General features: G+C 44.8%; 1 protein-coding gene across 1 annotated transcript; it reads right to left on the bottom strand.

The window, feature by feature from the left end:
• Window positions 1-10532: 10532 nt before the first annotated feature.
• Tmem272 (transmembrane protein 272) lies at window positions 10533-46396 on the bottom strand. Its single transcript, XM_046454209.2, has 5 exons — window positions 46160-46396; window positions 38606-38675; window positions 25087-25146; window positions 20226-20308; window positions 10533-14017 (listed from the first exon to the last, which is right to left on the bottom strand). The coding sequence occupies exons 2-5, from the start codon at window positions 38661-38663 to the stop codon at window positions 13655-13657; spliced, it is 564 nt and encodes a 187-aa protein (XP_046310165.1). The 5' UTR covers window positions 38664-38675; window positions 46160-46396; the 3' UTR covers window positions 10533-13654.
• Window positions 46397-60948: the final 14552 nt, after the last annotated feature.

Below are 60948 nucleotides of genomic sequence, written 5' to 3'. Positions count from 1 at the left end.
CGACTGGTTAGCTGAATCCATTCTAAGATAACTTCCATTCCTCCTCCACCGAAATGTCACCCCTTAAAATCACAAGGAGGTGGAGAGCCGCCTAGGGCACATCGAGCGTGAGCACAGGCTGGAGCAACCATTAGCTCCACCGACCAAGCGCACACAGTGGGTGCAGAGCCGACACCAGCCCTAACACCCACGCCCGAGCGAGCGGTCGCAGTCCACCCGCCGCAGCTTCTTAGCCGGAAAAACACGCAGGAAAGTACTAAGACCGAGTCTCGGCCAGCGATCTGGAACTAGCCGCGCGTGACACCACGAGGAGCCCCAAGAACGCAGCGCAGCCAGCGCATCCCGCGGAGGTCATGCTGAGCAGGTACCGAGGCGCCAGGGCTGCCCTTGCGTCAGTGGGCAGGGCCCTGCAGCGGCGGAGCCCCGCCTCCCAGCGCAAGCCCCGCCCCTCAGAAGTCGGCCCCCTTTCCTCCTCGGAAGCAGCTCCGCCTTAGACTCCAGCCTCGCTCCCTTGGAAGCCACCTAGCCCCGTCCCGCGGAGGACAGCCCGGTTTCCTCGGGTCCAGCTCCGCCCCCTGGATGACAAACCTGTTTCCTTGGAAGCATCCCACCGATTGGGCGACAGCCCCGCCCTTCGGACGTCAGCCCCGCCTTCTCAGGGGCCAGTCAGTCCAGCACTTCGGGCAGCCCCACCTGAGATCGTCCAGGGGCGGGACTCCGGTCACCGCCGCCACTCCCACCCTCTGGCTGCTAGTACGCGGGCGCCACTGTAGCTCAAGACTTCGGTTGGTCCACTCAGCTAAGTGGAGGAGATGCGGGCGCGTCCCCAGCAAGCCCGCGCGACCGCGCTGGACCACGTAACCGACCCTGCCCCGCCCACGGCCCTACGCGCTGTGCGTGGGCCTCCCGTCGCCTTGTCTGATGCGCGCCTCGGCGATCCACACCGCGCGGTGGCGGGGTGCATGCTGCACGCGGTCGCGCTCGCGGTGCCCCCTCCCCAGCTTGAGAGCAACCCGCGGTTACGTCATCCGGCTTATGTAAGAGCCGCAGCTTCCGGGGCTTTTCCCTAACGGGAGGGGGAGCAGGGTCTAGGAGCAGAAGGGTCTGCCCCCCACCAGCCTCTCAGGGAAGCCTGGTGGGGTACCCGAGGTCCACAGAGGCACGTTCGGGTTGAGATTCCAGGCCCGTCGCATTTGCTAGAAATTGATAACCTAGAAAATCATGTGCAATAGAGATGAGGCTTATGATATTAAAACGATTTCTTCATCCAATGGTTTTTTTTATCATAATTAGCATTTCTACGCATATTAGTTCACTCAGTGTCCCAAGTACATCTCCCCTCTTTAGCGACTGTCGGGCAGAATTAGATTGGCAACAGTTGTGTGCACACAGTAACACAACTGCCCAGATGCTGGACGGGGTCTCCCACTTGAGGTAATTCTGTCTCCAAAGTCCAGGCTTTTGCCACTAGTTCTGCAACTTCGTGCAGTGCCACGGAGGTTCCCTTGATTTCCCCAAATCTTCATCAGCTTCCCTCCATCAATGCCCAAATAAACATACAGGACAGGTTAAAAAAAAAAATTATGGTTCCCGCCTGAACCCAGATCCCAGACAACTCATCCAGCTCTATTCCCAGCCCTGTGATGTAGAACTCATCCTTGCCCATATCTGACTTCCATCCCTAATGACACAGAAGGGTTGCTGCTGCCCTACCTCCCTGTCACTCGGTTTAATTCTGCCTTGCTTTACTTCACTCACCCAGAGATTAAGCACTCTTACATAAGATGTGCAGAGGCCAGCTGCTTTAATGGCCTCATTACCTCAGACATAAGATCACTGCCTGCCCCCACCCGACAACACCGACCCCCGCCCCCTTGCGCATATTTTTACTTTAGAATAACTTCTGAAATAAATATCTGCTAACATTCTTGCTCCTTCAACAGGACTCTGAAGCTCCCCTGCATTGCACTTATTTCTGTCAGTGTGATGAAAGGAAGCTTAAACAAATGGCAGTTTGCAAAACCACCCAGCCGGGTGTTAGCTTTCAATGTCTGGCTTGGCTGGGAGGAGAATATTTTAGATTCCCTAGGTTACACACTGTGCTTTGTACACTCTGCTTTGTGTCAGCAATGGAAAAAGGTGTCAGTCTTCTCTGACTCTCTCGCACCAACTCAGGGAATAATGCTTTTGGCTCACAAAGAGGGAACAAGAAATTGTTATGAACTACAAAGTCCCTGAAGTAAAGGGTTGGATGGAAACTTAGCTCTTTCTTTTTTAAATATTTTTTTTTTAGTTGTAGATGGACACAATACCTTTATATATTTGTTTATTTTTATGTGGTGCTGGGGATGGTACCCAGTACCTCGTGCATGCTAGGTAAGTGCTCTACCACTGAGCCACAACCTCAGCCCAGAAACCTAGCTCTTTCAATTATCCATGTGAACCTGGGTATGCTGCATAAACACTCAGTCATGGAGGTTTCTTTATTGGTAAAATGGGAATTAACATGTCCACTTTGTGGGGTTGCTGGATGACCAAAAGCATTATAAAGAGCTTAGTTTTATATGAGATGATCAGAAATGTTTGTTGTCCTCAAGTTTTCTCATTCCTATCTCCTCCCACACTCAGAACCAGTTGTGTACATTCAATAGATGTTCTGTGCATGCTTGAAGTGTTAAATGTTTAGCCTCACATTAACAAGCATCCACAAGTTATTTAGGGTATGTATTAGACACACTTCCATAGGAGGTTTTAAGAAAAGCAACCCCTGTCACAAAAGGGAGTTTCCACTTTCCCTTGGATGACAACACACAAAAATAAACAAAAGGCAGCTCTTGCTATTACCCCTGTTTTACAGATCAGCAAATTGAGACTTAGAGGGGTTTAATAACTTGGCTGAAGTCAGGGAAATTGTGTGGTGGAGCCAGGATTTGAGACTAGTTGGTATGACTCTAGAGCCCCAAGTTTTCCCACCATATAATACTATGTGGAGGCAAGTCAGCCTCTTTGGTCCTCTATTCTGTCATAACAAAAAGGAGGGCAGACTAGGTGACATCTGGGCCCCTTCCAGCTCCAACTTTCTACAGTCTAACAAGAGTTATATAAAGATGTTACCATGGTTTGGGTGTGTTTAAGTGCATTGCCCCAAAGTTCTGTGTTAGAGGCTTGGTCTTCAGTGTGTCAGTGTTGAGGTGTTAGACCTTTAAGGGTTCCTTGGGTTGTGAGGAAGAGCCCTGGAAGGGATTGGGTATTTCTGGTGGGGCACTAGTTAGTTCTCCCTAGAGCCTGGTTATAAAAGCTGGAAGCCAGCCCCTCCCATTCTCACTGGCTTCCTATTTGGAGATCAGATTTCTTCCTCCCACACTGGCTCCCTTCTCCTCCACCAGGTGATTTCAGTGGGGGAGGGGAGCACCCACCAGAGCCTGCACCAGACTATGTGTACCTTCAGCCTCCAAGTTGTGAGCTAAATCAACCTCTATAAAATTAGTCTGCTTCAATCAGTATGGAGGTTCCTTCCTCGAAGGACTAAGCATGGAACCAACATGTGACGCAGCTATACCACTCCTGGTATCAATCCTGAGAAATTGAAAGTCATCATGCTGCAGTGATACATGCTTACCCGTGTTTATAGCGACACAACGGACAGTAGCCAAACTACGGAAGCAGCCTGGGTGTCCACCAACAGATGAATGGGTCGAGAAAATGTGTTATACATACACAATGGAGTTTTACCCAGCTTTAAAGAAAGATGAAATTCCGTCATTTACAGGAAAATGGATGGAACTAGAGACCATATGTAAAGTGAAATAAGTCAAACTCAGAAGGTTAAGGTCTGTATGTTTTCTCAGATGTGAAAGTTAGAGAGGAAAAAGGAAAAGAAAGATAGTGAGAGCAGGGATCTCATGAAAATCAAAGGGAGATCAGTGGAGGAAAAGGACCAGGGGTAGGAAGAGGGGAGGGAGGGGAAAGTCCCCGGGAGTGATATTATATAAAATTATAATTATATTGTTATATTGTGTGCCCTGTGCAGATATGTAACAACAAATCCCATCATTATGTACAACTGTGAGGCACCAATTTAAAAAAAAAATTGGAAAGAGAAAAAAAAAAGTCTGCCTCAAGTATCTCTTTTTTTTCCTTTTCTTTTCTTCCTTCTCTCCCTCTCTTCCTTCCTTCTGTTCTTACTGGGAATTGAACCCAGGAATACTTTCCCACTGAGCTATCCCTCCAGCCCTTTTTTTGTATTTTATATTTTGCTACAGGGTCTCTCTAAGTGGTTCAGGACCTTGCTAAATTGCTAAAGCTGGCCTTGAATTTGCAATCCACCTGCCTTGCCTCCTGAGTGAGATTATAGACTTGCACCACGGCACCCTGCTCAAGTATTTCTTTATAGTAATGAAAAACAGATTGATACAGATGTTAAATACATGTTTTTTGGGCCCAAGATGCTCTTAAGAGTAAAGTCAATGGATGTGGTTGTTCATTTCACCTAGTTAGAAAGCCTCTAAAATATTTCTTATATGTTGCTGGTTCCAATTTGCCATTCTAAAGGCCAAAGAGTTTGTCCCTCAAAGCTTTTTTTCCAGGTGATTTCGATCCTGCACAAAAGATACATGATGAGAAGTCTGCGACCTTTTACATACATGCAGGCTAGCATGCGCACGCACTCGTGCGCACACACACACACCAATGTTCATATTGCCTTCCACTAATGCTCAGTACCAGTTTCTCTAGCCAAGTTGTCATGGCAACACCAGCTGCCAATGAGATCATAGAAGACAAGGTTGTAATGGCAATGGTGCCTTAATATTTTACCTGGCAAAGCCACTTAGTTAATAAGATGAATAACCATAAATCATAAGTCCCTAGGAAGCAGCCAGGCACCATTCACTGTACATGTTTAGTGTGTTATTGGGGGTGGGGAATAGAAATGAAAGCAAAGGGAAAGGAAAAAAAGGAGGAGGATGCGGCAGGGGATGGAGAAGAAGGCCTCCGATGCTGTCCTTGTTTTTCTTAGTGTAGACCATGCACAGGTCCAGACCCTGCCTGGGCATAGACGAAGGAACTGAGCTCTTCTCCACAACAAGTAGCAGGTGAGGGATCCCAGGCTCGCAGCCTCCATCATAAAAGTCTTATAAGAAACCCAAGACTATTTTCTGGAATTCACACCGGTGGAGGACAGAAGCAGCCCAAGGAAGATGCACATGGAAGACACCAGCCACCCTCCTGCTCTCAGTAGCTCAGTCACCATTTAAAACACTTTTCTCGTTGCCTCCCTAAGTCCCTTGATGCTTCTTAGCTTTTACAGACTCATTCAGTCCAGGGCTGTCTGTTGTCTATCTAAAGCAAATTCACAAAGGACAAATCAGTTTGATTTAAGGGTTTTCTTTCTTTCACAAAAAGTTAATCACAGTGCAGGCCTCTGGCAAGAACTTTGGCAGTGGGGAGCCAAGGTGGGAGAGAGGCTCCACTTACAATGAGTACCTTTTTATCCTTTTGAATTTTGTACCTTGTGCAGGAACCACATATTCAGGTAGAATCTATGCAAAAGCTCCCCCTTCTTTCTCCAGCTTGACCACCCTGCAGGGATCAGACACGTGGGCGGTGACATGGGCCAGACGTCAAGAACTGGGATCCAGAGTCAGGAGACTTGAATTCAGCTCTGACACCTCTTCAAAAGAGGTTCTTAATCTCTCTGAGCCTCAATTTCCCTTCTAAATAGGAGTAAGACTGGAAATTAGATGGTATAGCAGTGAGGATAAAATAAGGGAACATTTATTTAATAAATGCTACACTCCACGTACTATGACCCAAGACTTGTTCTAAGCTCTTTAAACAAGGCATGGAGAACTGGAGGGGTGTGTCTGAGATGGCAGGCATCTAGAAAGGAGCAGAGTCAGGATTCCGGCGACAGTCTGTGTGTCCAGAAGCCACATGCTTAACCCCTTTTTCGTTAAGGACAGGAGACTTGTCCCTTGGTGGCTTCTCCTTAGACTCTGCTTTTAGTAACTTCGATGGGGCTAGAAACTTCCCCTTCCCTTTACTGGTTAGTTGATTTGTTCCCGTGTGTGACGGGGTAATTTATAATCCCCCCTCTCAGTTCCCCCAACCCCTAAGCCAGAGTTGAGCAGTGCTTCGAGGTGGCACTCAGACCACCATCAGCTAAGCATGGGATTGGGTTTTGAGCCTGTGGTGTGTGTGTCCTTACATATGCACAGGATGACCCAAGGACCTTGCGTTTCTGGCAATTTAGTACTGTGTGATTTAGCCATTCTGTAACATAAAATTTGCCATTTTAATCATTGCTGAGTGTACAGTTCAGTAACATTATGTGCTTTCACGTTTCTTTGCAGCCACCACCACCATCCACCTCCAGAACTTTTTTATCTTCCCAAACAGAAACTCTGAATCCGTTAAATAGTACCCCCCCCCTTCTTCCTTTCCCCAGCCCCTTGGGAAAGTCACATGCCTTCACCCAAAAGGCTCTGACACAACCTTCATCAGGAGTTCTGGCTCGTCATAGGCTTGCTTCCACAGACACATGAAGGCGGAAATGACAAGTGAGCTCTCAGTTTTCATGAGGCAAAATAAAATTTTGCATTATAACTTTTCCCATTTTGACTCACAAAAATGATAGACCATGCCAGTTAAGGAGACTTAACTCCTTGGCCATGTTGGAAGCAGATCTCTTTGTACTTGGAAGAACCCATGGAAAGAAGTCCTTGATCCAGGAAATAGAAAAAGAGCAGAGGACAGGATGATATGAATACTTGGACATAATTTATGTAAAAGTTCCTATAGGTGCTTAAATATACATATTCAAGTATACATAAATATTATATTCTGGAAGAATACAAAAAGAATTAACACTGGGTGTCTTTGGGGGGACTGATATTTGGAGGCTGGGGAGGCTTGAAATATTTTGCACTTCCCCAGAGGACATGACCTTAGGGGAAAGCAGAATGACTGACGGTGAGGGAAGGAAGGCAGGAAAGGTGGCTCCCAATAAAATCATCCATCTTCCATCTGATCCTGGGGAAGATGTGGGGATCTGGAGCATGAGGCTGACCTGGCCTGAAACAGGGAGTTGGGCTTTCCTCCCTCTCCCTTCTCAGCTAAAGTGAAGGGCACCTGTTCATGAGAGTGAGGAGCAGAGCAGTGATCTCAGGCAGGGGGTGGCGAGCAGTCACTCCTGTCAACAGGCCAGGCCCCTGGGACAGGGTCGGGGAACTGGGTAGGTGTTAGCAGCAAGACCTGCTTGGAGGCCACTGGGCTGATAAAAGGAATCCTCAGGGAATCTGGGATGCAATCCCTTTCCCCAGTGACTTGGGAATTGAACCAAAACTAGCCATTTTGCAGTCGTGGGACAGTCATCATAAGGCTGGGGAGAGGCTGTGTGCAGCTCAGAGCTGCTCGGGATGGAGGAGTATTCCGGTGAAGGTCGAAGGGGAGGCTGTCTTTGTTTGTTTTCTAAACTTTATAGATAGTGTATATCTTATCACTGATCTCGTCTCCCTTTTTGCTTTTTCTGCTTTGGTTGTGGAGAAAATTCAAATCCAGGACTAACTAACCCATGAAATAAGGCCAAGGTAAGGCAGGAATTGACTTAGGAAGGTGCCTGGTAAGGCCTAAAGTTTCATGGGCCACCCTGGCATCTTTGAGTTTCACAAGGGCCCAAAGACCTAAGCATGAGCTCCCCAGCACTGTCCCTGACCCAGTGGGAAAGGGCTCCGCCTGACTGGTTTCACAGTCAGCTAGGCTGGCTGCCCTCATTCAGTCAACAGTCTAACAATGGGTTCCACCTGCCTGCCAGTTTGTAAAGTTATGTGAACGAGCCAATCACACACTCCCAAGGAGACGTCTTGTGGTTACTACAAAATGTGACCCTCCCTGGTGATTCACTGGGTTCCTGAGTGCGACCCCCAGGTGGCCCAACATAGTCTAGCTGTGTCCTTCTGCCCTGGGGCTGTGCGTCTATGTGAATAATAAGCTGCTATTGATATCTTCTCTCCAGGGTAAGGGATTGTGTGTTCTGCCATCTCATACCATTTAGGGCAGGGAACCCCCCCTCACTAATGGGTGATTAGGTGATCAGAAAAGGGATATTTGAATCACCAGGTTTTTTAGGAGTCCAATTAGAGCATGTTGTGTGTATAAGCCTTAATTCCAGCAGAGCCCATGCTGCTTTCGAAGCACAGCTTTATTTCTGAATAATGCAGTAAGTTTAATTTTTTAAAAGAATTATATATATATATATAATTCTTAAAAAATTAAAATTAAAATAAATGAATTATTTTATTTATTTATTTTATATGTGGTGCTGATACTCAAACCCAGTGCCTCACACATGCTAGTCAAGCGCTCTACCACTGAGCTAAAAACTCAGCCCAGTAAGTTTAAATTTTAAAACCTGAAGGATGTAACAAAGGAAGTATTCAGTCAAAAACAAACAAACAAAATGTACTTGAAAAAATGTCCCCCTCCTATTTTACTTCTGCTCACAATGACATAATATGGCCTCCCAAGATATCTCATACAACTTGCTGACCTGAAGAGTGAACTCTTAAAATTTGATCTCTATAAAATAGATTTATTTTGTTCTTAGTTCTATATTCATATAAAAAGAAAATACCACTAGAATCACTAGGCAGGATTTTCTGTTCATTCAATTTTCTAGAATCTCTACTGCAGATCACCCACCCACCCGAAGATGATGAGTTTGATGGAGAAAATTTGCCTCCACCAGGCTCTGATGGTTGCCAGTGTCTGTGTGCATCAGCTGTAGCCTCTGGAATCCCACTGGAAGCAAGAACAAGCAAAGCATCCCATAGACTGGAGGATTCTCTTCCCCAGGGATTATTCAAGGAAGGCGTGGGAACAGCGTGTACAAACTTGGTTTTATCAACCCTGAAGAATGGCCATGAGGAAATGCAGCACAAGATTCAGGCAGGCAAAAATGAATGCCATGGACCATTTTGCTTCTTCTTCTTGTATGAAAATAGAGGGAGACAGTGTGAAGTACTGGAATTAAGATCATATTATCCTCCTGGTTGGAACTGAGATGGCCTGGCCTGCGTCAGTTCACGCCTCATCTGAGGTCTGAGGGCATATGTGGTTCTCTGGCTGGCTGAATCGTAATCGGTGAGCCCCACATATCAGAATGCCAGGGGGCTCTGACTGTGCATTTGAAGCAAACTCTTGGGTAGTTTTGAGGGTTTGCTGAGGTTTGAGAACCACTGGTGTGGCTGCTTGTAGTGATATGGTCCCATTTTTACTGATTTCAACTATCATTTCTATCAAGCCAGGCAAAGAATATTGACTTCAATATACAGTTTATCTTTTGCTGAAAAGATACAGTTTATCTTTTCTCAGACAGGAACAACTGATTATCCCTCCCTTGAGTTTTCATAGCTTCCAAAAGTTTGGGTTCCTTTGTTCATTTTCCTGGAATATCTCTGCCTTACCATGTTCCCACTGAGGAGGGATGATGGCCGTCTCTTTGGGTCAGTCTTGGGTAGACACTTTATTCTGCAGGTACACACAGCCCACTCAACACGTACTTTGGGCCATACTAGCAATTACAACCATGAGCTTCTTGTGCTCATCTATCAAAATTTTCCCCCAGGCAAGGGAAATGATTCTACCAGGTAGCTCATCACTTTCTAGTAGTCCAAATGTCAGCTCTAGATTAATCCAGACCTTCCAAAAAAAAAAAAAAAAAACCAAAAAACACAATTATAGACCATTTTTTTTCCTGGGCCCTGGAAATTCTTTCTTGAACTCTGTCTCATTATACTATAACAGGCTGCAGATGTCACCCCCTGAGTTGATACATGTGAACATTCTCTCATACTTAGCCTGTATTTCTTTTCTTTTTCTTTTAATTTTTTTTTTTTTTTTTAGTACCTGGGATTAAATCCAGGGGCGCTTAGTCACAGAGCCACATCCGCAGCCCTTTTTAATATTTTATTTAGAGATAAGGTCTCGCTGAGTTGCTTAGGGCCTCACTGAGGTTGACTTGGAGCTTATGATCCTCCTGCCTCAGCCTCTCTAGCTGCTGGGATTACAGGAGTGAGCCACTGCGCCCAGTTTAGCCTGTATTTCTCCAGAGGTGGTGCTTTTTACTCCAGGAAAAAAGGTGCAATTTATAGGGAATCATCAAATCATCCTTCTGCTTTGGTTGCCAGGAAATTCAAAGCCAAAAATTTGGTCCAGGTTTTAATAATGATTTAGGATCTCTGATAGATGTTCTCCATAGCAAGGGAGGGAGTATACAATAGAATGAGCACACTTTTTCCTCTACTACTCCCTCTGGGGCAAGAGACAAGTGTGTGGGTGTGGAAAACAAAAAAAGATCGAGAACCTCTGCTTCCTAACCATCACAGAATTTCTTATAGTTCTGATTTTAACTATATGGTTTCCTTTTAATTTTTTATATCAAACGTAGTATTTAAAGACTTCAAGTTTGTTGTGAAAAATAAAAAGGTGTAGAAAAAGAAAAACTCTTTTACCAAGACACCAGTTTTCCACTTTTTTTAAACTTTATTTTATTTACTTATTCTTTTTTTTTAATGTGGTGCTGAGGATCGAACCTGGGGCTCTCACATGCTAGGCGAGCGCTTTACCGCTGAGCCACAATCCCAGCCCCCAGTTTTCCACTTTAACGGGTGTATTTGATAAAGCATTTATATCAATATAAAGACTCTGCAATACTCCAGGAGTATCCAGGTCTACCAGAAACTGGGAATGTCCAACATTTGAAACAGGGCACTACTCATGGAACCAAAACAGTAGCCCATATCTGCCATCTGCAAACAAATATTCATTCATTCATTCATTCATGGTCTTGTGGTGTTGCCCAGGTTGTCCTTGAACTTGTGATCCTCCTGCCTCAGCCTCCCAGGTGTCTCTCTCTGTGCCCAATCAACAGCCATTTTTATAGCTATGATTTTCCACAATCTCTTTGCATCTTTGTCAAACTCCAGTGGCAGCAGCCTCAGAAGCATTCACGAGGGAGTAGCTTGGGGCTCCAGAGGCTCAGGTCTTTGATGTTCATAGATTAGGGCGAGTCAGTGGTGGCCTCTCCTCTGGATGAAGGGGTCAACTGTGCATCCTGTCCTTCCATACCCTTCTTCTGGGCAGACTCCATGTGAGTCATGCACAAGGCCCAGCAGAATGTCTTAGCTTCACAGAAAGGCAAGGGCAGTGCTGGGATATGAGTGGGAGAAATTCTACTTGCTTGGCCCTCAGTATTCAGGAGACACCACCAGGATGGGTCAATCACAGTCCAGTCATTTCCTCCCTCTATCCGTGACCCAGAGGGGTGTGAATTCCACCTCAATACTCTCTTGAAACCTCAGAGTCATTTCCAACATAAGCAAACATAAGCAAGCTTCTAACTGAAGCAAACAGGAGAGAACAAAAAAAAAAAATGAGTACCAAATTGGCTTTTTTTAAAATTGTCTATGTGGCCTTGGCTTATTATTTTAAGATGGAACCTGAATATTCTTTAAAAGTTTCTGCACAGGAATTAGCATCAGGGACATGAAGGAAAGTACTGGTGGATGTGTGGCCTGGATTGAGCTTTGATATGGGTTCTGTTGGCTTTCAGCTTTGTTTGTGTCCAAACATTGGCTAAGTGACTGGGAGTGGCTGAGACCCCCTGGTAGTGGGGCATGGAACACCTACCTGCCCTGTGTCTGAGCCCAGAGTCTGTCTCAGCCCTCGACTTGAGACACAATAAGGACGGAATCAGGTCTGCATCTGTACAGATGATGCAGGATCTGCAAGCTGCACACCTTACTGTCCTCAGTAGCTCACGGGAAAACAGTAACTGCCCTGAGGGATGGGGCAGAATAAGGACTGTTCTCCTTTTTCCCAGCAGAGGGCGCACTATGCACCTTCTCGCCTGGGAGAAATGTGGATCAAAGGTGACTCCAGGGGACAGATCCTTGGAGAGTCCTTCCAAACTCAAATGGGAAGCTTCCTTGGCACTCACAGTCTCTTTTCTCTTAAAGCCATGGAGAAGAGTGTGCCTCTTGGTTTGAGCTCACACTTCTGAGACAGGCTGGTGCCTTACATTGATGGCTACTGGGGCTTGGTTTGATTATAAAGCAGCCCCCACCTGCCGTTCCCGACACACACAGACACACCAAAAAAGAAAGAAAAAAGAAAGCAGCTTGGCACCACAGAGAGATAAACTGAGATACAAGCACAGTTAAGCAGTTGCTGTGCTCTGTCTGGGTGCTTTCCCTAATAACACCCACGACAGTGTCTTCATTGAAAATTCTCAAGTAAGCCAAGTGCTGTGGTATATAGGCCTGCAGTCCCAAGGACTCAGGAGGTTGAGGCAGGAGGATCACAAGTCTGAGGTCAGCTCAGGTGACGGGTGACTTTGTAAGATCCTGTCTTGAAATAAAAAATGAAAAGCTCAATGGTAAAATAAAACACCCCCACGTTCATCCCTAGAACCCGAAAATAAATAAAGAAAAAAGAAAATTTGAAAGAGTGCCTTCCACAGGAGAAACTACCCACTTGCTAATCTGGTACCGAGGCTCCCAGGAACTTCATGTTACAAGGACAGCAGCAAGATGGGATGCTAGGGGTTGCTGTTTGGTATCATTCTAGACTTCCAGATGATTAAATTAGAAAAAGCTTCCCAAGCTGACTCTGTCATTAAACAGAAGAACGGCTGTGAAATAAACTCAGAAACCCAAAGCACCTGCACTAATGGCACCTTAATTCATGTAACCTGGCCAGATTTTGTGGGTTTTTTTTTTTTTTTGGTACCAGGGATTGAACTCAGGGGCACTCAGCCACTGAGCCCTTTTCATATTTTATTTAGAATCAGGGTCTCGCTGAATTGCTTAGGGCCTCCCTAAGTTGCTAAGGCTGCTTTGAACTTGCAATCCTCCTGCCTCAGCCTCCTGAACCACTGGGATTACAGGTGCACGCCACCATGCTCAGCTGCAAGACCAGTTTACGACATGGAACTGTCCACAAAGCACACAGATTACCAGGAATAGAAATGGACTCCATGCCGAGCACAGAACATACAGTAGCAGCATCCAGAAATGAAGATGAGAGGGACACTGCTCACTGCAAGGTCCCCTGGCAGACCAGCCAGAGCCCCTCTGTGGAATCTATTCCTTGAACTTGCAGATTGTATAACTGCCCTTAGGATGTCCTCAGTTATCAGATCAAACCTTTTGATCTGGGGTTGGGGATATCCTGACTTCTTAACTATCACAAAAGGCAGTTGGAGTTATTAATGGGCATCTTTCCTACCACTCTGCAGTGCTGGTGGCTGAATGAGCTCAGCAGTAGCAACAGTAACAACAGCAAACCTTGCCACAGGGCTTGGAATTGCCCTGTGATTGAAAAAGATCACCCTTCCTTAGCACTCCTCATCTCCTCCCCTCCAAAGAAACATCCTTTGAAAACTCATGAGTACAAATTCTCACCCAAAGAAGAGTCAAAATACTTTCCCCACATCCAGGCAGGCAAGATTCTCTTTAGTCTGGTAGACTCCTTCAGTGCATTTTTGTTAGTTTCTGAAATGCCCGTGTGGAAGGTTCTATTGACTCACTAGCATGCTTTTCTCCCCAAATTGTGCATGTGTGTCTATGTGTGCACACGCTGGGAGGAGTGGCTGTCAGTCTTCATCACCAGCAAATCTCCACCTGGAACACACATAGACACAACCGCTGCACAGGACCAGTAAGATCAGCACAGTGTGACTGAGCACCAGGACCCCTACTGCAAAGAGGTACAGGGTTTTGTCACAGTATGCCTGGGGCTGCTGGAAAGGGGGAATAAAGTCAGGCAGGTACACAGAGAAGACCCAGTAATTCCCCAGAATAAACCAGAGGAAGAGGAAGAGGCTGAGGATGAGATGGATGTAGTATTTGTGCGCGTTCTGTCTCCAGGGATACTCATCGTCATCGTCGTCATCAATCACCAGAGCCTTAGACAGAAGCCGCCTCATCCTGGTGGAGTCATACAGCAAGAGAGACACCTGGATGGCGGGAGGGGTGAGCGTCATAGGGGAGGGTGGAAAAGTTGTGGGGAACAGAGGGAGTAGAAGGGGGGAAGATGGGGAGAGAGACAGAGAGAGAGGTTATGAAAAGTACATATACTGGAGTTGGAAGATCTGCCAAAGAAGGACATTCCATTTGAAGAATTAGAATTAGAACTTGCATGAATGAAGACATCAATCCATAGTCAGCAAGCTTGCTGGCGTCTTCCTCCTGGATGCAGGAGCCGGTTTGGGTATGGGATTAGTTGGCATAAACTTACTCTATAGTGAGGCTTGGATGGACTGGCCTTTCTAGTTTTCTAGCGCATTTGCATGACACCTAACAGTACAGGAATGATACCTGTTGGATGCTAACGTACCTCCCAGCCAGGCCCTCTGTCTTAGGAGGAACTATTCCCCTGTCACTTGCAGGCCACATCACAGGCCTGGCGGCCCAAGCATCACTAGTCCCTTCCTGTCCTCCCCCTACCCACCCAAACTGCTTTTCTTTGGGCTGTTTCCACCCTTCTCTGTCCCCAGGATCTGCATCTTGAGTGGGGCCATGGAGTGAGAGCATTGTCCCGCTGTCCTCACATATCCCTCAAGTCAAGAGCACACACCTTCTCCTTTGAGCAATACTCTGGGGGGACAAAGACCATCTTTTCCCCCGGCAGATGGCCCCTGCCTGACTCCAGTCTGACACCCCTTAGAAAGTCAGTTTCCACTTGATTACACAAAGAATCCCCAACTTGCTACCAACCTGACTGGCCCCCCCATGTCTCAGTGTCCCCTTGGAAACACAGCCAGGGAAGAACATAGCCTTCTTTGCTGGGGAGACCTTTGGCCATTCCCCGGCTTCCCTGTGATTTCCTCTGAAAACTGAATCTGCTTATCTGTTGTATCCCAGCTCCCCACCTCCCCTATGGCCAACCTCAGTGCACCCCTAACCCAAGGACAGCAGGGCTGAGAGGGAATCCTCTGATGGCCAAGAGCATGCAGGTTGGTGAGGGGAGAAACTCAGAGCCCGAGTGAAATGGATGGGTAGGGACGAGTCAAGAAATGTCACCAATGGGATCCAAACTGGGGAAGTGATGGGGACAATGATATCAAGAGGGCTGGGGAGCAGAGGAGCCCGAGCTGTGCATTTGAGGAGTGTGACAACCTTGGGTTTGGACTTGCTCCATTTAAAATTCTGGATGGACGTGCAGGTGATGGTGGTCAGCAGGGGGTGGTCAGAGGCTGGTGGTGAACAGAGACAGTTGAGGGCTGTGACTGAGATATGGGAATTATCTTTGTGCTGGTGACAGTGACTCTGGAAATGGACATTGCACAAAAGGACACCCTGGTGCTGGGTGAGGTGCTTCGTGTACAGTACCTCATTTAATTCTCTCAGGGTCATAGGGGAGGGTGCCAAATAAATTTGTGCACAGAAGGACCAAAAGGCTACAGAGTCAACAGTGATGTTTGTTTGCTGTGTGGTGTAATTTACAGGTGATTTTGATGTTCTCCTTGGTACTTATCTGTATTCTGTTGTTTTTCGACAGTAGAGAGCTATTATTTATGAAAAAAATAGCAAAACTTAATTAGTTAGTCCAAAACTTGGCACTTATGACTGACTGCATTTAATACCTATACTAACCTATGAGCTATATATGACTAACTCTGCTTCCTGGTCGAGGACACTAAGGCTCAGAGAAGTTAAGTCACTCTACTCAGTCCACAGTGAGTGCAAGAATGAGATGGAGCCAGTCTGGTGGCACATGCCCGTAATCCCAGTGACTCCAGAGTTTGAGGCAAGAGGACTGCAAGTTCGAAGCCAGCCTCAGCAACTTGGCAAGACCCTCAGCAAACAATGAAATCCTGTTTCAAAAATAAAAAAGTAAGAGGACTGGGGATGTAGTTCTTTGGTAAGGAGCATCTGGGCTCAATACCCTGTACCAAAAAAAAAAAAAAAAAAAAGAGATGGCCATTAGCCCACACTTGCCGACCACTATATGTACCATACCACGTGGTACTGGAATCAGAGTGGTTCTCTCCTATGTCAGGAGAGGCCTCCCATTTGGTAGTCCTGTTCCAGCTCTCTAGGAACAAGACCTGCAGCTTGGCTGGGAGGCAAGATGTTTCTCTAAGAAGAGCAGTGGGACACTTCAAGGAGTCCGGCATGGAGCTGGCTCATCCAGGAGGGCTTCCTGGAAAAGGGGGCATACTCAGAAACCCTCAAGAGAGGAGAGGAGGGAGGACCTCCTGGGAGGGAGAGTGGCATGGCAAAGACAAAGGGAGATGAGAAAGCCCCTCGACTGGAGCAGAGGCCTCGGTGAACACCACCTTTCTTTTCCTCTGGACATTCTAGAACACTGCCCAGCAGACTGCCGTGAGCATCACCTCATTCTTTGGGCAAATCCCCTACCCATCCTAGGTCTAGAGAGGATAAATTGTGCTACCTGCCCTCCGGGAGGTCTGTTCCCTTGCTCTTGGCACACAGCGAGCCACAGGACACCCAAGGTCCTTGGTTCAGGCTGTCCTCTTCAAACTGGTTCTTGGGCCCAGTGACGCCATGAGAGGGGAACTAGGTGGGGCTCATGCATTCTGCCACTGACACCAGGAAGCTACAGTAAGGGGACCTGCCCCAGGCTTTCTGGCGCCAAACTTGTCCCTTGCTTCTCCACCAACATTTTGAGTTGTGAGTTCTTCCAATAAACTATCTCTTAAGTTAGAGTTGTTTTCTTTTTCTGTTATTGGTGTTCATTGTACTCAAAAGAATCCTTCCTGATGCCAGTTCCTGCCTCATGGGGGCGCTATGAGGACGGAATGAGTCCCAAATGGGGGCACAGATGTCAGCACAGCACCTGCAAAAGGCAACTTGCTCATCGTGGCACAAGGAAGAGGGACACTGGAGGTGAGGTGGAGTGTTGGGTAGATAATGGCCACCAGATCAACGTGGGTTTTTTTTTTTTTTTTTTTTTTTTTTAGTTGTAGTTGAACACAATACCCTTATTTTTTTTATTTATTTATTTTTTTAATGTGGTGCTGAGGATGGAACCCAGGGCCTCGCACATGCTAGCCGAGCGCTCTACCACTGAGCCACAACCCCAGCCCCGGATCACTGTTTTTGAAACTTTCTTTTAACATGATCCAAAGCAACAAATATATTTTACACCATGACCCAGAAATTGGGTAACTTGAAGTCCTTGGGAACCCAGAGAAGTCCTAGTCTGTGCTGTTATCCTGGCATGATGATTATTAGAGTCCCCTTGTCCTCTCAAAATTATTTCCGTTTGGATGACAAATGATATGGTCAATTCACCCAAACAGGCAGGTGTCCATATATAGTATCACACAATACTTATTAGGCACTCTCATATTTTCTGTTTTATTTTATTTTTAAATCAGACCACAACCTGCTAAATGCATTTTGTGACCTAGTAGGTCATGACCGTCAGCTCTTTTTGGTAACTCCGGGAAATGCCACCTCATTTCTCAGATTTCTCTTTGAATGTGATACCTTGATGCTATGTGGTGCATTTCACTAAAGATGCTGGGCTGGGCAAACTGTGTTGGGGGGCGGGTGTTAAATACAAAGCATTATCATCACAAGTAAACTTGGGCCTCTGGGGGCACCATAAACCTGTTTGCTGCTGCTCTATTGTTATGGACTCACTGTATATTACCTCACCATGTTGAGCACCAAAATTTAATTTGGCTTCAAGCAGTTTTAGATTGCCAGGAAAAAAAAATCGATGCTGTTTATTAGAGCCCTGGTATGTTCATTAAAATAAATTACCTTTGGGTTCTGAGCTGGCTTTTGTAAAGGAAAAGCTGGCTGTTATTAGGAGGCTGACTCTGTGGACAGTAGCAGCTCTACAGGAAAGTTCCAGGTAGCAACCTGGTGATGAGGCAGTCAGCTGGGGATGGATGACACTGGTAATTACTGCTGAAAACTTTGCTCTTGTTTTGAGCATCTCCTTAGTGCCCAAGGCATTGCCTAACACCTGGGGTCCACAGGGGATATGCAGCCTCACTGAGCTGACAGCCTCTGGGTTTCTTTGGAGCCAGACAGAGCCTCAGGAGAATTCCTGGGGAATGTTGTTATAGGGATGATAACGTGTATCTGTACATTCCAGAACATTGCCCACCAGAACATTGCTGTTGGGAAATGAAGCTCCAATGGTTTGTTCAAAATCAGACATTTCCCAAGATGTCATAGAGCTTATAGATATCCATTACATACGAGAACACATATTTTTAAAGACATTCTTTGATGTCTTAAATCAATAGCATGACCAGTGCCTCTGGCCAAGATCTTTTGAAGGATCCCAGCACCAGGAGGAAGTTGGCAAAGAAACCAGACAGTGACTCTGAATGAAATTTTATATATGGCACTCTTGATTCTGTTTTCTCTATTGTGTTGTTGCTTCATTTTTATGAGTCCTCTTTGGAAAAAATAGATACTATGTTTTCTAGTTTTGATAGGAAGCTGTGAGGTGGGCTTGGAGGTTAGGAAGAGTCACTGATAAGCACAGGTGGACCTGAGATACTTTTGGCAAGTGTAACATTTCTGTGACCAGGGATTTTGGAAACCTAAGTTTCAGGTCTGCATGCCACTTGATATTTCTTCTTTAGTCACTTTCCTGTTTGAACAGATGCCAATACGACCCATGAGCTAATCAGGTCTCTACTTGGGCTTGAGAGTCAGAGAGAAGTTCTCTTAGTACCAGACACCAGAGTTTAATGGTTGGTTGACGACTGAAGCCAGTTTAATTCCACGTGGTCAACTGACACATAGCAAAAACAGAAATACAAACCCCTAAACAACATACATTTCAGCTGAGTGTTGCGGTGCATGCCTACAATCCCAGCTACTCAGGAAGCTGAGGCAAGGGGATTGCAAATTCGAGGGCAGCCTCAGCAACTTAGTAAGATCTTATCTCCAAATAAAAAGGGCTGGGGGTGTAGTTCAATGGCAGAGTGCCCCTGGGTTCAATCCTCAGCACCACGCTCTCTCTCTCTCTCTCTCTCTCTCTTTCACACACACACACACACACACACACACACACACACAACCCACCTTTTCACCAAATGCAAACTCTTCTGCCCTAAACAGCATACTTTTTTAAAAAGAAGCACAAAAAAAGGTCGTGATGAATTCAATGGCCAAACTGGCTAGTCAGTTGGTCACTCCTCTGTTGGTTACTCCTCTTGTTAGATCCAAACTAAAACTTAGCACATTGAACTCAATAGCAGGAAGAAAGCTATTGCAAAGATATCCAACCCTTGGTGAAGGCCCCTCATCTGGAAAAATCTGTGATTCTGACGCCAACCCTGTCACTTCAATGCCTCACTTAGGGGGATATTGTCCTGGCACCTGTGAGTAGCTGAATATTAACAGGTATGTTCCACCCTGACAGTAAGTAAAACTTGAGCAAGAAGGACAAACCATAGTTTAAATACTGAGATTTCATCTCTAGTCAGAATGGAATTTTCAAGAATGCAAGTAACAATAGATATTGTCGAGGATATGGGGGGGCAGAGGGAGGCACACTGATACATAGCTGGTGGGACTGCAAATTGGTGCAACCACTATGAAAAGCAGTATGGAGATTCTTCAGAAAACTTGGAATGGAACCACCATTTGACCCAGCTATCCCACTCCTCAGTCTATACCCAAAGGACTTAAAATCAGCATACTACAGTGACACAGCCACATGGATGTTTATAGCAGCTCAATTCACAATAGCTAAACTATGGAACCAACCTAGGTGTCCTTCAATAGATGAATGGATAAAGAAAACGTGGTATGTATACACAATGGAATATTACTCATCCAAATAAGAGAAATGAAATTATGGAATTTGCTAGTAAATGGATGGAACAGGAGACTCTCACGCTAAGTGAAATAAGCCAATCCCAAGAAACCGAAGGCCAAATGTTTCCTCTGATATGCAGATGATAACACACAATAAGAGGCAGGGTTAGGGAAGAATAGAAGTTCATTGGATTGGACAAAGGGGGATTAAGGGGAGGAAGGGGAATGGAAATAGGAAAGATAGTAAAATGAATCAGACATAATTTTCCTATGTTCATATATGAATACATGACGAATGTAACTCCCACATCATGTACAATCACAAGAATGAGAAGTAATACTCTATATATGTATAATATGTCATATATAACTAAAAAGAACAAATTAAAAAAAAAACAACCTTACCTTTAAGGCACCGATGATCCCACCCACTAGCAAATATAAGGGAATGAGAGGCTGTATGGGGCAGTCCTCCAAAAACTTCATTCCTACCCAGGGAAAACAGAAAGGGATTGAGAGATGCATTCAAGAGCACCAATCCTGGTTATGAAGCTGAGCTTAACACCTACAAAGGCCAAAATGTTAGTTCCACAAAGCATAACTCCATTCCCTGCCCTGCTGGTGGGATCCTCTTGGCCTCATGGGCCACCCCATCTTCAGGATGCTCGGTGGGTTGACTCTGTAGATCCCACTCTCCTGGCAGAATGTATATCAGGAAGCAGAGAAGTTGCTCTTTTAAAAGCAGTGACGCTTCACTCAGGCCTGCAGATGCCCAATGGGTATCTAAAAGCAGGACGAAGATTGGCATCTCAGCCTTCATTCTGTATCTGTCTCCTTTATTATCTTCAACTTTGGGTCAGGGGTCTGCTCAGCTTGGCATGTAAGCCATATTAATCCCTTAAGGAGTGTTCATCTCATAACTAGTAATACAAGGTTTGTTAGCCCCAAATTTACCTAACTAATCTCATTTCCCTCTGAGACTGAGGCAGGATTTGCAGCACCCTGTTTCAGATCCATGGGGTGATGCCTACAAGGACTACCTTCCAGGAACAACTGGAGCAGGACATCAACCCATGATGAGACCCCTAAGCAGGAGCCATCATCTCATGGAAACTGAATTGCCTCCTTCCAGGATCCCAGGTCCTCTCGAGAGACAAGGACTTCTCCAGAGCCCCCTTGCAGAACAAGAACTGAGACAATGATCAATCAGACCACTGAATTACACACACCTCTTGCCCCTGCCCCAGTTCTTCCCCTATTTAAAGCTAAAGCTCCTGCCAGCACCCAGAAGGCAGGGCTGAGCGGCTGCGTGTCACTTTGCCTTCCCAGTGTGGCCCTATTGTTTGTAGTTCTTTTCCTGTTCTTCACCATCACCTTTTTTTGTTTGGTGTTTGGGGCAAGGAGGTGGATCAGGTTTGTTGGGATCCCTGGTGTCAGGCCTCTGGCCTACAATTCCAGGAACAAATGAATCATCAGACAAAGCAGGGACAGACGTCACTGCACCTTTTATCTGGGTACTAAGTGGTCATGAGTGTACCGTGCTTTTATGAAAAGCTGGTGTATGTATGACAGTTCATGCTTTCAAGGATTCTTTTCACAAAAGGACTTAAAGAATCCCTTTAAACACTCAGTTCCCTTGATATGCTTAAAATAAGATTCAATTTATGGGTCACATTCCCAAAATGCATCCACCGAGTAAAATGAGGCCTTTATTCTTCCACTGCTTCCAGGGGGTAGAGGAGCCAGCAGGAAGCCCCTCCACCTGTGCAAGGCTGTTGTCATGGTCATTTTGTCGTTACCACTGACCATTTTGCTCACTGGACCCCCAAGCTGGGAGACATGTGTTTCCTGAGGCATCTTTAGCAACTGGGTATGGAATACTGCTGACCCCCACAGCTCAGATCTCCACACTCTTCCTTCAGGATCATATTTCTTCCCAAAACAATGCTTTCTCTACTTTTCTTAGGTCTTTATCTTCTAAGCCTATTATTAAGCAATAATATGATGCATCTTTTTTAAATACAAGAAGGAAATGTCTTATTTCCCTCATTAACAAAACTAGTTCCAATGACCAGGCTGCAGAGGGGTTCAAGCACAAAACTCTTCTGTGTAGAGGCATGGATGGATATGTGCCTTCATATTGCCAAGGCCACTGTGGGCACACAGGGCTGTGTGACTAATTCTGACCAACTGGTTGTGGGACATTGGCATCATTTTAAAATTGATACATGATCCTTCTTTCGCCTCCTGCTTTAACCACCTGGAAAACAATGAGCTGAGAGGGCCTCTCTCTCAGGACTGAGGCAGTTGGTAAAGCTAGGGGTCATGTTTATTGCCTTGGGGAGTCTCCTGAGGCTCTGGGATGACCCCCTAATCCACAATGGAATTTTCACAGCAAGATATAAACCTTTACAGCTGGGCACAGTGGCACATGCCTCTAATCTCAGGAGCTCGGGAGGCTGAGGCAGGAGGACCGTGAGTTCAAAGCCAGCCTCAGCAAAATCTGGGCACTAAGCAACTCAGTAAGACCCTGTCTCTAAATAAAATACAAAATAGGGCTGGGGATGTGGCTCAGTGGTGGAGTGCCCCTGAGTTCAATCCCTGGTATCCACCCCTTCCTCCTCCAAAAAAAAAACCCAAGAAATAGACATTTACAGTGTTAAGCCACTGAGATTCAGGGTTAATTTGTTATCACAGCATAATTAAATTACTTGATTAATTTGTCAACAGAGTTCGAAGAAGGGAATTCTCATGTTGAACCGGTCTCCTGTTTAATACACATTTGATTTGACATTTTATTTCTCACAAATGCCTGGATATGGGAACTTAAGCAGAAGAAATTTTTTCTATGACTACATCATGTTTCATTGACATTATTGAAAATTTCTAAACGTACAGATATAAATATAAATTCAGGGCCCCAAACAGAGTAAAATCCTCCACACACATTGGTTGGATCATCAACCTATATGACGTGCCTTTCCAGTTTCTCTGATGTTTGTCTGAATCCATTATCAGATGGAAATGCTCTCCAAGTCTCAACACAACCTTTCCACACAAAGACATTCAAGTATCGGATGCCAAATTTGTTGGGTATGAACTGCCTTTACCATTCGGAAGCCAGCTGTGTAATGAACATTGAGTAATGACTTGTATATCTGCTCATTCCTAATGAATAAGAACAGCTGCTGCTCACAGGAGAGTCGATCCGTGCACAGATGGCTTGAAAAGATCCCAATCAAGTCAATCAACACAGTTTTCCTCTGTGTTCTTCACGTGTTGCTTAGGTTCTACCTGAACCCTAGATTTTCTTTCTGTCTGATCTGCAGTATCACAATGACACCTTTTGGCTTTTTCGAACTCTCCCCAAAGCAGTTCATACTATTGCTAGAGATAGCGATTCCCTACCCACACAACAATATTATGGTGTGTGTGTGTGTGTGTGTGTGTATATGAGTGTTGACAATTCTTATTGTGACATAATAGCCAAACAAAAAATTTTAACCACTTAAGCGTACAATTCAATGGCATTGATTTCAATCAGCATCTTGTGTGACCATGACCATCATCCATTTTCAAGAACTTTTCATCACTCCAAAGCAAGCTCTATAACTGCTACGCAGCAACTCCCCGAGACCTACTTTCTGCAACGGATGTAGTCGTTTTAACATAGTGACCATGTCAATGAACTCATGGAAGCTTGTCTCATCGTGCAGCTTGGTGAGTGAGTTGTTAGCTGGCGAATGAGTTGGTGAACAACTAGCCACAGCTCCACAGTCTCTCTTACACTACCGATTTTGCATAGAACACTGTCTAAAGGGCATTTCTGATCTCCCAAGCTGGGTGTGACTAACTTCTTATAAACTCTTCTTGAAAGAGCAGAACCATAAATGGAAGTTAATTTCCAAACTAACTCTAATAATGGTAGCTTCCAGATTTGGGCAAGTGGTTGAATTGTTTTCCTCTTATATTAAATGGCCCCAGAATGTTTTGCTCTTTTAGTTCTGGGCAACTTTGATATTTTATTTTATTTTCTCTCTCTGTTGTTGTTTAAGCTGTTTGTATTTTTTTGGTACCGGGGATTGAACTCAGGGCATTTAATCATTGAGACACATCCCCAGCCTTTTTTATAGTTTATTTAGAGACAGGGTCTCACTGAGTTGCTTAGGGCCTTTCTAAGTTTCTGAGGCTGGCTTTGAACTTGCAATCCTCCTGCCTCAGCCTCCCCAGCCTCTGGTATTACAGGTGTGTACCGCTGAGCCCAGCTCAGGCTATTTATCTTTCTATTTCTCTCTCTCTCTCTCTCTTTCAAAAAAAAAAAAAAAAACAACAACAACAACAACCAGGGTACTGTTTTTGTTTATTTCTATTTTCAGAGTTGTATTTTTTCAGTATAAAATTTACGGGACATAAAATCAACTATTTTAAAGGGAACCATCCAGTGGCATTTAGCATATTCTCAATGTTGTACAAACATCCCCTTTATCTAGTCCCAAATAGCTTCATCACCCTAGAATGAAACCTTGTACCCATTAAGCAGATAGGGTACTGGGTTTGTTGTTGTTGTTTTCAATAACTCCTGCACCCTTTTAACATTTCTGCCCCATATCCTTTGAGCTTGGAACCGAGAACACTGGCTTGCTAGGCCTCAGGGTAAATAGGGCATCGACCTTCTGCATGCAGATCTCAGGGGCTCCCATTAGCAATTTCAAGAGCATGAGATTAGTTCCACAGACATGTGCCAGTGACTTTTGGCTTCTCAAGGAATCCACTCCTACTCCCCTGCCACCTCCCTGTACTTCACACTTGCAGATTATAAAGTTGTTTAATCCGTGCAATTAGGGGAGCATTTATTATTCACTCATTCCGCAAGAAACATATTCAGTGAGCCCATACTTTCCTTGAGCCTTGGATGCATTTTTCTTATTGTTCACAATGGGCTTCCTCATGGGAACATAGGAACTGGGAAGGGGCCTCGGGCAAATTGAGCCTCGTGACTCCTAAACCTGGGCTAGGAAGATCAGAATCTTCTTCTGACAGTTTTAAAAGCAGGTGCCTGTCCCCACCCCAGACATACTTCATCAATATCTTCCAGGGCGGGGACCAGGAATGTTCACCAAGTCACTCTGTGACAGCAAGCAGATAATTGGGGACGACTGATCTTGCCAGCCCTGCCTAAGCACAGTTGATGCTTAAACATTAAGTGCTGTCACCCCGCTCCACCCCCGCTGACCTGCAGCTTCCCGCAGCTCAGCAGCCAGCTCACCTGTGAAGGCCATGGACAGCGGCAGGACCAGGAGAGCCATGAGCGCGAGAATGAAGCAGGCTGCAAGGAGAAGGAGCTGGGTTAAGACACGCCTTTTCATTTCCTTTTCACTGGGGTTTACTTTGCATCCTGGGAAACCCAGGCCTCTCTCAAGTCTTCAGTCGGCAGATAGGAGAAGGTCAGAGTTGGCCTGGGACTTGCCCAGGTGGGTGCCTTTCTGAGAGGGCCTAACACCTCCGCGGTCAGGCTGCCAACTCAAAGGCCCAGGCTTCCTCTGTGACCTCTCCAAGTCTGACAGCTTACGGAAAAGGGATTCGTCAACCGCTGCTCTGCTCACACAGGAGGCCAGAAGCCAGTGGGCTTCCCTGAGCCAGGCAGGAGTGACGCTGTGCTTCCTGTACCCAGGGAAGATGGTTCTTCTCTTTCCTGAGTAAAATTCACTTTATCACTTAGAGAATTTGCTTCATGAGATCTTCCCTCTCCATTTAGTGATACATATGGCTTGAAGATGGTTTGAACATGTCCCAAAAGGTTCATGTGCTGAAAGGTCGGTTTTCAGTGTGGTGATGTTAAGAGGTGGTACCGAGAGGGGGTGAGACCTTCAGGAGGTGGGGCCTAGGGGTAGGAAACTAGGTCACTGGGGGAACCGCCGTTGGAAAAGACTGTTTCCTTTTCCTCTCCTTTGTCATGTTGTGACGTAGTCAAAGGAGCATCACAGGAGGCTGAACAGATGTGGCCACTCAATCTTGGACTTTCAGACTCCAATGCTGTAAGCTAAATAAACCTTTTTCCTTTATAAAGTACCCAGCCTCAGATACTTTGTCATAACAACAGAAAATGGACTAATACAAGTAGTCTCCTGTCGCATCTCACGACTAAACACACAGGGTCACTCCAGGTGAACAGGGCTGTGTGAAATAACCAGAGATAGAGAAATACCTTTTTCTTTGCATCCTATGATGGCTCCTCTGACCTTAGGGGTCCATGGAAAGAAAGAGAGAGAGAGAGCATGTGCTGAACCCTTTTATTGGGTAGAAGCCATTCAAATGAGGTAAGGGGTCAGGTTTTGGGAGGGGGGGGGTTGAGTCTAGCTTCATGATGTCTACTATCAGGAGATTGATTGACATCGAGGAAGGCCACTCCCAAAGGCAGAACAAGAGATGGGGACACTCAAAGGGAGTTTCCGTGGAATTTCTATCCCAAACAGGGCAACGGGGTAGGATTACAAAAGAATAGGTGAGTTAGCTCAACCCCAGGGTATGCCTAATCAGAAGACTGGCCTTGCTATCCGGGCAGGGGAAAAGACTGAGTCACGAGTCATGGCACTACTGCCCAGAATACAGTGATCTTTCAGGTCCCTGTGGTGCATCAGGACTGGAAGTCATGGTAACTCAATGTGGCTCCCCACAGTCTCCTAAAACCTCTTCGTGACACAGTGTGACAGAGCTCTGAACTGACTTGGAGCTTTTTTTCCTGTTCATGACACCAATTCATCCTTTAGATACTGGGAAAGAGCAGAGGCATGGGGACTGAATAGGCCTGAGTCCAAATCCTGGCCCTGTCACTCATTACCAATGTGGCTCTGGGCAGATTTGTTGACCTCCTGAAGCCTCGTCTCCCTTTCTTGTCCAATGTGTTAGCAGAGGCACACACGGAGTTCAGTAGTGGCAACCATTACAATAAGGCCTTTACTATTCCTCTTTGGTTCCTGACCTGTGAAGTGGCCGGCAGATACAGGTTTTGCTGGGCCAGCATTATTTTAAATTATGAATCTGAACGTCTTTTGGGTAGAAATGCACCCAGTTCCCACTTCCAAAGTCTGGACAGCATCACACACTTACATTTTTACTGTGTCCTCTTGCCGGCCCTGAGAACTGAGGTAGGATTGCTAAGGTGGTAGGTGGTCTCTGCAGTGTCTATTTCTTCCCCTCAAGGTCATCACCCCAATTTTTTGCTCTGGTTTCCTCCTCCCCATTCTCCTGTGCTGTGTGTGACAGAAGCTCACTCCATCCTGGGTGTGGAAAGGGACATGACAGTTTAACTCTGAGTGGACCAGCACAGTCCCACTCACTGGATAGGGTATCATTTGATGGATGGGCTCATGACTCTTTGGGGGAGCTTTTACTGAGAACAAGGACAAAGCTTTCTCACTCTTCTGATAGAAAATTTCTCCCAGTTGCTCTGGGGATTGTTGGTACCCATTTTGCCACCCCGAGGGACAACCAGCCTAAGAATGAAGCTGACATCACGGGAGGCAAGAAGAGAAGCAAAAGGAAACTGGGTCCTTGATGACATTTGTCACACAGTGAGTGACACTAAACTACTTCTAGGATTTCCATTCACATGAACCAATAAGCCCCTTAACAGCGGCCCCTTTATTAGTTACGCCAGTCTGAGTTGGGTTTTAGTGACACTGAACTGGCTGCAATTGGTTTAACTTTATAAGGTCCATTCGGATTTGAATTATGAAAGATCTCAGATTTATTTGCTGATTTCAGTCATCTCTGAGATCCAAAGCTACACCTCACACATTCCCCAAATGACACGAGTCCTGACTACTCAGTCATCCAGAGCAGAAGGGACAGGACAGGGGCTGCCCCCTGAAGTCTCCCTCCATGCCAATCTTGACCTTCACCTCCAGGAAATGTAGAGGAGAGCAGGCTTGCAGCATGCTCTGCCTCCATTCCTCCAAACCATCTTTCTCTGAATTAGCTTTAATACTGACCATCTGTACAGTCCCACAGGCCGTGTGCTCAGGAAAACCTAGCATTTGTCGCCATCTTGGAATTCCAAATGACTTTATCTTTGAACTTGTGTTTTCTAAGTGATGTCTGATGGGACAGTGAAGCATGTGAGCAGATTATAAGCAATATTCTTGTCTGCCATCCCTTTGCCGCTGCCTTTATATATATATATATATATATATATATATATATATATATATATATATATATATATATATTGCTCTTGAATTCTGGTGCACCCATGATATGTGGGGGTTCAGCAAGTCTCAGAATGAATTCAAGGTAAGTGGATTGTGACTAGTAAGGAGAGGCCTGGCAACCCTGAGAAGCCACATCCCATTTGAAGCAGAACTGATTCAAATGCAGACCAGGCAAGGAGGTTTCAAAAAACATGAGCCATCAAGAACCCTTTTCTTCTTGCTGACCAATGAGTCTCCCCATACCCACCAGCCCCTCATCCTGCAGTTGACGCAAATGAAGCCATAGCTCCTTCCCCTTTGGGAGGTCTTCCCTCAGTAAGCCAAAGGTGGAGTGTCAGCAGAATGTGTGCATATCAAAAAGTGAAATGACCACAGTTAAAGTTAATTTTGTGTGGTGTGTCCACTGTTCTGGTGAAAACAGAAATGCACGTTAGGTCATGCTACGAAACACAAATTGTGTCATTTTGATGACTCCACATATGGGTTAAATGCTCTTATAGTTGCACTTAAAACTAGCATGTAAGGACAGGGGACGTAGCTCAGTGGTAGAATGCTTGCTGAGCATGCCTGGGTCCTGGGTTTGATTTCCAGCATTACAAAAAGCAAACAGAAAACTTACCCAATATTAAGATGAGTAGGAAAATCTATGTGAAAATTAAATGCTTGATTTTCCTCTACTTAAAAGGACATTAAATAGCAAATAAAAAGTACTATGACAGGTCAAAAGAAAAAAGTTTTATATTTTAGAAGCTTAAACAATGCTTCCCCTATCCCCCGCTTGTTCAAATGAGGTGTTCCCAATTTTCATTTTGCACTGGCCCCTGAAAATTATAAAGCAGGCCCTATTGGTCACGGATGACACAGCACAGCCCATTAAAGTGAGAATCTCACTAGTGACCTCTGTCTTAAATCTCAATTTAGAGTAGAGTCAAGAAATTTCTTGCTGCTAAACAATAGCAAATCAAGAGGTCAGTGAATCCCATTCTCTATTTCTGACTTTGCAGCTTGTTGCCAAGATGAAAAAGTGATTGACATCCTGGAAAACCCTCATTGAACTGCAAACTTGGGACAGATGGTGCCACCTGGGCGCATGTGTAATCCAGGTGCTCAGTGACACAGAGACACTGAGCACCTCCCAGGGGAGCCACCTGCCACTCCACCTTTCCCTCTGCTGGGTGGCAGAATACAAACTATGCCATTCTGGCATGAGGATTATTTTGAGCTAAAGTCACTGAAATAATTCTGGATGCCCTTCCCCCCTTTTTGTCCTGAAAGCTGAAGATAAAACCCCCCCATGAAAGATGTCCTCTCTATGCAAGAAGGAAGGTAACGTTATGGTCACCTAGGATGAGCAACTGAGACCAAGAGAATTCTGTACATACAAATCTTGTAAAAATAGTTCTTATCTTCTGTTACCTCCCCCACCCCATGTAATTTGGTTACTTTTCCACAATTGCCTTTCTTTGTTCAGCCTAGTATAAAAGCATTTTAAAGGGTTTGCTACTTCTTTTGGGTCTTCATTCCTTATTAAATAAGTTTGTATGCTTTTCTCCCTCATCCTGCAGTTGACGCAAAAGAACCCATAGCTCCTATTATTAGCTTTTCTCCTATTAATTTGCATTACCTTGTGGGAGACCAACCTTGCACGTGACTGAGTCACACTCCCGGCTGGGTGATGAGGCGCTCAGTCACAGAAATGTGGCAGAGCTTTCCCCACCCTTCTTGGGTTTGAGGGTCAGTGTCTCGTGCATGGGTGTGTCTTGCTACAACCATGAGTGGAGCTACGCTCACCTGTTCCTTTGTAATATAACCCCTTGCCCTGTTTAGGATAGAATCTTCCATGGAAGTGCCTTGTGTGTGTCCCCTTCTCTTACTGTGCCCTTGGGTGTGGCCTACCCAGGTGTCAGTCAACCTGCTGACAGTGGACATCATGAAGATAGACTCAGTCCCCTGAAACCTGACCCCTTGCCTCATTTGAATAGCTTCTCCTCAATAAAAGGGGTCAGCACGTGCTCTCTCTCTCTCTCTTTCTTCCTGCGAACCCTTAAGGTCAGAGGAGCCATCACAGCAACCCCAAAGAAAAAGGTATTTGTGTCTCTTGTGTGGTTATTTGGCGCAGCCCAGTCAGCCCAGTTTAACTGGAGTGACCCCTGAGCCTTTTAGTCGAGAGAACAGAAACCCGGCATTACCTCATTTTAATTCTCAGGCCTAGATGAAAAACCCAAAGAGAGTAAAGATAAAAATGTGTCTCCCTACGCTAGCTCTGAGCAGGGCAGGGAGAGAAGGCTTAGGCCAGAACATTCCTGATGACCACCCAGAGGAGCATGTGGAGACTCCCTGCTTGGAGCCACACACCTGGACTCACAACCCGCTCCCTCCCTCACTTACTTGTCCTGTGGACTGCAAGAACCAGGCCCCGACGTTTCAATGTCCTCATTTCAAACATGAACCTAATTACAGGTCTTTCCTAATGTGTTAAAATGATCAAATGTCATAATCCAAAGCAAGGCACAAAAATACACTGTCACATAATAAACACTTTCAGCCATTAACAGGATGATTGTTGTGGTTTGGATATGTGATATTCCTGAAAAAGCTCATGTGTGAGACAATGCAAGAATGTTCAGAGGTGAAAGGGTTAGATTATGAGAATCCTGACCTAATCAATGGCTTAACCTACTGACATAGATTAACCAGGTGGTAACTGTAGGCAGGTAGGGAGTGGTTAGAGGAGGTAGGTCACGGGGGTGTGCCTTTGGGGTATGTATATTTTGTCCTTGGTGGGTGGAGCTCTCTTTCTCTGTGTGCTTCCTGTTGCCCGCTCCTGAGCTGCTTTCCTGACACACGGCTCCACCATGTTGTTCTGCCTCACCTCAGGCTCAGAGCAATGGAGTTGGCCATCTATGGACTGAGACCTCTGAAACCAGGAGCCCCAAATAAACTTCTCCTCCTTTCTGTTTTCTTGTTGGGTCTTTTGATCACAGCGATGAGAATGCTGACTAAAATAATAATTATTATTTTCCCTTTGTGATGGAAGGAGACTGTGATTTCTCCTTGTATTTCAACCCTCGCATAGTTATCAAATGGAGAACTGTGAAAGCAATAAATGAGGGATGCTCTGTGGTCATCATGGATTTTGAATGGGCCGAGAGTGTTCTAAGCCTGATCTTCTTCTATGGACCTGACTGCATTTCTTCACCCAGGTCTAAGCTTCATTAGAATCTGACTTTCTAGATCATCACTGTTAAGGTCAAACAAGTTCACCCTCACTCTCCAAACCTTGGAGCCATGATTCTCAGACTCCCACAGGTCACTCTAGACCTGTCAAACCAGAATGGCAACAAATGGGAGCTGGTATCTGCATTTAAGGTAACTCCCAGATGACAGTGAAGTAGCCACATGTCTGTGACCCTGTTTGCACAGAACAGGGTGAGGCACTGTGCTGGGCTGGCCCGCGGGGTTCACAGGATGGAAGCCATCAGCAGTTAATGGTGGTCGGGCTTCCTTACCCCTCGGTCCTAATAAAGACTCCAATCCATAGTTCTGACTCCTGGGGGATCTGGGTACCTTGTCCTTGGTCACAAGAGTTCTCTGAAACAGAGGTTGAATTTCCTGGTGATGTCACTACATCAAACAGTGATCTGACAGCACTGACCACTACCAATAAATACTGCTCTACCTTTGAGTTTATTAATACTGATTCCAATGTGGCTCAGAGTACCTACCGTATTCTGTCTCTGAAAAAAATGAGAATTTCTAACCATAAATTCCATTCCAAAAGGGGTATGTGAAACAGCTAGATCCACTGAGAAACCCAAAGGAACAAGTAATTCTGAATGAGAGCAATGGAGAAGGATGTTTGAATCAACATGTTGGAGTAGTCATTCTTCATGCCAAGAACACAGATCAACTGATTCTTGATTTACGTGTGAGACTGGGAAAGGACCACGTGGGAGTGCACCCTCCTCAGGCCAGCTTCTGGATTTCTGGTTCAGGATTCTTGCTCACATCTTAAAGTGGATTTGATGAACATCTGGCTGCTCTCATGCTGCTGTCCATGATTGTCAGAGGTCTAGGCGTATTAGTAGGTGTCAAAAATATATTATTACCCAGAAGTAGGTTAAAATAGGTAGCTGCAAGCATTATAAGCATTCTTTTAAGTGGGTAATCTTGGCAAGGAAAGTGGGTAGCCTTTGGATTAGTCTGTTCCCAAGGATGCCCAGACTCTGTTTCCTATAAACAACAAGTGCACCTTCTACTCTCTTGCCTAAACAGTTTTAGTGCAGAGACTGAGACCAGAATCCAGTAGTTTTTCTCTGCAACACCATCCTTTGGGAGTTCCTCTGAGCTACCTAATACCCAGGAGACCACTGGCAGAGTGCAGGAGGATAAACCCAAACTATGTTCCTCTTTCAAGTTACCCTCTCCACTTGCTGTATCTATGATAGAACTCAAACCTCAATCTCCTAGGCCACTTCTGCCCTCTCCTGGTACTTTAAGTAATGCTGCCTTATCTTTAGCACCCATCCCTTTTATCCCTCACCCAGCACTCTGTGTTACCCTATTCCAGAGGCTCCCACCAATCTCCATGGTCAACAGCCAAAGTTGGTGACATTGGGGTGGAGAGATCAGTGAGGAGGCAGATAGGTAATTTAGCTCCAAACCAATCACAAGACACAGCCAGACAGGGCCTTGGACACCAATGAGGTGCAGAACTGAAGGAAAGAAAGGAGTAAAAAAATAACTCTAGTGCTGTGCTTGGATAATAAGAATGGAAAAGATATGGACAGAAATATGACAGATGGAAACAGGAGAGCTTTTGGGTAAGGGCGTTTCAAATTCATTGCATTTAATGTGCCAGGTGAACCTATTAGAATCTGGGATTCCAGAACTCCAGGATTTTCTAAAACCATCTTCATTGGTCATATTCGTAACTTCCTAAAGTTTCAAGATTTTCAATTATTTATGTATCAGGATGAGTTAGTAGGGAATATCCTGGTGTTTCTATCTCCTTTGATCCCTGAAAAGAGATAACAACCTCCTGCTTCTTGGAGCCCACAGGAGCAATTCCATAGGAACATCCTATGAGAAATAATGGGTGGAAGAGCCCAGGAGAGGATGAGCAACAGAGGGGGAGCTGATGAGGACCGGAGTTCTCTGGTGGAACTTGTGGTTGGTCGAACCCCTTCCTGTCAGGGAACTGCTGCAAGGAGTTACCTGGTTTGAGGCCCCGCCCCATCATGAAGACCCTGATGCTCCAAGTTGGACACATGTGTTGGCCCAAGAGGAAGGAGAGTGTGCTGCTGTGCAGTTTTGCATGAAAGAGAGGGCCTGGGTGGGCTAAGGGATGAGTGAGGGGGAAATCCTAACTCAGGGAAAAGATGCCCTTTTCTTCCAATGAAAGTGCTATCTGCTACCTAGCTCTATATCCTGAGGTTGTAGCTGCCAAGAGGGCACCTTTTAAAAAGTTGCTGCAGGGATTTATGTGGCCTTGCCCAGAGAGCAGGATCAGACTCTGCCACAGAGGCCCAAAACAGGTAAACATGACCCCTAACCCCAATCCTACACCCTGAAGTCTTATATGATCCACAGTGACCAAGATTGGTTTTCCTACTACTCGGACACATGGGAGCTTAGAGTCAGATTAATTTTATTTTCAGGGGGAGCAGCCTTAAAGTTTCAAAGGTACACCAAAAATAAAATAACATAAGGGCTATGGATGTGGCTCTGTGGGAGAGCATGTGCTTAGCACGTGTGAGGCCCTGGGTTCAATCTCTAGCATCAAAATAAAGACAATAACAAAATTTTAGAAGTGCTCTTCCTCATAGCCAGAATTGTGGAATAAAACCCACGGGTCTCTCTCAGCACATGGACTTGCATGAACCCTCTCATCACTGGGGGGCTATGAATGTCACCTAGCATCACAGTCCTCTGGGTCCTGTCTCAAGCAGAAGGCCTCTCTCCCAGGGCTGGACACCTCTTGGCTGATGTCTCCTTGTGGAGTTAAAGAAGACTTCCCAGATCCTCTGACAGGTGAAATAGCCCCACTCCACCATGCCGCTGGCATCTGATTGGATTATCCTGTGAGGGCTGGAGGCCGCTCTGCACACAGCTCAGGAATTCATTAAGGCTTCCCAGTCGTGAGAGTGATCCTCGGGGCAGCAGCGGGTGTGGGCAAGTCAACAAGTCAACGTTCCAGAGCAGGGGAGCTTGCCAGATGGCAAGGTCAACCAGGGCAGCAGAGCAGCCCAGGAGGCTTCAGAAAGCTCTGCCAGGTGACTCACCTGAGCCTGACGGCACAGGAAACCCTGCCTGCTTCCTCAAAAGAATGAGCAGACAGAAGCAGCACTTCTCTCAGACCCCAGCCCTGGCCCCATCACGTAGTTCACAAATCAACCTGTGGGATGCCTGAAGCTTGCTCTTAAAACATAACTTTCCCTGCCCCCAGTTACCTAAGGATGTAGGTAGGACTTGATGGGAAATGTGGAAAGTGTAGAAAAATCTTACAGAAGAAGATTTAATAGTCACCAGACAGGAAAACCCGTATATGCATCTAGAGCAGTATGGGATCAAGTTTAGGATTAGGGCAGGGTGGCCAAGTTTTCTCAGCCTGAATTCTAAAAGAAATGTTAATTGTGAAAATTCTTAAAAATTCAGAATAGAGAGAAAAGGAGCAAATGTTCAGATACCTGCCACTTGTTTTTTTTTTTAATATTTTTAGTTGTAGATGAACATAATACCTATATTTCTTTCTTCTTCTTTTTTTTTAATAAATGTGGTGCTAGAGATCAAACCCAGAGCCTCATGCATGCTAGGCAAGCACTCTACCACTGAGCCACAACCCTACTCCCACTCGAGGTTTTATGTGCAGCTCTTTAAGTGTTTTAACATTTTAGTCAGAACTAATCTGTTGTGCATTTTGGGGGGTTAAGGATATTCTCTTATACAACCTGAGTTCAATTAGAGCTCCTTAAATTTACACTGATACAGTACTTTAATCTACCGTTCATTTTCCAATGTTGAGAACCTACTAAAGTCCTTGTCTCCAATCTAGGGTGAGGTACTACATTTTGTTATCCTATCTCTTTTACCCCTACTATACCAAATTTCACCACATAATCATTGCAGATTTTATGCCTTGTTTAAAAAAGTGGAGTAAGACCATTATGTGAAACTTTTTGTTTTTAAATTTGTTGGTATTACTTAAGCATCATTTATTACTAAACTGTCTTCGCTCCCATATTAGGATGCACGGAATTCTTATGCATATACGTTAGAATTGAATAGTCCAAATCAAGGCACGTTATTATTTCCTCCTGACAGTTTAGTGAATACTTTTCCTGTGTGGAAAAACAAATACTGTTAACACAGCTGATATTCATTTGTGCATTATAGTCAAAATATCACACTTTTGAGAAAATTTACTGGAGTGCTGCAAAGCATGAACTTCACAAAATTTAGTCTTTTATGTCCAAAGTTTCTGACAAGATATCATTGGTTTCTTTATCCAAGGCACGGTCCTCAGCGCCACCCACAGGAGACGTTTTCCAGTTACTAAGTACTGCAGCACTCTAACCAACCTGCACAAACCGGTCTTTGGAAATATGCTGAGATGCGCATGCGCTGAACATTCTAGGCTTATGGCTCAGCAGTGTGTGGAAGACAAGAGAGCGTCCGTATACCACTGGTGGGTACAATGCTGCGCTGTGTACCTTTTAAGTAGTATGATGAAGACAATTATACCATGCACAATGACCAGTTTTGGGGGGGTGAAAAAACAGGGTACGATGATTATGCAGTGAAATATGGTAGTGTGAATGTTTCCCCACAAGTTCAAGCGCTGGGAAACTGACCCCCAATGCGTCAGTGTGGGGTCTAAGGATAAGTTGTGTATTACATCATTACCACAAGTGTGGGTTAGTTACGAAAGGGGGTCCTTTCTCCCTTTTTCTCTCTTTTGCCCATATGACACTCAAGAAGGCTCTCATCAGATGCCCGCCCCTGATCTTGGACTTCTCAGCCTCCTGAATTATGGGACAATAAATTTCTGCTCATAATAAGTTACCCAGTCTGTGGTGTTCCAATACGCAGCACAAAATGGACTGACACTCTCTGCCCTTGACTCTAGAACATTTCTACAGCCTTTCTTTGTTTCGTATGATGTTGGCATTTTTGAAGGATTCACACCTCTCCATTCAGTTTTAATAGAATGTTCTCACTTTGTGTTTATCAGATGTCCCTTGTGTTTAGGTTAAGGTTATGCATTCCTAGCCTGATTCCTGCATAGATGGCAGCCATCTGTCGCTTGTTGGTGATGTTAATTTTAAACCCCAGAGTTTGGCCCAATTTCTCCACTGTATAATTACTATTCTTTTTCTCCCTACGGTCAATAAGGAGTCTGTGGTTAGACTTTAAGACAATGCAAATATCCTGCTTGTCACCAAAATTTCCTCTTCGGTTCAATATCTATTGATGATTCTGGGCATAGAGAGGAAAACTCAGGAGAAAAATGGAAACTGGCCCTTTGGGGTAAGTTGAAATATTTTTGTCCCATTGAATATTCCAGAGTGAGAAAGAAGGCAGTGATGTGAGAAGAAACAGGGGCCAGACTACAAAGGGCCTGAAGAGGTTTGGAGTGTCTGTTCTCTTCTGCAGGAGGTGGTTTGGGGGGTCACCGCACAGGCTGGATGGAAGATAGGAGGGCAGTTAGAGGCCTCGCCATCATCCAGGCTGAGTTGGCCTAGTTCACAACCTGAGGACCGGGAGCTCTGGGTCAGGGAGACCACAGATAGGGCAGCTCAATGTTATACCACTTCAGGGGCATGTGCGGAGTTAACAGCCTAGAGCGCTGGGTTTACTGTGAGTACAGGAACCCTTGTTTTAGTCATCTGTGTGCTGCTGTGACCGAAAGGCCCAACAAGAACAATGCAGAGGAGGAAAAGTTCATTTGGCGCTCATGGTTTCAGAGGTTCATTCCATAGTTGGTTGACTCCATAGCTCTGGGCCCCAGATGAGGCAGAACATCATGGTGGAAGGGTGTGGCAGAGGGAAGCAGTTTAGGACATGGCACCAGGGAGGAGAGAGAGAGAGAGAGAGAGCGCTCTGCTCACAGAGGACAAAATGTAAACCCCAAAGGCATGTCCCCAATATTCTATGTCCTCCCACATGCCCTTCCTGTTTACAGTTACCACCCAATTAATCCATATCAGTGGATCAAATGTGAGCTTTTGAGAGATACCACATGTCCATCCTATAATAATCCCTTTTTTTCCTGAGTAAGTCCTCTCTTGCCAACCTGATGATCCAGGTGGGTTCTCATTGATGGACAGGAAGGATGCATATGTGTATGTGTGTAGGGATGGGAGGGATTAATTTCAGGAGGATCTAGAGTGATGGTGTAGCTAATGGTGTCTGTATCCCTGCAAGCAGTGAAAATAACCCATGTGTTTTCATTTCTAGAGCAGCAGAGCAGCACCTGGACAGAGGTGCCAGCACTTCTGCCCCACCCTGGCCCTCAGCAATTCATATATATATATATATATATATATATATATATATATATATATATATATATATGGTGTGGGGTGTGGGTATGTGTATGATAGTTATATTCATCCAAGGATTAAGGGAGCTATAGCTCCCAGAACTTTCTGTGGAAGAACAATGTTAGGAGTGTCTCAGGAGAATGAGATGGATGTTATATTATGTTGGCCACATAAGCTAAGGGAGAATTTATAATCTGGCAATTCCATTCATGTACCCACTTGGTCATCTGGCAGCTATTATTGAGCTCCTACTATGTGTCAGGCATTACTGGAGATCCTGGGGGTGCAGGAAATCTCCTAGGAGGAATGGTGGGAGGTGGGGAGTTCATGAGAGTACATGAGTACCAAGAGGTAAGCATGAGGCACCCCTCTATCAGCCTCTTGTTCCCCACTCTACCATAGCCCATTCTGTGCACTGACTGCCATTTGCTGATATTGCCACTCTAAAATTGATTGCTCAAGGCTTGCCACAGTGTTCCCTTAATTCACATTTCGTCAGCATAAACATCAGACACATCCCACTGTGAGGTAAATAATTCCATCTCAAGGAGTCCTGAGGCATGGGTTCTGCCTTGGGGATATCCCAAATGTCACAATAGAGACTGGACTTTGTGTAATGTGGTCCAGTTCCTCTGAACACAAAGGACCCCAGCAAGTGATGGTGCAGGAAAGTCCAATTTGTCAAGGACATGAAGTGGGGTACGGGTGAGCGAAAACTGCCCAAAATCCAAATCCAAAGTTTCCCATTTCCCTGCCATGTTGCCCAGCTCTGGTGCCGTATACACTGGTGTCTCGGTGCCTCCATTCACAAAAGCCTGTACGTGAACTCACAGGTGTCTGAGCTGAACGCTTTGTCCTGGAGGTTAATAAGGAAGGAGTAGAAGCAGCCAGCAGAGAACAGGCCACTGCCCCAGCTCCAACCTGGGGCCAAGCATGGACCATTCACAGGACTCATTCTGGCTCTAGCTCATCCTGTGACTCCAGACACCCAAACCCTTTCACTAGGGCATTTCCCAGGACCATGACTCACCATTGCTGGCGATTTTAGAGATGCACTGATGACACGCCTTCTCCAGGCCGCCCGGCATTGTTCTTGCTCACTGGCAAAGTTATGGGGATAAAAATAAAAAATAATTCATTAGCAAGGTTGAGGGAAGGGTGTTCTAACACCAGTGACTGTCTCTGGGCGGGTCTCTGGGGTATGCAGGGTTGCCTCAGTCAGCATGGGAGCCTGGGTGCCAGTGTCAATGTGAGTCCACCTGCAGAGATGGCCTGGGTCTTGGGGCTGAGAGAAACATCTCATATTTCACAGCTGGGGAATGAAGCTGCTGGAGGTTAACAGGCTCATGATCATACCCAGCCAGGAAGACACAGAACTAGAGAGAGAGAAAAAAACAGCTGTGGCTTACTACACTACCGCTCCACGCCAGACATTGTGTGACCACTCTCATATTTAGTCCCTGACAGTCCTCTAGTTTAACTCTATTTTATAGATAGAGCCTGGGGGGTTCATTTAGGTTCCGATTTGCCCTAAAGCCAGGGCAGACAACTGGCAGAGCCCAAATTTGATCCACATATGTGGAGAGAGCTGGGGTCTTTCTCACTTCCTGACACATGTTCAACTTCTCTCCATTATAATGTCGCTCTCTGTGGACCTGAGGCTGAAGAGTCACCATGAACTTGACCATGTATCATCAGCCTGGAACCAAGACCTAAGTGCCACTCAGGTTTCACTGTGGATTTGCTGTCATCTGAGCAAATTGGTTGACACTGGGAGAAAGGGATTCCCTTCCTTGGAAGAAACATCCATGAATTTAAAACACACAACAAAAATCCAACCAATCAAGGCAGCAGATTTCCCTGCCCGGTAACATAAAGACATTAGAAGGGGCAACAGCTGGAGGAAGCGGGAGGGTTCTTTAATTCCTTCATGCTTGGTGCCCGGGTACGGGTAGTTCTACCATTTTCTACCATTTCATTGCTTTGAAATGAGGCCTCAGCGGGGCCTGGAAGCTCCAGGCGGAATCTGGGTGAACATCCTGACTTCTCTCACACAGCCTCTCCAGGAACTGTTCTGAAGGCATGTGGCTCCTCAGGAAAGCAGTCATTGTTCCTAGTATGGAGGAGGAGGTTTGCAAACCTGGCCACCAAAACCTGTGAGCAATGCTGCTGGCAGGGCCTCTGGGGACAGAGCAGGGTGAGGGTGGCAGCTGGAGAGGGGCCAGGCAGTGTTGGGCAGGATTGGTGGAGCAGATACAGAGGGGAGGAGGATGATAGTAGCAGATATGATCACCTCCACCCCCTGTCGTGGGCATGCACCTGCTGGCAGGAGGCCACCCTGGCAGGCAGCTCTTCTGGCAGTGTCTCCCCTCTGTTAACTTGCAGGTGGCATGAGTTAGCTAGAGCTGTAGGCTCTGGGTTTTTTATGTCCCATCCCTCTGCTTCTAGGATATTCTGTGCTCCAAGCCGGCTCTGTACCTGCCGGGTCTTCTGTCCCCCAGCGGGAGACAGTGTGCTAGGAGGGGGCTGGTCCCAATGGAGGCAAATCACCATGCCCTGCCAAGGTCCTCCCCGTGTGGCCCTCCTTTAATCCTCCAGGGCGCTCAGAAGGCAATTTTACAGAAAACAGAGATTCAGGTCAATTCATTTGCTCAAAGTCACACAGTAAACAGTAAAACTGGGGTTGGAAATGAGGCCCTGGGACTCCATTTATACTTCAAAGTCCACAATCTCTCCACCTGACACCAGAGCAAGAATAAAGGGGGGAACCTAGACAGGAAAGGCTTCCCAGAGCAGGTCGGGGACTCGGCAAGAGCATAGCGCCTTGTGGATTAGACCTGCAGCTGCCGGATCTTATTTAGCCAGGTAAGCATTATTATCCCCATTTACAGATGAGGAAACTGAGGGTCAGAAAAGTTAAGCACCTGCCCAAGATCACACAGCCAGACTGGATCTCAGGTGTCTTAAGAACTGCCAGACTTGCTCTGTCATGACCAGACAGACAGTTTTCAATGCGCTCAGATGACAGGACACAAAGCAGCAGAGCTGAACACAGAGGAACTTGCAGCCCTGATCCCCTACGACATGTCACACTAGGTCATTCCCAGTGGGCCCATTGCTGTTCTCCTGGAAGCAACTGTGGAGGGTGTATGAGTCTTTGTCTTCTGGGCACATAGTAGGTCTTCAACATATTTAATGAATAAGTCCACAAACTACGATTCAAATCTTCCTTCACAAAACTCTGTTTTTCCACCCTGCTGTGCAAAAACTGTCCCCATGGTGTCCTTGCCCACAGAAAATCAGGGTAACTGTAGTCCTGCCTAAACATCAGCCTCCCCTGTATCCTTTACTCGGCTTTCCACCCATCAAGGCGAAATTAGACCAGTTCTCTGGCCTAATGGGGTCAGCCAAGCGCATGCCCTTTTGTTAACCAGGGTAGAGGCTACAGTCATTGACAGCGGTGTGAATTACAGATTAACAGTTGGTGTCCACACTTAATGAGGTTGTCTACCTCGGGAGTGCCACACTAGCAGAGTCACTTGAAACCCCGTCCAGAAGCACACCCTCCCATACTGGGTACAAACACAGTTACCTACAGGAACAGGCAGGTTCCAGTCTGGCCCTCATCTGGGCTCCTAATGGTGACAAGGTTTTTATGTAAAAAAGAGAGGAATCTTGTGTTACAGCACAGAACTTTCTCCTCTCCGTCCCCAGGGAGGCCTCTGCTGTGTCTGGGGCAAGTCTAAGGGGGTGAGGAGAAGCCACACTCTGTCTCTGGCCACATCACAGAAAAAGTCCCCAGTCCCTAGCACTGCTCTTCTTAAGGCAGCCCTCTTGGAGTTTACAACTGGGGAGCTTTGACCATACAGGCCTGGGTATCATGGATGCAGCAAGCAACTAACATTGAGAAGCTGGTGGAACGTTCTTCTCCGGGGTTGGTGTGGACTTCACATCTTCTAGCCACACATGCTCCTCAGATCACAGAAGGGAAACTACACCGGGAGGGGAAATGACTTGGCTCTCGTGCAGTTGAGATGACACTGTTTGAAACATGGGGACTGGTTTCTATCGTACCCTCAACCCAAGGCACCTGGGTCTCTAAATCCACAGCAGCTTGGTGGAGACTGCCTGTGTCATGATATAACAATCCAAACTGTTAGCACAAGGAGACTGGGCAGGACACAAACTTCATAGATCATTTCAGCCTTTATTCAGGAACCGGACTACACCTACAGGAATGGACCCACTTTCCTGGTGGAAAATGAGCCACTGAACTAAGAAAAGGACTGGGCTTATCTAGGTTATCCTGAGAGGTGACTTAATGAATGAGCGTGTCAGCTTGGGCACTCAGGAATTTGGGGTCTGTTTTCCTGGTTGAAATGGGAGGGAGTCTGGCATTGAAGGTCAGTCTCAGGGATTTATCTTACTGGGCTGGATGGAGGGCCTGGGGTCAGTGATTGGTGTCTGGAGAGTGTTTGTTTAGGGAAGGATTTAATGCTTTAGCCCCTTCCCAGAGACTGCCTTTCTAGGTTTGATGGACACCTCCTCCCCAAGGTTAGTTTTATCACCCGGAAAGAATGTACTGGGAAAGGGTCAGTGCCTCCAATTTATGGCTTTCTTTCTCACTCCCCTTTTCTCAAGCCTCATTATTTTGGGGCTTGTCATTTCCCATGTCTAATGCAAACATTTGTGCTTTGGCCCTTTAAGGGGGCCCAAGCTCCAGTTTTCTGAGAATCTTGAAGAATGATGTCAAACTACGAAAAGTAATGAAAGGCTGAGTATAGATTTTTTTTAAATTTCAAGTATCTCAAATTGATAGCTCTCTTTAGCCACTAACTGCAAATAATGGTAGAAACATTACTTTATAAAGCAAAACAAACAACAACAACAAAAAAAAGGTATACTTATTGGGATTAACGTCAGACTAGATCCATTTTATAAATGAAACAGTTCTTATTCCTTCAAACTCTTTATTTTCGTAAACTGACAAGATGGATGAGAACTAAGAAAAGAATGATGTGCTGTTAATCTGTCACGCCTTAAAGACTGTTCCCTAAGAGACAGGTAGCTGTGACAATGGCACTGAGCTTTGGCACCCAGCTGGAAAGGAAACATGGAATTCCCACCAAGAGCCCCAGACACTGGCCATCAAACTCGGTGTACTGTGTCCAGCTTCCCTTACAAGGAATGAAATGTCAGTTTTGTATTATACATATAAATTTATATATATATATATATATATATATATATATATATATATATATACACACACACACACTTATTATATATAAAATATATTATATAATGTATATATATTTATATATAATATGTATATAATAAATACATATATACATATATGTATAATACAAAATATATATGTGTGTGTGTGTATATATATACACACACACAATTTCATTCATGTGATAATGTCTACATGTTTGTGTAAATGGCGTAGGAAAACATCAGAAGCACACTCACCAAACCTCAGTTGATGATCCTTCCCTGTGGAGACAGGTACAGGGAAAGGGGGCCTTAGAGGATAGGGTATTGGAAAGTTTTAGAGGCAGGCATGGGAAATATTTTTATTTCCATTCTATCCCCTAGTATTGCCTGACTTTTGCTCCTCCCACAACATGAGCATTTATAATTTAAGTGAGCGGGTGGGGACATGTAGCTCAGTGGTAGAACTTTTCGTAGTATGTATGAGGCCCTGGGTCTGAGCCCCAATACTAAAAAACAAAACAAAACAACAACAACAACAAAACCCAACCCTTTTTATTTAAACCCTCCTAAAGTTCAAGAAGAACTATTCAAAAAGAAAAGAAGTTTAATTGTTTTCCAAAATTCCAGAGCTAAATAAAAAAAGTAGCATATTAGGAGGATAAGTAAGGAGAAAGTCTCCTTGAGAGCAGAAATCAAAAGAGAGATGATGTGATGATTGATGGTGTGGAACAGTGTTTCTCTTTGGGAATATTTTCTTTAAAATTTCAAAGTAAATTGGCAAAAAAAAAAAATCTCATGATAAACAACTTCAGACCTCCTAGCTCAACAACTGTTAGTGGTTTGGTGCTTATCTTTCAAGGATGCACATATTTGGAGTAGCTCAGTGCTAGTGCACTTGTCTAGCAGGTGTGAGGGTTCTATCCCTAGTACCGAGAAGGAAACCCCACATATGTATGTGCATAAGCAGACATACACACATTTTAGAGTTGCAATCATCAGGCTTTAGGCATATTAAATTAACTCTTCACATTTTGACATAAAAGGTTTTTTTTTGGTTACCATAGTGTCTTCATAGCTATCGTTTTAACAGATGCATCATATTCCACAATATAGGTCATTTATACTACCCTTGGCCGTATCTCATTGGATATTTTCTTATCATTTGTTACTATTATGATTACATTCCTAAAAAAAACACGACCCTTTCATTTTTCATGAAAATTGCTTTCTTTTATACATTACATAACTCCTTTAGAATAATTAGATGTAGGATTATTGAATTAAAAGGGTGAATAATTTTTTGATTTTGAGAAAAGATTGCTTTCCAAAGCAGTCGTATCAGTTACAGTACTACCAGCTACACATAAGAATGCCGGGTTTACCACACCTTTGCTGGTATTGGGTATTACCAAGCATGTGATTACTTTTATAGACAAAAACAGAATGGATTTGCTAATTTAATTTACATTTTTTATTTCCAGTGACGTCACACATTCGTTTATGCTTATTTCCTGGTTGTATATTTCCTTTATGAATTATTTTCATGTCCTTTGCTATGGATTTATTTCAATTCAAAGCTAGAACAAGTATCTATTGAGTGCTTAAGTCAACCAAAAAAGTTGCAATTGGAAAGAATAGCAGAAATCTGCTTTTTTTGAAATTTAGAGAACTCACTGTGTAAACTTATAGATCCAAAATATGCATGAAAGACCTATTCACTGTGACGGTGGGAAATTTAAAAATTCATAGGGCCCATCCATATGCAGCACCAGCCTTTTCAACTGGAACTTCTTCTAAGCCAGTGTGAGTCCCTCCAAAGCCAGAGATGCTTCATAGAGTGGACCTAGGCTAGTAATGGTGAAAATGACATGGACGTGGCAATTTCTATACAAAAATGAACATTTTTCTTTATTTGGTAGGAAGTTTTCTTATCTGGTAGAAATCTGAAACAGGAAGCTTGGGGTAGATGGCTGGCAGTATCTTCTCTTCAGTGTAAACAAGCAGTGACTCAGAGGTCTGTCTTGTGCGTGACTGTGATCAGATCGTGTGTCTCACGCTTGCTTCTACATCAGTGAGCATAGCAATGGTAACCCCTGTTGCTTCCTCTCCAAGAAGCTGAGTGACAGTAAAGGGTATGAAGGAATTAACTGATCATAAGTGCTAAGTGATATTCTCAACACACTTCCATTTTCAATCTAAGTGGTATATCTCTGTGCTTCTCAACCAGGGGGAATTTGTCCCCAGAGGACATTTACAATGTCTGGAGACATTGTAATAGACGGGGTGGGGGCTGTGGATAGAGAAGAGAGATGCTATTAAACACCCTACAAGGAACAGGGCAGTCCCCCACAACAAGAAATTAATTATCTAGTCTGAAATGTGTAGTGCTGAGCCTGAGAAATCCCTTTATAGCTGACTACCATTTCTAATCTTAGCATTCAAATCTATAAAATACTATTTTATTTTAATCTTTCAATCATGTTATTAAATCAATATGGAGCTTGTATGTATAGATGGTTACGTTTTTGACATTTAGCATCAAGTCAGTATTTAGCATTAGTGATTTTCACCCTAAAGTTCCAACCTGAATCAAGAACACATCTTTGCCCTGGTGATTGTGTTTGGAGTGATGAGCTAAGTAAACTAAATTGTTTACTCCTAAATTCAATGTGAGGATGACCCCAACTTATTGTTCGATTTTGAATAACGCTGACTATTAAACATTAACCATCTTAATACCTGTTTCTCCAAAGGTGGATGTTAACAGGTATCACTGGATATTTCCAGCAGTGTTTTGGGCATTCAGGACACCCTGGAGCTCTCTATGTATCCTGTGCTGTTTCCTTAGCAGAAGTCAGTGGAGGTTATTATACACCTACTGCGTGTCAGAGTGATTCAACCCCCTCCCAGGATACCTTCACTGTTTTTTCCCTATTTAATGAAAATGCACTTCCTTTGAGCTCTACCACACTTTTTAAACGATCAGGTCAAAGCCAACTGCTCAGAGATCCACCAGGTAAGACGTGGAGGTGATTTCGTGGTCCCCAACTCTGGCCCTGTACTTAGCAAGTGGTTTCTAACCAGCCAGCATAACTCACTTTTGACCTTGAGTTCCTGTTCCTTTACAATGGTTCTCTCCACGAAAAACAAAAAACAAAAATTTCCCTTAGATTCACTGAAGATTTAAGGTTTTCTTTCCCTGCACACAACTAAGAAAAGCACTTCCACAATGCTGTCACTTTCTTTCCAGAAAGCATAAATCAGCAAGCTGTCATCTTCCTATGAACGATGCCCAGAGACCCTGTGCTAGGACTGTCTCTCCAACTTTAAAGGCTGCACGGGGCTGTCGGGGACCACTCACCTGTAAGCTGAGCAAAGAGTCAGATCCAGAGCCCGGCGCTGGGTCTCCTTGGTTCAGGGCTAATCTGTGGGGCTCCTCTTCACTTGCAGCTCCCCCTTTCTCCCACCCTTGCTTTCTTTCTCGCTTCGGATTTCTCTCCTGTAGCATGACAGCAACTCGTGCCTTTTCCTCTAAGGGGCGGATTATCTGTCTTACCCACTCCCACGTGTGGGGAGAGCACCCCACACTCCGCGCCGACAGCTTTCATACCCTGCGGTATCTCCCGAGGCCGCCAGGGGGCAGCAGAGCCACCCCGGGAGGCTGTCGAAAGCCCGCCCGGAGCCTGGAGGGGGCTCTGCGCTGGAAACATTTCCATAGGGTACGGTGGCTGTAAGGGTGCTGAAGCTCTTCTCTTTGCTCTCTCTGTGTGTTGGTGGCACATGGAGAGAATGAACTGAATAGGTTCTTATTAGTAAATAGGGTGAGCTACTCAAAGTGGGGGTTAGATCATGATAGCTGCCTTATGTACTTGAGAACTGTCATATAGAAAAGTCCCTGTCATTCCAGACCAAGAATGAAGTTGTTCAGAGGCAGAATTGTGCCCAGGAGAAGAAACTTTCTAACAGCTGCCATCTTAGACCAGAAACAGGCTGCTTTGTGAGACCTCGTGTTGCCTGTCCTGGAGGAGCATCAAGTAGGGAGAGTTTTCGGCTGCTGATTTCTAAGAAGTGCCACAAACCCTTTGTTAAGATGCACATTCCTGCCCTGCCTCCCAAAGATTCTGAAAGTATGGTCCTGGGCTTGGGCCCAAGAATCTGCATTGTAGACCTTGCTAAGTCTCTGGTGGGTGCTCCATGGATCGTACTTTGAAAAACAGTGGAGTCAGACAACATTAAAGGCATCTTCTAACAATGACTTTTTATTGTAAAAAACCATTTCCAGGGTGTGAGACTAGGGTGAGGCTAGAGAGGCACCTTTTGCACACACTGTAAGGAGCTGCTCCTTCTGAAGGCTACCCCTGCCCTTGCAAATCCCTGGGAGTGATACCTCCTTAAATCTTGTGTCCAAGTCCCTCCTTGGGCCCACTCTAGTCCTGGCCCTGCCCGTCTCCCAGCCCTGAATCCAAGCTGACCACCTTACACCACATGGTAGTGCAGGGCAGAAAGCAGGAGGGGAGAGAACCTGTTGGAGGAAAAAAGTTAGAGATGCTCATGAATCTCTAAGGTTTGGCCACACCTCACACTGAGCAAGTCAGAGAGGAGTTGTGCAGGCAGTGGGGCAGAGTCGTAAGGATTTCTTAAGATATTGAAGTCTGGGAACACAGCAAGTAAGACTCCAAACTTTTGAGGGTGTTTTAGCCCAGGGATCAGAACAGACAGAATTCCAAGTGATGGGGTAGTCTTCCTGAGAAATCACCAACTGGAGGTCACCCAGTACCTGTTCCAGAAGAAGCAAAACATCAAAGACTGTTTTGTCCCAAGCCACACAACTGCATATGTTAAGTACAGAAATGGGGGCAAGGGGGTGAGGAGGCCAGAGGTTTGCAAGATCAGGAATCTTTGGATAGTAATTATGAGTTTCCAAAACTAAATGATAGATGTAATAATAATAATAATAATAATAATAATAATAATAATAATAACTGTATCTTTAAGAGAGCAGAGGGAAAATTGACATGGAAAATTAGTTACAAAAGCCATGGGGGAGCCAGGTGTGATGGCACATGCCTGTAATCCCAGTGATCTGGGGAGGCTGACACAGGAAGATTGCAAATTCAAGGCCAGTCTCAGCAACCTACTGAGGCCCTAAGCAACATAGTGAGACCCCGTCTCAAAGATGATGAGAAAATTGCTATTGAAATGCTGCCCAAAGCAAAGTAGCTGCTACAAATAAATACCCCATCTCACAGATGAGTAGCATGAGGTATAGACAGACCAAGAAATCACCCAAGGTCTGATGTTAATCATGCCATAATTTTTTTGTGTGTCACAGTCACACCAAGATGCTTAGAGCCTCACTAAGTTGCTGAGGCTGGCTTCGAACTTGCAGTCCTCCTGCCTCAGACTCCAGAATTGCTGGGCTTAAGGTGTGCGCCACCACATCCAGCTAATAAATTTAAACTCAGGCAATGGGCTGCAGAGTCCTTGCTCTGAACCTCTACACTTATTGCCATGTGAATAAAGAACACATTGGAGAAAATAATAGGAGAACTGAATGATAGTTGAATTCCATACATAAATTTGATTATGCATGATGTTGGTTGAGGTGGCTGTTTTAATCAGCTTTGTGTTGCTCTGGCCAAAAGAGCTGACAAAAGAAGAGAGGAGGAAAAGTTTATTTTGGCTCACAGTTTCAAAGGTTCAGTACACAGTCAGCTGACTCCATAGCTGTGGGCCTGAGGTAGCCTGAGGTGGATCAGAACAGAAGAAAGTTGCTCAGTTCATGATGCCCCAGAAGCAGAGTTTGAGTACAAGAATCCAGGGATCATATAACCAATCCCCAAGGACAATGCAGCCAGTGACCTACTTTCTCCAGCCATATCCTACCTGCCTACAGTTACCACCCAGTATTCCATTCAAATCACTAATCCATCAGATGGATTAATCCACTAACTGCGGCTCTCATCATCTAATCATTTCACCACTGAACATTCCTGCGTTGTCTCACACGTGAGATTTTGGGTGACACCTCGTATCCAAACTCTAATAGTGGCCTTGCTGGTGTATGTGAGTTTGTTCATTAGTTGAACAAATTCCGCTTACTTCCAGACACCATGAGTAAAAGGATTAGCCCATAAAGCCCAATGTATCCCATGAGGAATTTTAATTCAAAAGAATAATCAGTTAATGAGTTTTATGGTTTAAATATGAGGTGTCCCCCAAAAGCTCATGTGTGAGACAATGCAAGAAAGTCTAGAGGCGAAATGAGTGGGTTATAAGAGCCTTAACTTAATCAGTGCATTAATCCACTTGAATGGATTAACTGGTTTATGACTCTAGGCAGCCAGGGTGAGGCAGGAGGACATAGATCATGGGAGGCGGGCTTTGGGGTTGTATATTTTGTCCCTGGTGAATGGAACACTCTCTGTTTCCTGATTGCCATGTCCTGAGCTGCTGTCAAACCCTTTCGCCATGATGTTTTCTGCCTCATCTTGGGCCCAGACAACAGTCAGACGTCTATGGACTGAGACCTCTGAAACTGTGAGCACCGAATAAAACTTTCCTCCCCTAAAATTGTTATTGTCAGGTCTTTTGGTCACAGTGACAAAAAACAAAAACAAAACAAAAAAAAACTGGACTAAAACAATGAGCATATGCCTGAGTTTGATTACAAAGGAGTCAAAGTTAATGAAGGTATGCCTGACGTTTTGACAGAAGCCATAGAAATGAAGGCAGTCTTTAAAGTTGGCCAAAGACCAAGTCAAGCACCCCTCGAGGGGCAAAGATTCTAAAGTCTAACTTAATTCTCTCCTTTTTATTTCGCCAAATCATCTTTAAATAATGTTGCTCTCACCCTTCCTTTCTAATATTCATACCTCTTATTCTATTTCCTTGTCAAATGCACTGTTTACAGAGTCTTTTGTAAACAAAACACTTTGTTCTTAATTTTAATGTTCTCAGGTATGTTATCTTTAAAAATACTTAAAACCCTGGCCAGTTGGCAGGGCACGGTGGCACACGCCCATAATTCCAGTACCTCAGGAGGCTGAAGCAGGAGGATCGCGAGTTCACAGCCAGCCTCAGCAAAGGTAAAGTGCTAAGCATCTCAGTGAGAACCTGTCGCTAAATAAAAAGCAAAATAGGGCTGGAGATGTGGCTCAGCGGTCAGGTGCCCCTGAGTTCCAGGGGGTACCCCCCCAACACCAAAAAACAAAAAAACAAAACCTGGCTAATCAGAACAGATGCCAGCTATAGACAATAAAGCCAAACCAGAGTGCAACACAGGCACAGAATAAACCCCAACTGTTTTTAGCATCAAACATGATGATGTTTGCTGCTTTGTAATAAATTAAAAATGATATTTTAACTCTTATTTTCCAAGAATATTTTCTCAAAATAGAGCCAAGTTGGATGCAGCCTTTCTGTTCCGACACTGCCAATCATGGCTCCGCAGTCACCTGTCCCCATCCCAATCCTTCGGGCTGTGCAGAATAACAGGATGCAGTCCACTCAAATGGAACAGGGGCCTCTGAACCTGATTCCTGTGGCCCCCACATTCTTCTTATGCACTGGAACCTTCTCCCTAGTAACCTGGAAAGGCACCTGCTCTTAGGGCCTGCAGCACACATCCTTTCTGAAGTCTTCCCTAACCTTTCCTGCACTCTGAGCACCTCCACTCAAGAAAAAATCAGCCCCTGTTCACCCCCAGCTTATCCCGGGAACACTTCCTGCATGGCCCTTTCTTCCACGCTGTATTTGTGTTTCGCTCTTTGCTTTTTGTCTCCATTTGTGGGCCGTGAGCTCCTCTGTCCTCAACGCCAGGCTCAGGGCTTGCTGCTTCATTCGCACCCAATTAACATTTTTGAATGAATGAGTGAAGCCAAGAGGAGTGACTCTCACTCTGAGTGTGACCATTGATCACGTAAAGCTGATATCTTTCTTAGAATGATAAATGGATGCGTTTTCATTTCTTTTAACTAATGATGCCAGAAAAGAGCAAGTATCACTGTCCTGATTATCTGTTCTATTGGGAGCTCTCAGTTCTGGAGGCTGAGAGGGCCCAGCTGGAGTCTCTCAGATCCTTCATATGAACCGCAGGCAGTTGGTGGCTGGGGCTGCAGTCATTGGAAAAGCATCCTCACTTGAGAGGCTTATGATTTCTGGTTGACTCACCCTTTGTGGTGCTCACCTAGCTGCTGGATGCACACGGTGGCCTGATTCCTCCATCAAACAACGATACATTTTGCTTAAAAATGGAGCAAAATCTAGGTGATATTATTTGGGGGGACAATATAAATGTCTAGTTCTCCATCAACCATTCATCTAGTGCTTTTAAAATCAGTGACTTGCCAGGCACTGTGGCACACATTATCTATAATCCCAGATATTCTGGAGGCTGAGACAGGAGGATTGCAAGTTTAAGGCCAGCTTCAGCCTCACAATGAGAATATGTCTCAAAATAAAAATAAAAACCAGGGAGCTGGGAGCATAACTCAGAGACAGAGCGCTTGTCTATTATGTACGAGGCCTTGGGTTAAGTCCCTAGCAAAGCAAAATAAATAAATAATAAATACAGCAAGAAGTTAAAATAAAAAAAAAGGATACTAAAAAATAACAAAATCATGGCATTTGCAGGGAAATGGATGGCATTAGAGCAGATTATGCTAAGTGAAGTTAGCCAATCCCTAAAAAACAAATGCTGAATGTCTTCTCTGATATAAGGGGGGTGACTCAAAATAGAGTAGGGAGGAAGAGCATGAGGAGAAAATTACCTCTAGATAGGGAAGAGAGGTGGGAGGGAATGGGAGGGAGAAGGGGAATTGCACGGAAGATGGAAGGAGACCCTCATCATTATACAGAAAACAGGTATGACGATATGAGGGGAAAAAAACAGTGTGTCACATTAGATTGGGTAGAGAGAAGTGATGGGAGGGGAGGGGAGGGGAAGGGGGATAGGAAGGGCAGCAGAATAGAATAGACAATATGATTGCTGTATGTATATAGGTGACTCTATGACCAGTGTGATTCTGCAATCTGTACAATCAGAAAAATTAGAAATTATACCCCATCTGATTCAAATGTATGATATGTCAAGATCATTGTACTGCCACGTGTATCTAATTAAAACAAATTAAAAAAAAAGAAAGGATAAGGCGTGCAGCACAGTGGTAGAACACCACTGGGCTCAATCCCTGGTACCACAAACAAAACAAAAGCAAACCCGTGGGTCATCTTTCCAAGCCAATCATTTAATTAGGAAGTGAACAAAAAAATTTTTTTTTTCTGTTTATATCAATTCCTCTTAGAATTATCAGCAGGGTTCTCACTCAGTCAACTTTCCCACATCACCTAGGATTACTTTAGTATCAGGCTTTAATTTTTTTCTTTTAATTTTTAAATATTTTTTTAATTTTCAAATTTTCAAAGAAGTTGACTTAAATAGCCTCCTCAACTTACACGGTGACAGATGAGCTTTCCCCACCCCCCCTCTCTCTTTTGATTATGGACTGGTGGATTTTTAGATTCCATAAATTTCAATCTTTCTACCTCTGGGTGCTTAAGTTCTTGCAATTTTGCCAATGGGAACCCATTCAAATGGGCTCCTACGTCCTTTTGACTTTGCTTCCTGGGAAACTACATCCAAGATTCACTTGACACTCCTGTCTCAGTCTGCCAGCTGCGGTCATTCACCAATGGAGGCTGAGCTCCCCTTAGTGGCAAAGAGTGTTAGAGTCCAAGTCCTGGGCACAGGATAGTCATTGCTTCTGGGATATTGTTGCTCCTGTCCTTCTCAATGAACAGAGCTATAACTTATTTAATTTTAATAATTAGATCCCTTCTCTTTCACACTGAAATCCTGATTCCTAACATTTTAAACACAATGCTCATATTTTTTATCATACAGTAAAATTTCAAAATAATGGCAACAGCACCACTACAAATATAAAATTACTGAGTTGAAGTTTCAATTTTCTTTGGAGATCTTTTCATCTGTATAATACTTCTCACTGAGGACATTCCCTGACTTATAATGGTTGGAACTATGATTCTTTTTTTTTTTTTTTTTTTACTTTACTTTGGTGTGACAGTGATATGCAGTTAGAAGGAACTACTTTGTATTTTGAGTTTGGATCTTTTCCCAGGCAAATGAATGATACAGGATCCGACCCTCTTTTGAAATGCAGGGGGAAATGTTGCAGGGACAAACAAGGCAAGGCACCAAAGACAGCAGGAAACAGTTTTATTTGGCTGCAGCCAGGTTCAGAGGGCACAGCCTTTGCTGTAATCAATCAATACCCTGAACCCTGAGTTCAGGGAGTTTCAGAGTTTTATACCCAGCATGTAAGGGGAGGGGCTCAGAAGTTCACAGTCTGCAGAAGTTCACATAAAAGCAGCTTTTTCTTTCACTGTTCTGGACAAGTTAACTCTTCAAGGACAACACCTGAGAAGGGGAGAGCTTCTTCTCCCCTTTCTTTCCTCCCTCTGCCAGGTGTTACCATGGAGCCCATTTGTAACTTATCTTAAAAATGTAGACATCTCTGTGAAGCCCAGCTCAAGGCCAGAGGCCTTGTTTGCACATTTCTACAAAGTACTATACTAGATATGTTTGTGAAAACTAGTAAGGGGGTGTCCAGCACCTGGAGTGCTGGTATCTTCTTGGCCAGTGGCCAAGTAAATAGGGCTACACGAAAATAGGAAGTTTATCTTGGACTCTTTTATCATTGGACTCTTTTGCTGACAGTCCTAAAATCAGCCATGGTGAAGAGGGCTTTTCTGTGGAGAAAGGGGATGCCACTTCAAAACCACCGTGGCTCTGCAGGGTGCTGTCGCTGTGATGTTCCGGAGGTGAGGTGTAGTCAATGTGTTTTCAGCTTATGATGAGTTTAGCAGGATGCAGCCCCTTCCTAAGTTGAGGAGCATCTATAGAGTCAAAGCGAAACGAATCCTTCTTCTTTGTGAGTATGGAACATAGTTGCTGTCTGGTTATGCTCATGTATTTGTTTCCATTTTTTTTTTTTTAATGGGGCTGGGGGTTGAACCCAGGTCCTCACACATGCTAGGCGATCACTCTGCCAATGAGTTACGTCCCATCCTTGTTACCAATTTTAAGATTTAAAAAAATAAGTTTCCACATTCATACTATTTGAAGATGAAACCTGTCTAGAAAGAGGTCTGCAGAGAAATTTTGCTTCTCTACTCTTGTCTACTCATTTCCCACATAAATAACCATCTTTATTAATTTAGTGTTTTCCATGAAGCATATCTTTGTGCAAATACCAGCAAACACCAGACATCTATTCTTAGTTTCTCCCTTATACAAAGTGTAGATCTATTCAATACCTTGTTGTTTTTCCTCACTTAATAGTATATTCTGGAAATCTCTCCAAATCCACATAAAGAGATCTTCACTATACATTTTTACAGCTGCATTGTACTCTGCCATGTGAATATGCCATAGTTTTTTCAAGTATGTTCTTTTCTTTTGAGTAAAATTGGATATTTCCATTCTTTTGGAATTACAAACAATTCTTCAGTGGAACCTTTACAAGTATCATTTTATAATTGTGTAGTGGTTCTTACCAGATAGATTTCCAGAGATGGAATTTTAGAAACAAAAGGTAAATAAATGCATGTCATTTTGTTAGTTACAACAAATTCCAGGAGCCATAACATTTTGTGTCACTACCAGTGCTGTAGAACACAGGCTATTTTTTTTTTTTTGTACCAGGGATTGAACCCAGAGGCGCTTAACCACTGAGCCACATCTCCCGCCCTTTAGAGACAGGTCTCGCTGCATTGCTTAGGACCTAGCTAAGTTGCTGAGGCTGGCTTTGAACTTACGATCCTCCTGCCTCAGTATCCTGAGTCCTTGGGATTGCAGCCATGTGCCACCACACCCGGCCACAGGCTATTTCTTTAAAATTTGCTAACAAAATGTATTGTCAAACTTTTAGATTTTTGCCAATCAGGTGAGAAATGCAAAATTTATTTTCAATTGTGTTTCTCTAATTAAAGTGTGATCTGAAATTTACTGTGGATGTAGCAGTGAACAAAACAGTCTCTGCTTTCTTGAGACCTGTTTCCCATGGATGGTCCCTTGCTATGCTGGTGCTACCACAGGGATTTTCTTCTTTCAATAGAGAGGCCAAGGCCACAGGCAGTGATGATTGATTGTGTTGCCACTGCCTTCATCTGGAAGCAATTTTCCTGTTTGACCTACCCTTCCAGGAAAATAACCCATCCCTAATAGGATAAATTAATTTCCCCCAAATAAGGAAATGTGCACTTGTGCAGTTATTAAGAATCATGTTCTCAAAAATATTTAAAGAAATAGGGACATGTTAATAACACATTATCACATGAAAGAGTGAGCCACAAAACAGCATACACAGCATAAAACCAGTTGTATAAGGTATATCAAGCCATAAGCATAGGATAAATATTAGAAGAATATACTCAAAAATTTTTACAGTGATTACCCCAGGGTACTGGGATTATGGGTTATTTATTTTCTTTATTCTCACTCTATTTTCTAATTCTTTTTTTTTAACATTGAGCTTATATTTTTTGAAAATCAGCAAGAATGATAATGTTATTTTTAAAATTAATAGTACTGAACAAAATTTAAGCAAATTTTTTCTATCTTGAGTGAACATTAATTATTAATTTGGTGTAAAGTGTGTATCTTTTTCATTCCATGAGCTGACTGATGTTGAGAATCCATTTACTTTCTGTATTCCATTCCCATTGAGCAACAGTGATCTTATTTGCTCTTTCCTCCAGAGGCTGTAAGTTTTACCTAGAAGAGCAAACATTTTATGAATCATGAATCACTGAGGATCACAAGGTTTCATGTGAGAATATTCCAGCACCCCATCTAACTTAGCTCCACCTTGGCTTTGAATTTCTGCCAATGCACGATAAACTTTCCAGATTTTTTTCTATTTTGTTGCATGATGGGAATTGAGCCCAGGGGCTTGTGCATTATAAGCAATTGCTTCACCATTGAGCTGCACTCTCAGCCCCCACGTTCCAGATGTTTTGGCTAAGAATCTGAGATTGGTCCTTGACTTTCTCCCTTCTCATGCTGTGCAACTTTTTGATAATCTATTGAATCTTTCTTTAAAATATTTCTTGAAGCTATCTATTCTTCTATTCAGCTGTAATTCCAGCTGTGACTCAGACTATCTGTTGCCTCCAATGTTACAGCAGCCTCCTATCCTAGAGAGGTGTGATCTTGGTCTGGGGATGCAGCTCAGTGACAGAGTGCTTGTCTAGCGTGCATGAGGTCCTAGGTTTGATCCCCAGCCCCAAAACAAAACAACAACAAAAAAAAAAAAAAAAAAAAAAAACTGTACTTAGAGAGGTGTGATCTCTAAATAAAATTTTCTGGACTCAATCCTGGGTTCTGTATTCTGAGTAAACATGATTTAGGCTCTTAGGCAAGTTTCTCAACTTCTCTCTTCATTTTCTTCCTTAGGTATAAAATGGAAATAGCAATAATTTCTAAGCTGTTCATTTGTTGTCAAGATTAAATGAGTTGGAGGCTGAGGTTGTGGCTCAGTGGTAGAGCACTTGCCTGACATATGTGAAGCACTGGGTTCGATTTTCAGCACCACATATAAATACATAAATTAAATAAAGGCTCATCAACAGCTAAATATATTTTTAAAAAAAGATTAAATGAGTTAGTAAATATAAAAACACTTATGATAGTGACTGGGTACATAGCTAATGATCATGATCAATATACATGTTAGCTATTTTAATTATGATAATTGGTTATTATCCTCTACTTTGGCCAGGTCAATCTTCTGAAGTCTGGTGTGTGTCACTCTTTAGTAATAAATCTCCATTTGAGTTCTGTACATGGCAACAGCTGTTTAGGTTGATTTAGACAACATATCCTGTCTGGAACAGCTTGAAGAACTAGATATCTCAGAGATACCAAGGTAGGGAGAATTTTTGAGAACCTTGGAACAAGAGAAGATCTGAACAAGGATTAAAGTAAGTAGAGGTGAGTCTGGAACTTGAAGATTCTTCTCCCTCAAGTCACTGTTGAGTCCAAAAGTGAAAGCAGTCAATGAAATCCTAAGTTTAAACAGTGATTTCAGCAATGTAGAGGAGACAATTGTAGCTAAGGGTCTACTAGGTCTGAGAGGTTCTGGGAAATATCACAAACCTTTGGAGTAAGTGCCAACTGAAGAAGCATCTCTCACAGGGAATGAAGCCCAGTTTAGAATCATCTCAGTTCCTAACTGGATTATAGCAATTGGCTCCTAGTCTCTCCACCTGCCAGAAGCAAAAATAAATACCTCTGGCAGAAGATAATATTATTCACAGCCTCAAAATATTAGCAATCTTTCAAAATAACCAGATACATGAGAAAACAAGTTTTGCAACCAGGTGTAATGGCACATACCTACAGTCACACTTACAGACCCTGTTTCCATAAATAAAAAAATAAATGCCTATATAATTGTATACTTAACAAAGAAAGAAAAAGGAAACAAGTTTGACAGAAAGTCAAGAGAAAAAACAGACTACAATAATATCAATAGAAGATATAGATATTGAAGATAAGATATAGGCTTAAAATAACTACAATCAGTATGTTTGTGGAATTAAAAATCAGCGTGGATAAACTTGGTATGAAAAAACTTGAGACCTACATAAAACAATAGAATGAATATCCTATGCCTGAATAAAATTCAATAAATAAATTTAAAGACTGGATAAATTAAGCAGTAGATTAGACACAGCTGAAGAGAGAATAGTTAACTGAAACACAGGACAATAGAAAATATATGGACTAAAGCACAGATAAAAGCATGAAGAATATATAGAAAAGAGCATAAGAAATATAAGAAACCCAGTGAAAATGTTTAAAAATATGTGTTATTGATATTCTGTAAGTAAAAGAAAGGAGAATTTGAGAAAAAAATATAACCACGAATGTCCTAAAATTTATGAAAATTATTAACTACACAGATAGAAGAAATGCTTCAAATCCAAGAATGACAAGTGCAAAGTGAAGCACATCTACTCACATCAAAATAAAACAAAGACCAAAGGAAAAGTCCTAACAGCAGCTAGAGGAAACGAGACCACTACTCCAAAAAGCAACAATTGGGAGGAAGATGATGGCGGCGAGGGGAGTGCATTGCCCCCGTGTGCCGCGTCACTGTGTGGGAGAATGACGAGTCAGGACGGATAAAGGCTATCTTGTTAGGAATTTCCAGCAATAGTGGGGTGCTCCGGAACCTGGAGGAAGGATTTCCATCGCACGAGGATCGGCTACGGGGACTCAAACGCGAGAGATTTGTTGCACGGAGGGTAACACTGCTTATTCAGCAAATCGTCCCGCGGCTAGAGTCTGCAGTGCGCGCTGGGAAACGAGGAGATAGCGACGCAGGGATACAGCGCTGCAGTTTCTGCCAGCCGTGCAAGCACCGTACTCAGGGCTGAATTCTGGGTTCGAGACGGGGGAAGGAAGCGGTCCATTTCGGTTCTCCACACCGGTCAGACCACAGAGGAGGCCAGCGGCCACCATCTTGGAGAGCTGACGTCACCATCCCTGTTTTCGACTGACCGCAGCTCATTTAGCCATAGAACAGGTAATTTCAGGGTGCCATTCCCCTGCGGCTTGCAGACGGATTACTCAGGCTCAGTGCTAAATAACCCGTGGAAACTGCTTCTTGGAGCCTGCTCTTATCAGAGCATACACCGAGCACGGAGCAGCCGAGTTCCGGCTCCCGGAACTGCTCTGGCTCAGGGCTAAGGAGCCCGCGGAAACTGCTTCTCGGTCCAGGTCCTGCTGAGTACTGTGGAGGTAAATACCAACCGAGCCTTCGTGGGCAGTGGCAACAGGACTGAGATGGGGCCTGTGAGGGCCGGTCAGGACTCACCTGTTGCTTTGGTTACCCGGCAAAGGGAACGAAATGCTGCCATTCGCATAGGATACCAACATGGCAGAGATCTGATGTCATCAGAAAGCGGTGGAGGAGAGAACTTCATCAATACCAGCGACAGAAACAGTTGGTCTCCTGGTAGGGAGGGTGAGTCACAGACACCCGAGTCTCTCTCGCTTTGTCGTCGAGCCAGAGGGGAGGAGCCGGGCCGCCGCCCGCGCCCGGAGCAGGCCCAGCGGCTCGCTGGCGTGGTGGTCGCGTGACCCCAATTGGAGAGGGGGCAGAGCGGAGCCGCCACCCGCGCCTGCAAGGTAAGCAGACCTGCGACAGACTGGCGGGTCAGGCCCAGCGGCCTGCCAGCGTGGTACACACGTCACCCCAACTGGAGCAGGGGCAGAGCAGAGCCTTCGCCCTCGCCTGGATCAGGCCCTGCCGGTGTGGTGGTCACGTGACCCCAATTGGAGTGGGGGCGGAGCGGAACCGCCACCCGTGCCCGCAGGGTGGGCAGACCTGCGACCAACCTGCAGATCAGGCCCAGCGGTCCACGGGCGTGGTAGGAGGGGCAGGGAAGAGCCGCCGCCCTCGCCTGCAAGGTAGGCAGACCTGCGACAGACCAGCGGATCAGGCCCAGCGGCCTGCCGGTGTGGTACACACGTCACCCCAATTGGAGTAGGGGCAGAGCAGAGCCGCCACCCATGCCCGAAAGGTGGGCAGACCTGCGACCGACCAGCGGGACAGGCCCAGTGGCCTGCTGGTGCGACAGACATATCACCACATTTGGAGTAGGGGCAGAGCAGAGCCGCCGCCTGTGCCCGCAAGGTAGGCAGACCTGCGACCGACCAGTGGAACAGGCCCAGCGGCCGGCTGGGGTGGTAGGCACGTCACCCCAATTGCAGTAGGAGAAGAGCAGAGCCTTCGCCCACGCCCGGAACAGGCCCAGCCGTCCGCGGGTGTGGTAGACAAGTCACACCAATTGGAGGGGGGGCAGAGCAGAGCCGCCGCCCGCGCCTGCAGGGTAGGCAGACCTGCAACCGACTGGCGGATCAGGCCCGGTGGCCTGCCGGCGTGGTACACTCGTCACCCCAATTGGAGTAGGGGCAGAGCAGAGCCGCTGCCCGCACCTGGAACAGGCCCAGTGACCTGCCAGCGTGGTAGTCACGACACCCCAATTGGAGTAAGGGCAGAGCAGAGCCGCTGCCCGTGCCTGCAAGGTAGGCAGACCTGCGACCGACCGGCAAAACAGGCCCAGGGGTCCACGGGCGTGGTAGACACCTCACATCGATTGGAGGAGGGGCAGAGCAGAGCCGCCGCCCGCGCCTGCAAGGTAGGCAGACCGCCGCCCGACCCTGCAAGGGAGACTTTTCAACTATACAAGAGCAATATAAATATATAGGGGGAAAAAACATTTCAAAAACACAACAGTTTCACCAAGCAGAAAGAAACGCAAGCAGTATGAAAAGACAAGGAAAGAAAGGACCACAAGCAATGCAGGTCAACGCAACTTTAGAAGAGGTAACAGCTGCAGCAGATGGAATGTCAAATAAAGAATTCAGGATATACATGCTTCAGATGATCTGGAGTATCAAGGAAGACATTAGACAGCAAAATCAGACAATGAAAGATAACTTTGACAATGAATTACACAAACAAATCCAGGAAGCAGGGAGATAGAGGTTATAAAAAACAAACAAACAGAAATCCTAGAAATGCAGGAAGCAATAAACCAACTTAAAAACTCAATGGAGAATACTACCAGCAGAGTAGAACACTTAGAAGATAGAACATCAGACAATGAAGACAAAGTATTTCAACTGGAAAAGAACATAGACAGCTCAGCAAGACTGTTAAGAAACCATGAGCAGAACATCCAAGAAATATGGGATAACATTAAGAGACCAAACTTAAGAGTCATTGGGATACAGGAAGGGACAGAGTTTCAAACCAAAGGAATGAGCAATCTATTCAATGAAATAATACGAGAAAACTTCCCAGACTTGAAGAATGAGACAGAATCCCAAACCCTAGAAGCCCACAGGACGCCAAATGTGCAAAATCATAAGAGATCCACACCTAGACACATTATAATGAAGATGCCCATCATACAGAATAAGGAGAGAATTTTAAAAGCTACAAGAGAAAGGAAGCAGATTACATTTAGGGGTAAGCCAATCAGGATAACAGCTGATCTTTCAACACAGACTCTGAAAGCTAGAAGATCCTGGAATAACATATTTCAAAC

The sequence above is a fragment of the Marmota monax genome, unplaced genomic scaffold (assembly GCF_021218885.2).
Source record: "Marmota monax isolate L192 unplaced genomic scaffold, Marmota_monax_Labrador192_F-V1.1 WCK01_AAM20220418_F8-fsc00011, whole genome shotgun sequence".
Taxonomy (NCBI): Eukaryota; Metazoa; Chordata; class Mammalia; order Rodentia; family Sciuridae; genus Marmota; species Marmota monax.
The sequence above is the reverse complement of the archived record's forward strand: the minus strand, read 5'-3'. Positions and strand labels throughout refer to the sequence as shown.

Coding starts and splice junctions, on each gene's coding strand:
- Tmem272 (XM_046454209.2), bottom strand. CDS start 38,663: ATGCCGGGCGGCCTGGAGAAGGCGTGTCATCAGTGCATCTCTAAAATC. Junction 20,309..25,086: donor GCTGTCCATGGCCTTCACAG/GTGAGCTGGCTG, acceptor TTCCCTGGGTAG/GAATGAAGTTTTTGGAGGAC. Junction 14,018..20,225: donor GGATCATCGGTGCCTTAAAG/GTAAGGTTGTTT, acceptor CCCGCCATCCAG/GTGTCTCTCTTGCTGTATGA.